At 47.8% G+C, this 70,722-nt stretch overlaps 2 protein-coding genes, 4 long non-coding RNA genes and 2 pseudogenes across 8 annotated transcripts; 2 read left to right on the top strand and 6 right to left on the bottom strand.

Annotated features, from left to right (window-relative positions):
- Window positions 1-20,487: 20,487 nt before the first annotated feature.
- LOC112890288 lies at window positions 20,488-21,253 on the bottom strand. Its single transcript, XR_003228300.1, has 2 exons — window positions 20,862-21,253; window positions 20,488-20,754 (listed from the first exon to the last, which is right to left on the bottom strand). It is a non-coding gene; the product is annotated as an uncharacterized LOC112890288 (long non-coding RNA).
- An 84-nt stretch (window positions 21,254-21,337) lies between these two features.
- LOC112890287 lies at window positions 21,338-24,361 on the bottom strand. The gene is made up of 3 exons (XR_003228299.1): window positions 24,180-24,361; window positions 23,096-24,080; window positions 21,338-21,758 (listed from the first exon to the last, which is right to left on the bottom strand). It is a non-coding gene; the product is annotated as an uncharacterized LOC112890287 (long non-coding RNA).
- A 1,342-nt stretch (window positions 24,362-25,703) lies between these two features.
- LOC112889755 lies at window positions 25,704-26,914 on the bottom strand (annotated as a pseudogene).
- A 10,001-nt stretch (window positions 26,915-36,915) lies between these two features.
- Window positions 36,916-39,019, top strand: LOC112888818. Of its 3 annotated transcripts, none has more exons than XR_003227937.1 (3): window positions 36,916-37,151; window positions 37,439-38,593; window positions 38,733-39,019. It is a non-coding gene; the product is annotated as an uncharacterized LOC112888818 (long non-coding RNA). The 3 variants fall into 3 exon arrangements; XR_003227938.1 differs by having other exon boundaries at window positions 36,916-37,580; window positions 38,134-38,593; XR_003227936.1 differs by having other exon boundaries at window positions 36,916-38,593.
- A 477-nt stretch (window positions 39,020-39,496) lies between these two features.
- LOC112888820 lies at window positions 39,497-41,450 on the bottom strand. The gene is made up of 2 exons (XR_003227939.1): window positions 41,307-41,450; window positions 39,497-39,751 (listed from the first exon to the last, which is right to left on the bottom strand). It is a non-coding gene; the product is annotated as an uncharacterized LOC112888820 (long non-coding RNA).
- A 902-nt stretch (window positions 41,451-42,352) lies between these two features.
- LOC112888817 (uncharacterized CRM domain-containing protein At3g25440, chloroplastic) lies at window positions 42,353-44,622 on the bottom strand. Its single transcript, XM_025955157.1, has 5 exons — window positions 44,367-44,622; window positions 43,928-44,282; window positions 43,414-43,815; window positions 43,010-43,261; window positions 42,353-42,630 (listed from the first exon to the last, which is right to left on the bottom strand). The coding sequence occupies exons 1-4, from the start codon at window positions 44,435-44,437 to the stop codon at window positions 43,079-43,081; spliced, it is 1,011 nt and encodes a 336-aa protein (XP_025810942.1). The 5' UTR covers window positions 44,438-44,622; the 3' UTR covers window positions 42,353-42,630; window positions 43,010-43,078.
- A 207-nt stretch (window positions 44,623-44,829) lies between these two features.
- LOC112888816 lies at window positions 44,830-64,019 on the top strand (annotated as a pseudogene).
- Window positions 64,020-64,567: 548 nt separating this feature from the next.
- Window positions 64,568-66,459, bottom strand: LOC112890871. The gene has a single exon (XM_025957741.1). The coding sequence runs from the start codon at window positions 65,955-65,957 to the stop codon at window positions 64,626-64,628; it is 1,332 nt and encodes a 443-aa protein (XP_025813526.1). The 5' UTR covers window positions 65,958-66,459; the 3' UTR covers window positions 64,568-64,625.
- Between the last annotated feature and the right edge of the window lie 4,263 nt (window positions 66,460-70,722).

Here is a 70,722-nt window from a genome sequence, read left to right as displayed (position 1 = left end):
GAGCCAACACAATCCTGCATAAAAAGAAATTTAATATTCATTGCTGTTCATATGATAGATATTTTGAAATTCTAAGATAACAACTGGATTATATATTTGTTTATACCTGAAAAAAGGGGTGAAATTTTGGTCTTCTCAAGATCTGATGTGGATGTAGAGACGGTGGACGAATATATATGCATGTTAGCTGTGTAATTGCATCAAGCACAGCTCCAAAGTATCGACTTATTGTTTCTCCACTGTGTTGGAAGAAATCTGCCAATGTCTCGTTACTTGCATTTTTTGCTAGTGCATATAAAAATATAGCAACTTGTTCTTCTACCGAGACAACTCTTGAATCAGTAAGGAGTTGTTTCTCACGAAGCTTGTGTACCAAAGCATGAAAAACACTAAGTTCCATACGGAAATTTCTTTTACTTAGGATCTCATGCCCAGTTAAGATTTCTTGAACACGAGATGCTCCTGAAAGTTTGGATGTGTGCATAGGTGTCTTTGTAGATGGTTGTGATGAACTGCTTTCTAAAGTCGGGAAAACGAAAAGTATGAACTCATCTTCATTTTGTGACCTTCTTTGATAGTTTCGATCCATGAAAGTGACAACCAAAAATAACACTTTGCTAGCTTCTTTTATCAACTGCTATTGCCTGGAATGAATTAAGCACAAGAAAAACATCTACCATCATGACTAACATATATGCAGAAAAATTGTTAAGTACGCATGAAGAGCTAAGTGACTCACCAGATTGCCTTTGTTTGTTGAAGAAGGAAGCAAGTTTCGCTTCTTTGTGTTGCAATATATAAGCTAGTGCTTTATAAAGGCATACAAAGGCAACGGTCTTGTAAGGCAACAGCTAGCTAGCAAGGCAACGGCTAACATGCAAATACAAGGCAACTGATAGCTTGCTGCAACGGCTAGTAGCTTCTTTCAAATTCAAAATCAAAGCAGGGTGATTCCTTTATTTTTCCTATGGTGCTATCAAAGGCATTCTCATCTCAATTCCTATGGTTTCAATTCCTGTAGGATTCAAAACATCTACCATCTCAATTCCTATGTTTTTCCTGTTCCTGCATTTTTCCTATCCTACGTTCCAAAGGGGGCCTTAGTGGTCCTTGACTCGTTGTATCGTGCAAAAGCAGATGGTGCAACGCTCTACATGATCATGATTTTGACATGATTGCCAAGCTCTTTACTTCATGGACCTTGACACGGTTGAAATGATTTAATCAGCATTTAGATTAGTGCCAACGGATGGCACTAGGAGTCCTTCAGAGTTTGTTTATTGGCAATGCATCACCTTCAGTCAGGGCCCTATTAAGGTTATGGAACTCACTGAGCCAGGTCAAAGAAAGAGTGCGGCCTAGCACCAAACTATGCATTCAGCAAGCCCCCAACTGTCCAACAGTGGTTTTGAAAGGGACCAAACGGGCTTGCATGTGGGACTTCTAGCAGTCGTGCTCAGCATAATCTCTATATCTCTATAATATATATAACTACTGCTAGGTGAGTGCCCGTGTATTGCTACGGAATAAAAAAGTCAATGTAACAAACATAGTATGGAAAGAAAATATGATGTTAATCTTAGAACAAATTGTTTTAAGCCACATTAAGACTACCACCATCAACTTTACGTAACAATATCAAATAGCAAGCATGAACAAAGACAGCATTACTATCGCGGCAGTACTCATCTTGCAATTGAGTCATTGAATGTAAAATAGGCGGACCGCGTCGTCCGGAGCGAGGCCATCCCGACGGCATGATCCGAGGGCAATGATCCTTTGAACCAAACACTGTGTAAGGGAGCCTAATGGGGCTCGACCTAAACCTATCACTATCAGCCCATTAAATTCTCGAGAACATGAACATTGCGTGCGCCTTCGCACGCAGAAGGCACACGCATACATTTTTTTATGTGTACCTGTTTGCCTATATAGATTGACTTAGGTATGATATGATGGGGGTGCAGTACATATCTTGTAAAAAATTAAAAAGTATGCACACCTGGCATCCAAATAATATTGAGTTGGATTCTAGGCGATAGGCAATGATGTAGCATGCAGAAAGTACCAAAGAGCATATCTAATTATGAGGATTGAGGATCCAACATTGACATTCAGCTTAGGCGGGTACCATGAACTCATCTCGTTCCTTCAATAAATTGGCCAAACTAAACCTCTTACTCTTTATATGGCACTGATGTTTTCTAATGTGAAACTAACTATATTATCTTTGATGTGTAAGTTTGAGCTTGAGCTTCTCGTGAACCCAAAAAAAAAAAAGTAGTTAGCGAGGGCTACTTTCTGATCAATCTATTCCCTACAGATGAGCCTGTTCATTTTTACTTCCACGAATTTATTTTTTAGTAAACCATTTTAGTGCATCATCATTATTTGAACCATTTCCAAATATCAGGCAACCTGTCAACCTATCCATTCTAACTGGACTTCTCTAAAAATCAGTACCACAAAATAGTATCTCCTTGGTCATGGAAAATAAGGACAGAAGAAATAAATGTAGGGACCAAAGTTAAAATCAAAGGATTGATATAAATAGATGATCATAATTACATGTGTGATTAGCTTAATAAGGCTTGACATAAATAAGGATTTTGAACAGCCACCATCACTCCAGCACAAGTGATTAACTGCAGGGGCTTATCAGCAACTTCCCTTTTCCCTTATCTGTTGTCATAATCATGTATCTGCGATAAAAAGAACAATCTCAAATACTTTTGTTTAAAAGAATACATCCCTTTGTGGTGAACGTTTTATGGTTTTGTTGAACAAATTGTCTGAAGATTGGCGCTGCAGCTACGCTGAGCTCATGATCTGGTCTCCCTTTTCATTTCTCCCTTTAATTAATTAATTTATAGGTCTATGCCTGTACGTTGCTACGGGTGAAATAAATTATCTTCAGAAGTATCAGTTTAGTATGAAATATTTGCAATGATACATAATGATAAAGTCATGTAATTTAGCTTAAGCTTAGAACTTACAAGTATAAATAAATGTTTATATAAAGGTATTGTCTACTTGATAATTTGATAATTTACACGCCTAGCAAGTTTTTTTTCCAGTGCTGGATCCAAGTAACATATAACGCAACTTAATCATTTTCCTTACACCCCAATTGTTGGCTCGCTTCCACCATCCAGCCGCTAGCGAAGCTGCCACCTCCCGTAGCCGGCATAACTTGCGCTAGCTAGTGGTGCTTTTTTAGGTGTTTGAACTAAGGAAGATCCTAGATAATTTGAAGGGCTATCTGTAAGGAATACAATTAGAGATTGTACAGGTTAACAACAAAGGTAACATGAGTCCAATTTTGTAACAAGGCAGATTGAACCGAGCATTATAACTATTGTTACTTCAGTTTGAGCGGGAGATTATTGTGCTGTCTTGATTTATTTCTGGTCTATAAAAAATGATCAAGCTGATCAATCTCGTCCAACACCTTCCAGGCAAAAATTGTGTGTCAGTCTCCCTAATCCTGAGAGAAAATCCTATTCTCAACACCAAAAACTCGATCAAAAGACAGTTCACCATGCCCTAAATATGGGAAATTTGTACACTATGTAAGGTTCATCTTTGATTTGAGTATACGACAATTCAGTTCTTCCTTTTACGTGCATTGCAGTGCAGAGTCAATTCAATGCAAGGAGTAAATAAATCTGTATAATTGAAATTTATATGAGAAATTACTGGTGCCGGTGGTTCATTTTCTCTTCGTCCTCTCTACTACTTCCTTGTAAAAGAAGCATAGCAGCACAGTGCCGGCGCCTATCCTGTTCTTCCATGCGCCATCTTCACCAAAAATCCAAGCAGCAGCCAGGGCACCAGAACCACCCTTTTGTTGCACCTCTGTTTTTTTCCTTCCTATCGAACAGTGATAGAGCAGAGCACACACCAATGCGTTCGTCTTTCTTCCTGTGCAACTGCACACTACCGAGGCCCCCTCCTCTAATTCTCTCTCTTAATAAGATCATAATGATGGAACTTAGTGATCGACTAAGTGCTAGATAGCTCGGTGATTAGCTAAACAAAGATAGAATTTGGAACTAACCGAGAGTGAAACAGAGAGAAAGAGGGATGTGCCGCACCTCCGGTTGATGAGCTGGTATCGCCATTGCTAGCCATGGCGAAGAAGAGATCTAGCCGGAGTAGAGGTCGAGGGTGAGACGGCGGCGATGCGGTGCAGCGGCGGTGGAGCTTCCCGTCGCTTCAGCGCCCCTTAGATCGGATCGGGCTAGGGTTTTGGTGGGGCTACAGGCAACGCGGTGAACCTCGTTCCGCGTGCCCCGGCCCCCACCTCTTCTTTTATTTTGGCGCTGCGCGACGGGGGCCCACATGCCATTGGCTTGGCTGTGCGCCCCCGATCGGGGCGCGTAACAGACTCCGGATCGGTCGTTGGACCGATCCGGGGTTGAGATCAAACTAACATTCTCCCCTTTGATCTCTATTCACTTACTCACTTCTTACATCCGATTTCATTTAGATTAGTGCATTGAGCATGCCTTGTCTCAACAGTTATTACTGTTGGATTAACAGCCACAACACACTTTTCTGTTTGAAACAGAACCTTACTTTTGGGCCCTTACTGTCCAGAAATCATAGGCTTTCCCGTAAACCCATGCCGGCTAAGTGTTCTCTGAACACGTTGGGTGGTAAGCCTTTTATGAGCGGATCCGCTAACATCTTCTTTATGCTCAAAAACTCAAGACTAATTGTATGATCCTGGATTTGCTCTTTAACAACATAAAACTTTATGTCAATGTGTTTGGCAGCTCCACTTGACTTGTTGTTGTGAGCGTAAAATACTGCAGGCTCATTGTCACAGTACATCTTTAGTGGTTTTTCTATGTTGTCAACCACTCTTAATCCGGGTATGAATTTCTTTAGCCATTTAACCTGCCCCGATGCCTCGTAACAAGCTATAAATTCTGCATACATCGTAGACGATGCAGTGACCGTCTGTTTGGAGTTTTTCCACGATATAGCTCCACCTGCGAGAGTGAACACATAGCCTGACGTGGATTTTCTGTCATCCTTATCTCCCGCAAAGTCTGAGTCTGAATAACCCTCTATCACTAGGGATTCAGATCTCCTGTATGTTAGCATGAGGTCTTTCGTTCTTTGCACATAACGCAAGGCTTTCTTAATGAAGCGTCCCCCCCATCAGGGACTTAAAAGTGTTACTTTATCAGTCCCAGGAGGCTGATAACACTTTTATTACATCAGATGGTACATCGCCGTACAACTCTTCGCGGTAATGGGCAGTGGAGCGCCACTATCGCGAGGATTACAACTAAAATCCATACCACTACACTAACTACGAAAAGGGAATCATCAGAGTCTTGCGCCATGCGGAGCTCCAACGGTGACCTCACCCACAGGCAAGACTGGGTGCAGGACGGAACCCTACTCGTCGTCTTCGGGGATGTAGTCGGGATCTTCCACTGTAGAAGTAAGAATGGGGTGAGTACGAACGTACTCAGCAAGTCCAATCGCACCGCGGGGGGGGGGGTGTTATAACAGAATTAAATGCACTGGATAATCCAAGAATAAGGTTATGGTTCATTTGCGGAAAACTCGACTTTATGCAAAGATTCGTTTAAAACATTTTCAAAACAAGTCGTTAAGCATCAAGGAGCACATGGTGTTGATCCACACAGGATCCAGTTTAAAACTTCTACCGGACTCCCCGCCCGTCGTAGCACACGGCACAGTGGCTGGACATTTCCCAAACAACCCACACCAGTCCAACCATTCCCAGAGAGTAACACTAGTTGTGTGACCACACCGTAACTTGCCCAGTACCGTGGGCACGGCTATTCGAATAGATTTTCAACTCTGCAGAGGTGTGCAACTTTACCCACAGGTGGGGTACCACAGCACGAACACCTTAGTGCCGGTGCAGATCCCATCAAAGCCCTTACCCACCTTAGCTAGACCTGGCTAGCCACCACGGGATCTATCAAGGGGTCATTCGACCTATCACCGAGGTTTAACCGGGGCATAAGTCACACAGAGCTTATCCCGTCTCCTTGATCACCCGTTGCTCCCAGCTCTCCTGATGGCTATCAGACTAACTAGTGGGGTTAGGCCAAGCCGTTGCCCATACAACGGTCAAGTGGTTTGCACGACAGGAAGTTAGGTGACACGACACATCAACTCAGTCCTTAGGGGTGACAAGATGGATATCTCCCTTCCACGCTCAACCACACAGATACGAGAACACCAACGGCAATTCACACAGAAATGCCATCCAACCCGTCTAACTCACTTTTTAAAACCACATTTTATCCCTTCCCACACGCACACACGCTTTCTTTGCAAACCAGGTGGTCAAGGTATGGTTATCACAAGTAAGGGTGGCTATCCTACCACGTTTTCAACACACAAAACTATGCAATTTTATAAAACAGGCCTCTGGGTTGTGTTTATAAAAACTAGGACAGAATCATGCATCAAAGGGTGGAGTTGAACTTGCCATCGTCAAGTCCTTGCGGGAGGTCCTGATCAAAGCACTGTCCTTCGGGTTCGGGGTCACAGAACTGGTCCTCGGTTGCTTGGTCACAGTCGGGAACTTCCTCGTTCACTCCGTGTCCTACGACGCAAACAAATAGGCATGCAATCAAGCGAGAGAACTAAAAGCTTTTATCGTTGAGCTTGAATCGGAAATAATTTAGTTACGGAGGTAGGGGTAATATTTTTGGGTGGTTTCTTAATGGCATGGCTAAAACTATACTAGAAAGGGCGTGGTAAAGTTTCGGGTCAATCGGAGGTCGTTTCACGCTTAAAATGACACGCTAAAGAGAGTTTTAGGGTTTAAACGGGGTCCAGGGGCCTATTCGTAACTATATTTGGTATGGAAAGGACTTGGTCGTAATTTTAGAGAATGTTTGAGGCTCATTAAAAGGTGGTGGAAAGTTTATTTGATATTAGGTTTATATGGGGGGGTGCATTTTGGATTTTCAGAAAGGGCAGGGTTCCTTTCGCAAACAAAAGTAAAGAGTGAAAGGCTCTTGAGAGAAATAGGGGAAAGGCAGGGGGTTTTGGGCAAACTTGCCCTCCTTCTTCCTCCTCCCGTTGACAGAAAACAGGGGAGGGAAGGGGGTTCGGGCGCCGGCCAAATCCCGGCGGCCGGGGCCCGGGGTGGCTCGGGGCTGAGGGCGAAAAGGGAGAGGGAGGCGCGGGCGTCCCGTCCCCGGTCTCACCTTGACTTGGGACGCGGTGAGGGAGCGGGCCCGCGGTGAGGGGCGGCGGCCGGTGGTGGTGTGCGCGGCGGCGGCGCTAGGGACAGGGGGGAAGAGGGTAGGGGCAGCGGTGGTGGTCGTGGTGGTGGAGTGCGGCGCTGGGAGGTATTTATAGAGGGAGTGGGCGGTAAGGCGGAGGGGAACGGGGCGGTGGCGGCCGGCGGGCGGTGCGGGGCGCCATCAATGGCGCTCGGCCGCTTGCGGCCGTCGCGACGCGGCGTGGCGGGGAGGGCGCCGAGCTCCGCACGTGGGGAGGAGCAGCATGGTGCGGCACAGGGGCAGCGCGCGCGGTGGTGGCGATGCGTGGCGCGGCGGGCGGCGCGGCGTAGTGGCTTGGCCGCGCGCGTGCAGGCGACGGGCGGCGCGGCGGTCGGCACGGCACGCGGTGCACGCGCGGGCGCGCGCGTGGGCACGGGTGGACACGCGCGTCGCAGGGCCGGGCAGGGCGCGTGCGCGGCGCACAGAGCCGGCGCACGGCCATGCGGTGCTCGGGAGCAGGGGAAGGAGGGAGAAACAAGGAGAAGAGGAGGAAGGAAGGAAAAGGAGAAAAGGGAAAAAGAAAAGAAAGGAAAGAAAGGAAAAGAGAAGGGAAAAAGGAAAAGAAGGGAAAGGAAAAGGAAGGGGAGAAAAGACAATGGGGAGAGAAAAAAAATAACGCGTGCCGGCGGGATTCGTGCGCGTGACACATGCACGCAGCGCGAGGAGAACAGCGAGGGGAAAGGAAAACGCGTCGACGCCAATCGCAGCGGCGGCCGCGGCCGGTCGGCTACGCGCGTACGTCGTCCGCGTGCTGCGCGAGGAGAACAGCATTACGCCGGCGCTGATTGCGGAAAACGGTCGCGCGTGAGCGGTGCGGGATGGGACGGCGGTCAGGCTCGCGTCGGCCGTCAGTGTGACGGTGAAACGGAGAGAATCAGGGTTTTACAACGAATAAATTTTCGGTCAGGACACTTTAACGCGTAGTTTAAATTTGAAAATTTCGGGGCGTCACAAACCTACCCCACTTAAATGAATCTCGTCCTCGAGATTCGGCTGATTTCTAAATAGATGGGGAAACTCTTTCTTTAGCGCCTCCTCGCGTTCCCAGGTTGCTTCTTCTATTCCGTGTCTGCTCCATTGAACCCTGCATATTCGCATCTCAGAGTTTCTTGTCCTTCTAGTGACAGTGTCCAGGATTTTGACCGGTACTTCCTGGTATCGCAGATCCGGTTGCAAGTCTATTGTTTCCACCGGCACGTGTTCACCTTCGGGCACTCTCAAGCATCTCCTTAATTGCGAGGCGTGAAACACTGGATGTATATCCGACATTTTTTCTGGTAACTCCAGTTGGTATGCTACTGCTCCGACTCTCTTTAGAACCCGATACGGTCCAATGTATCGAGGGGCTAATTTTCCTTGTACTTGAAATCTTCGCGTCCCCCGAATGGGCGAGACTTTGAGATAGGCAAAATCTCCTGGGTCGAAGCTTATTTCTCGCCTTTTCTTGTCCGCGTAGCTCTTTTGTCGAGACTGAGCTGCTTTCAATTTCTCGCGGATCTCCGCTACTTTTTCTTCTGCTTCCTTTATAAGTGCGGGCCCTACTAGTGCACGTTCTCCAACTTCCGACCACATCAAGGGAGTTTTGCACTTTCTTCCATAGAGGGCGTCGAACGGCGACATGCCCAAGCTGGCTTGATAACTATTATTGTACGAGAATTCTGCATAAGACAGACTCTGCTCCCAGTCCTTTCCGTAGGTCAGGACGCATGCTCTCAGCATATCTTCCATAATCTGATTTATCCTCTCGGTTTAACCATCGTCTGTGGATGATATGCGGAGCTAAAATCTAACTTGGTACCCATGGCTTGATGCAAGCTTTTCCAGAATCTAGAGGTAAATTGGGTCCCTCTATCTGAGACAATCCTGCTAGGTACTCCGTGTAGCTTGACTATGTTCTCCACATAGAGTTTAGCCAGCTTTTCTCCACCGTAATTAGTTCGTACGGGTATGAAATGTGCCGATTTAGTGAGTCGATCCACTATTACCCATATGGAATCGTGTCCCTTCTGTGTTTTAGGTAGACCCACTACAAAGTCCATCCCTATCTCATCCCATTTCCACACTGGGATAGGCAAGGGTTGCAATAATCCTGCCGGTTTCTGATGTTCGGCTTTGATCCTTTGGCAAGTATCACAATGTGCCACAAAGCGTGCAATATCCGCCTTCATTCCATTCCACCAATATTTTTGCCTTATGTCCATGTACATTTTGGTGGATCCTGGGTGGATGGAGTAGGCCGAGTTGTGGGCTTCGTCCATGATTATCTGCCTGAAGTCTCCGTTCTGGGGTACACAAATCCTATCCTCGTACCATAATGTTCCCTTATCGTCTACTCTGAAACCTGGTGCTTTGTTTTCTCCAGTTTGTTTGCAGATCTTTACCAACTCCTGATCCGAGCTTTGGGCCTCTCTAATTCTATCCTCTAGCGTCGATTGGACGTTTAGCACTTGGCTGGAACCTTGAGGAATAATGTGCACATTTAATCGTGACATTTCCTCGCGCAGATGGTCGTTCTTGGGCCCATAGGATTTTCAACTTAAGGCATCGGCTACTACATTTGCTTTCCCGGGGTGATATTGAATTTCCAAATTGTAGTCTTTGACCAACTCCAACCATCTTCTTTGCCTTAGGTTTAAATCCGGCTGGATGAAGATATACCTCAGGCTCTTGTGGTCGGTGTAAACCTCACACTTATTTCCAATCAGGTAGTGTCTCCAAATCTTAAGGGCATGCACTACGACTGCCAATTCCAAATCATGGGTCGGATAATTCTGTTCATGAGTCCTGAGTTGGCGGGAAGCGTATGCAACAACTTTCCCATCTTGCATCAGTACACACCCTAATCCTTGTCGGGATGCGTCACAATAGATGACAAAATCCCGATGAATGTCCGGTAGGGTCAGCACTGGGGAGGTTGTCAACCTTTGCTTCAATTCTTGGAAACTCCTCTCGTAAGACTCCGTCCAGGCGAACTTCTTCTCCTTCTTAAGAAGCTCCGTCATGGGTCGGGCTATCTTAGAGAATCCCTCAATAAATCTCCGATAGTATCCGGCTAGTCCAAGAAAACTCCTGATCTCACTAACATTAGTCGGTTGCTGCCAGCTGGATACGGCTTCGACCTTCTCTGGGTCCACTGCTACACCTTCCGCGGTCAGAATGTGACCAAGAAAAGCTACTCTCTCCAGCCAGAATTCACACTTGCTAAATTTTGCATATAGTTTGTGTATCCTTAGTTTCTCCAACACTACCCGCAGATGTTGTTCATGTTCCTGAACACTCTTGGAGTAGATAACGATAAAGACTACGACAAATTTATCCAGTTCATCCATGAATACCTTGTTCATGAGGTTCATAAAATAGGCAGGGGCATTGGTTAGTCCGAAGGACATTACGGTGAACTCAAACTGACCGTAGCGGGTGACAAAAGCTGTCTTAGGGATGTCACTTTCTCTAATCTTGAGCTGAAAATATCCTGACCTTAAATCGATCTTGGAAAAGTACTTGGCTCCTTTTAGCTGATCGAACAGGTCATCAATCCTGGGAAGGGGATACTTATTCTTGATGGTAACCTCGTTCAGTGCTCGGTAATCTACACACAACCTCATACTCCCATCTTTCTTCTTGACAAACAGCACTGGGGCTCCCCATGGCGACGAGCTTGGTCTAATGAAGCCAATTCGTTGCAGTTCTTCTAGTTGCTTCTTTAATTCTGTTAACTCAGAGGCCGCCATCCTATAGGGTCTCTTGGCTAAAGGGTATGTTCCAGGGATAAGGTCTATGGCGAACTCTATATCCCTGTCCGGCGGCATACCGGGAAGCTCTTCGGAGAATACATCTGGGTATTCGTTTACTACCGGGACTCCTTCTAAGGGCTTGGCTTCCATGCTAAACACCATTGGGTCAAACTTACTGTCCCGTGTATGGCAGATCACTTGTACTCCTTCGAGGTTTGTTAGGTGTACCACTTTGTTGGTGCAGCCTATGAGACCATTGTGTCGGCTTAACCAGTCCATTCCAAGGATCACGTCTATTCCCCCAGACTTAAGTACTACCAAATCTGCTAGAAAGTCTACCCCACTTAAATTGATCCTTACTCGTGGACAACCTAATTGACAATTGATGTCGCCTCCAGGCGTCCGGGTTAATAGGGATGTTTTTAGTAGTACTGTAGGTATTTTGTGTTTCTCCACATAGCTCGAGGATATAAACGAGTGCGATGCCCCAGAATCAAATAGTACTGTTGCCAGAGCTGAGTTGACTAGATACTCACCGAGCACTACGCCTTGAACCTCTTGAGCCTCCTGCGCGTCGATGTGATTGACGCGGGCTCGTCCAAATGATTGCTGCTTCATCTGCTGGCTGTTGTCGTTGTTGCGGATGGGCACTCGGTTGGCACCGGTCAGGGCTGGTCTGGGCCCATTCACCGTGTTGGAGAAGGCCAATGTTGCCGGCTTATTCTTGGCATAAGAGCAATTGGCGATGAAGTGCCCTGTCTCACGGCAGTTGAAATTGGCCCTAACATTGTTGTTGTCGGAGGCGGCCAGGCTTGTGTTGCTCTGCGGGGCTCTCATGGTATTCTGACTTTTAGGCTATGCTTCAGGGGCCCGTGGTCCTGTCACTTGGGACTGAGTCCTATACTGCATTGGGGCCTGAGATCTTGGTGCAGTGTAGCTGGGGTTCCTCGACCTTTGGAAGCGGTCCTGTTGGCGGGCCTTACTTTCCAGAAATTTGCGTTTATTATCCTTCCTCTCCTCAGCTTTGGCCCTTTCCGTGAGGATAGCTTTATTCATCAGGGTGTTGAAGTCCGGATAGATCTGTGGAGTAAGCAAGGTCCGGAGTTCTGGGCTTAATCCCTTCTTGAACATGTCTTGCTTCTTATCGTCGTCGCTCACTTCTTCCGGCGCATATCGGGCCAATTCTATGAACCGGTGGGTGTACTCTTCCACCGTCATGCTTCCTTGTTGTAGTGCGTGGAATTCATCCGCCTTGCGCTTCATGGTGGCCGAAGGGATGTGGTAGCGGCGGAACTCCCTTACGAATTCTCCCCAGGTGATGGTAGAGGCATCCTCGGCTGCGGCACAATAGTTTTCCCACCAGGATAATGCTGTTCCGGTGAGCTGGTGGGCTGCCAGAAGGACTTTGTCCCGGTCCTGGCATTCGAATGGTTCGAGCTTCCTCTGAATCACCCGCAACCAGTCGTCTGCATCCAACGGTTTGCAGGATCCGGCAAAGGTGGGCGGCTTGGTCCTTAGAAAGGCCGTCAGCTTGTCGTTCATATTCTGCCCTCGTGGCTGCCGGTTAATGAGGGCATTGGCCAGCGTCTCTAGTATGAGGGTCTGGTTATGGATTATCTGCGCCAAGTCTCCGAGGGGTGGGGGTGGTGGTAGTTGCTCTCCTTCTTGACTTCCTCCTCGGTTCTGGCTTACTTCTTGTTCTCCTTGGGGAAGATCTTGTTCAACGGGCTGTGCTCCGGCACTAGCGGCTACGGGGTTCCGGCCACGGGAGGCCTTCGCGACGTTCCGGGGGTCACCTGTTGATTGGGTAAATTGGGGTTACGATTATGTGATGTTTAAGTTGTTTAATTCGTATATATAAGGCAGAATCTACCTTCTGCCGGTACCCATATAAACAAGTAGCACACAACAAACCAGCACACAATCATCACAAACACCAAGCACAAACCCTTTTATTACTGCAAGGGGGGTACAACTTGGGGGTACGACTAGGTCTCGTGCTACTCGGCCAGGGTCTTGTCTTAAGGGTACGTCGTAAACAGAAAGGCTGGGGAAGGGGCATCACTGGGACGGCGTCGGTCACTCTACTTGTACGGTGTGCCTTCTTCCGGGGCGGGAAGGGGGAGAGGTCCTCGCTCGCCGTCTTCTGGGTTCCCATTGGTCAGGGGTTGCATTGCAGCATCCCCTTCGTCGGCGGCAGCAGAACTTTCAGGGTCCTCGGGTGGGTCTCGTGTGCTCCCAAAGAGCGATCCCCACCCTATGACGGGTGTCCCGAGTAAAACATGGTCTTCCCCGATTGCCGGGACTGGTGTTCCACTTTGGGTCCAATCTTGCATACGCCGGTCTCGGGCCTGCCTAAGGCTCTCTTGGGCGACTGCTTCGCTACTGACCGCGGCTGCGGTTCTTGCCTCGGCGTGGGCGGCTCGGATCTGCTGTAATCTCACTGCGAGCTCCGCTTGCTCGGCTCGATGGGTCTGCTCCCTTAGAAGGTTGGCTTGCTCATCAAAGAATTGGTCCAGGGCGGCTAGGTAAGTAGCCACTTGGTACAGGGGGCCTTCTTCGTGGCGACGTCGTTCCAGGTTTCTCATGCGTGCTTCCCAGACTGGGGTTCTGATGGCCGGCGGGAAGAACTTGGCTGGCGTGGGGGCGAGGTGTTCTTCAAAAATCCGGCACAAATAACGGAGTGCTTTTCTGATGGCCTAGGGGTAGGTGTCTTGGTGTCTAAACCCTGTGGCGGTCGCTCGCCAAGGCTGGATGTCGGGGTAGCGGTTGCTCCTGGCGATGACCAGGATCACCCTGCAGCGGAGGGTACCATGGTGCTCGTACTCTCGGCTGTAGTACCTTGGGCGTTCTGTAACGCCAAGGTCCTCCAGGGTGTTGATTAAGAGGCCGGGAAAGCCAGGTGCTGCTTGGCAATCGCCCTGGGTCCATCCTTCCTCAGCCATCTGAAACATGAATAGGGTAAACAGTCTAGCATAGATACAAAAGGGAGTGGATAACATTTATTATTGTAACACGGGGATACAGTTTTCATGGGCACGAGGTTATTAGGGTCGGGTTCTAGCTTGGAGTGCTAATCCTATTATGGGGATTCTTCCTCGGTCCTGATGGAGCGCTTCTTTATTGGAAGGAAATGATCCATCTCATTTTCGGTCTGAGTACCCTTATCCCAATGGGTTCCCATGGGTTCTTCTTCTTCTTCTTCCTCTATCCATCCACCTATTCCGTTGCGGTTCTCGTATTCTTGCATCTGGGCTTGGAGGGCGGCTAAGGAATACTCGGCGCTTGCGGCTCTTGTCCGTTGTTCCTCCAGCTCCTGGGTTATCTTTTCAATTCCATGGATTAGCTGCTTCAGTTGGGCCGCCTGTTCGCGGTAGAGTGCATCCAAGCCAGTAAGGTAGATGGACAGGTGGGAGACCGTATCTTCTAGGTCTTCTTCTTCTCGTCCAAGTCCCCTCATCCGGGCAATCCAAGTGCGTCCTCTTCCCTCAGCGGGTGGGAAAAATCCCATAGGAGTCCGCTGAAGGTGGCGCCTGTAGAGCACACGCAGCCGTCGCAGGGCTTTACGGGCGGCCTTTCGATAGGTGTCGGGAAGCGAAAGCCAACGGTGGAGATGAACCAAGGGTCCACATCAGGGTAGCGGGTGCTTCTCTCCACAAAAACCATCATGTCGCACCGAAGGGTGCCTCCGGCGATGTACTCACGGTAGGCATACTCCGGTGGTTCCATAATCCCAACGCGTTCCAGGCTGAGCAATAGTAACTTGGGAAGGCCGGGCTCTGCGTGGCAGATTCTGTTAACCCATCCATTGCCAGCCATCTGGAACAAGGCAAAGACCAGTGGTGAGTGTTTGTGCAGAAAATTTCTAGATCGGGACAAGTTCTAGGGCCTGAAAAAGGGGTCTCGTTCCTAGGGCCACGTCCTACGGCCAGCCTACGGCTCTGATACCACCTGAAGTGTCCCCCCCATCAGGGAAGACTTAAAAGTGTTACTTTATCAGTCCCAGGAGGCTGATAACACTTTTATTATATCAGATGGTACATCGCCGTACAACTCTTCGCGGTAATGGGCAGTGGAGCGCCACTATCGCGAGGATTACAACTAAAATCCATACCACTACACTAACTACGAAAAGGGAATCATCAGAGTCTTGCGCCATGCGGAGCTCCAACGGTGACCTCACCCACAGGCAAGACTGGGTGCAGGACGGAACCCTACTCGTCGTCTTCGGGGATGTAGTCAGGATCTTCCACTGTAGAAGTAAGAATGGGGTGAGTACAAACGTACTCAGCAAGTCCAATCACACCGCGGGGGGGGGGGGGGTTATAACAGAATTAAATGCACTGGATAATCCAAGAATAAGGTTATGGTTCATTTGCGGAAAACTCGACTTTATGCAAAGGTTCGTTTAAAACATTTTCAAAACAAGTCGTTAAGCATCAAGGAGCACATGGTGTTGATCCACACAGGATCCAGTTTAAAACTGCTACCGGACTCCCCGCCCGTCGTAGCACACGGCACAGCGGCCGGACATTTCCCAAACAACCCACACCAGTCCAACCATTCCCAGAGAGTAACACTAGTTGTGTGACCACACCGTAACTTGCCCAGTACCGTGGGCACGGCTATTCGAATAGATTTTCAACTCTGCAGAGGTGTGCAACTTTACCCACAGGTGGGGTACCACAGCACGAACACCTTAGTGCCGGTGCAGATCCCATCAAAGCCCTTACCCACCTTAGCTAGACCTGGCTAGCCACCACGGGATCTATCAAGGGGTCATTCGACCTATCACCGAGGTTTAACCGGGGCATAAGTCACACAGAGCTTATCACGTCTCCTTGATCACCCGTTGCTCCCAGCTCTCCTGATGGCTATCAGACTAACTAGTGGGGTTAGGCCAAGCCGTTGCCCATACAACGGTCAAGTGGTTTGCACGACAGGAAGTTAGGTGAGACGACACATCAACTCGGTCCTTAGGGGTGACAAGATGGATATCTCCCTTCCACGCTCAACCACACAGATACGAGCACACCAACGGCAATTCACACAGAAATGCCATCCATCCCGTCTAACTCACTTTTTAAAACCACATTTTATCCCTTCCCACACGCACACACGCTTTCTTTGCAAACCAGGTGGTCAAGGTATGGTTATCACAAGTAAGGGTGGCTATCCTACCACGTTTTCAACACACAAAACCATGCAATTTTGTAAAACAGGCCTCTGGGTTGTGTTTATAAAAACTAGGACAGAATCATGCATCAAAGGGTGGAGTTGAACTTGCCATCGTCAAGTCCTTGCGAGAGGTCCTGATCGAAGCACTGTCCTTCGGGTTCGGGGTCGCAGAACTGGTCCTCGGTTGCTTGGTCACAGTCGGGAACTTCCTCGTTCACTCCGTGTCCTACGACGCAAACAAATAGGCATGCAATCAAGCGAGAGAACTAAAAGCTTTTATCGTTGAGCTTGAATCGGAAATAATTTAGTTACGGAGGTAGGGGTAATATTTTTGGGTGGTTTCTTAATGGCATGGCTAAAACTATACTAGAAAGGGCGTGGTAAAGTTTCGGGTCAATCGGAGGTCGTTTCGCGCATAAAATGACGCGCTAAAGAGGGTTTTAGGGTTTAAACGGGGTCCAGGGGCCTATTCGTAACTATATTTGGTATGGAAAGGACTTGGTCGTAATTTTAGAGAATGTTTGAGGCTCATTAAAAGGTGGTGGAAAGTTTATTTGATATTAGGTTTATATGGGGGGGTGTATTTTGGATTTTCAGAAAGGGCAGGGTTCCTTTCGCAAACAAAAGTAAAGAGTGAAAGGCTCTTGAGAGAAATAGGGGAAAGGCAGGGGGTTTTGGGCAAACTTGCCCTCCTTCTTCCTCCTCCCGTTGACAGAAAACAGGGGAGGGAAGGGGGTTTGGGCGCCGGCCAAATCCCGGCGGCCGGGGCCCGGGGTGGCTCGGGGCTGAGGGGGAAAAGGGAGAGGGAGGCGCGGGGGTCCCGTCCCCGGTCTCACCTTGACTTGGGACGCGGTGAGGGAGCGGGCCCGCGGTGAGGGGCGGCAGCAGGTGGTGGTGTGCGCGGCGGCGGCGCTAGGGACAGGGGGGGAAGAGGGTAGGGGCGGCGGTGGTGGTCGTGGTGGTGGAGTGCGGCGCTGGGGGGTATTTATAGAGGGAGTGGGCGGTAAGGCGGAGGGGAACGGGGCGGTGGCGGCCGGCGGGCGGTGCGGGGCGCCATCAATGGCGCTCGGCCGCTTGCGGCCGTCGCGACGCGGCGTGGCGGGGAGGGCGCCGAGCTCCGCACGTGGGGAGGAGCAGCGTGGTGCGGCACAGGGGCAGCGCGCGCGGTGGTGGCGACGGGTGGCGCGGCGGGCGGCGCGGCGTCGTGGCTTGTCCGCGCGCGTGTAGGCGACGGGCGGCGCGGCGGTCGGCATGGCACGCGGTGCACGCGCGGGCGCGCGCGTGGGCACGGGTGGACGCGCGCGTCGCAGGGCCGGGCAGGGCGCGTGCGCGGCGCACAGAGCCGGCGCACGGCCGTGCGGTGCTCGGGAGCAGGGGAAGGAGGGAGAAACAGGGAGAAGAGGAGGAAGGAAGGAAAAGGAGAAAAGGGGAAAAGAAAAGAAAGGAAAGAAAGGAAAAGAGAAGGGAAAAAGGAAAAGAAGGGGAGAAAAGACAATGGGGAGAGAAAAAAAAATAACGCGTGCCGGCGGGATTCGTGCGCGTGACACACGCACGCAGCGCGAGAAGAACAGCGAGGGGAAAGGAAAACGCGTCGACGCCAATCGCGGCGGCGGCCGCGGCCGGTCGGCCACGCTCGTACGTCGTCCGCGCGCTCCGCGAGGAGAACAGCATCACGCCGGCGCTGATTGCGGAAAACGGTCGCGCGTGAGCGGTGCGGGATGGGACGGCGGTCAGGCTCGCGTCGGCCGTCAGTGTGACGGTGAAACGGAGAGAATCAGGGTTTTACGATGAATAAATTTTCGGTCAGAACACTTTAACGCGTAGTTTAAATTTGAAAATTTCGAGGCGTCACACTTAACCATTTTCCAGTGTTCTATCCCTGGATTACTCTGGAATCTGCCAAGTACCCCGGTGACAAATGCCAAGTCAGGGCGCGTACATACTTGAGCATACTATAGACTTCCAACAGCTGAAGCATATGGTACCGCTTTCATCTGATCGATTTCATACTGATTTCTGGGACACTGAAATTTCCCATAACTATCGCCCTTGACTATAGGAGCAGGTGTTGGCTTACTCGCATGCATACCGTACTTCTTTAGTACCTTTTCTAGGTATGCTTTCTGCGATAATCCTAAAACCCCTTTGCTTCTTTCTCGGTGAATCTCGATTCCTAAAACGAATGAGGCTTCACCTAAATCTTTCATATCGAACTTTGAGGACAAGAATTTCTTTGTCTCCAATAGTAGATCAATATCACTGCTAGCAAGCAGAATATCATCCACATACAGAATAAGGAAAACAAATTTTCCATTCTTAAACTTTGCGTAAATGCAGTTGTCCTCCTCATTTTCTTTGAAACCAAACTTTCTTACGATTTCATCGAATTTCAAAAACCACTGTCTGGAGGCTTACTTTAATCCATAAATGGATTTCTTTAGATGACATCCCATCTTTTCTTTTCCTTCCACGACAAAACCTTTTGGCTGTGCCATGTAAACATTCTCATAAAGGTCCCCGTTGAGGAACGCCGTCTTTACATCCATCTGATGTAACTCTAAATTATAATTTGCCACTAACGCCATTATAATTCTGAAGGAATCCTTGCATGAAACAGGAGAAACTGTTTCATTATAATATATCCCTTCTCTTTGCGTGAAATCTTTCGCCACAAGTCGCGCTTTATATCTTTCTATATTCCCTTTGGAGTCACATTTTGTCTTGTAGACCCATTTACAGCCTACTGTTTTGGGTCCTTTAGGAATTTCTTCTAGATCCCAAACATCGTTGGTACTCATCGATTTCATTTCATCTTTCATGGCTTCCAACCATTCAGATGAATGAACACTTCTCATGGCTTCTTCAAATGAAGTGGGGTCACCCTCCATCTGAATTTCCTCGCTATTATAGATTTCATAATCGTTTGAAATAGCGGGCTTTCTAGTTCTTTGAGACCTTCTCGATACCTCAGCTATCGGCACATCTTCTACTTGGGGCTGCTGTTGCTCCCCTTCATGTGCTGCTATCGGTTTTGTCGGATCCTGAAGGACAGGTTCCTGATTCTGGCTCGTCGCCGCAGCTGGAGAACTAACAACAGGTGCTGACACCGTAGGTGAAGCAGCAACAGGTGGAGAAATAACAACAGGTGCTGACACCGTAGGTGAAGCAGCAACAGACAACACGAAAAATGGATCTTGGATCATTGGAGTAGGTACAAAAACTCGTTTCTCTTCAAGGTCAATCTTTCGAGCTACCGTGCTCCCCCTCATCATCTGATCCTCCAAAAAGACAGCGTGTCTCGTTTCTACGAACTTTGTATATCCATTAGGACAGTAGAAATGATAACCCTTCGACTTTTCTGGATAGCCAATGAAATGGCAACTTACTATCTTAGGGTCTAACTTTCCAATACTTGGATTAAATACTTTCGCCTTAGCTGGACAGCCCCACACATGTAAATAATTTAGTTTGGGTTTTCTCCCTGTCCATAACTCATATGGTGTTTTAGGCACCGACTTACTCGGTACGCGATTAAGAATATGAATAGCGGTTTTTAACGCCTCCATCCATAAATTAACCGGTAATGTGGAGTAGCTTAGCGTACTTCTCACCATATCCATTAAGGTACGGTTACGTCTTTCAACGACTCCATTTTGCTGAGGCTCGTCCGGTGTAGAGTACTGAGCTACTATTCCATTTTCCTATAGAAATCTTGCAAAGGGTCCAGGAATTTGGCCATACGGGGTGTGTCGACCGTAGTACTCACCTCCACGGTCAGATCGTACTACTTTTATCTTAAGATTTTGCTGATTTTCTACTTCAGCCTTAAAAATCTTGAATTTATCTAATGCTTCTGATCTTTCTTTAATTGGATAAATATAGCCATAACGCGAATAATCGTCTGTAAACGTTATAAACGAATCATAACCGTCTACAGACTTTATGGGAAATGGACTACAGATATCTGTGTGCACTATCTCCAAAACCCCTGAACTGCGTTTGGCTCCTTTCTTTATTTTCTTAACGTACTTTCCTTTAACACAATCGATGCAATGTTCTTCATCTGAAAAATCTAACGGATGAAAAATATTTTGTTTAATTAATCTCTCAATTCTCTCCCTCGAAATATGGCCTAAACGACAGTGCCATAATTTCGCTGAATTTTCATTATCGCATCGTTTGCGCTTATTGCTTGCGTCGTTAGTCGTACGTTCAATACTCGTAGTATTGCTAATAGAATTCACAGTCTCATGCATAGGCAACATATAAAGTTTATCTTATCGGATGGCAAGACCAACACACTGACTATTAAATATAATCTCATATTGTTCTTTGCCAAAATGGCAATCATAACCATCATCTGCCAAACATGATACTGAAATTAAGTTTCTAGACAAAGAGGGTACATAAAGAACATTATGCAACTGGAGACTAAAGCCGTTCTCTAATTCTAACGTGAGTTGACAAATTGCTTCAACATCGGCTCTAACTCCATTGGCGACTTTCAGCCATCTATCCCCTCTTTGTAGCATCGTCCTTGTACTTATACCCTGCAAGGAATTAGCAACATGAACAGTTGCACCTGAGTCAATCCACCAAGTAGATTTAGAATAACTTACGTACAGGGTCTCATCTATAAATGTGATAACGTCCTCACCTTTCTTAATTAAATGCTTTAGAAAATCTGGTCAGTCTTTCTTGTAGTGTCCTATCTTGTGACACCACATGCATTGATCTTTTTCAATGTGCAGTTGATCTTTCTTTGCACCCTTGCCTGGGTGAGTCGAAGAAGAAGAAGAAGTGGAACCTCGTTTGAACTGAGGTTTCCCTTATGGCCTCGTGTATTTGTCAGAAGAGCTGTTTCTTTTGTTGTGCCTAACATAGTTGAGCGTGTCACCATGCGAGGCTTTAAGTCTTTTCTCTTCTTGCACACACATTGCGATGAGCTTCTCTAGGTCTCATATCTCTGGGCTGATGTTGTAGTTAACAACGAAAGTTTCAAACTCTTTTGGCAGGGAAGCCAGAACCAAATGGACAACGAAAGCATGAGGAAGCTCCATGTCCATAGGTTTGAGCTTAGATGCCATGTTGCTCATCTTCAGTATGTGCTCTCTCACACCACTGCCAGTGTACTTGTCATTTACTAACCTCTGAATCAGAGTTTGCGCATAAGCTTTTGAAGAGCCAACAAATTGACTCTCAACTTTCTTCAAGTACTCAACTGCGGTGGCGCAATCTGGGATTGCTCCCCTGATACTGTCTATAATGGAACTCTTGATGACCATCAGGCACTTTCTGTTGGAAGAGTTCCATTTTGCTCTCTCAAGATCATATTTCATTTGAACATTTGCATGTTCTCTTTGGCGAGCTTGCCAAGCGGCAGAGCTCTCATCCGGGTCCCGCACCAGTTCCTCGGGACCAACGGGAAACTGTGAGGTGATAGCTAAGTCAATATCTGACAGTGCGAGAGCCACTTCTAGCTTCTGTGCCCATATCCCGTAGTTGGAACCATCCAACGGCGGTATAGTATTAATAAAAGTCATTGCATTAGATCCTGAAATTTAAATCAAGAAAAGTGAGAACTGCTTTATAAAACAATAATTGCATATCTCAATTCAACGTTGGTCAATATTAAGACATACAAATAACTAGCTGCATTAATTCTAAAACACCGTTGGGCAGAATTAGAACAAATGCATGGAAACTTGCTGAAAAATTATAATACTGCTATTATCAACGTTGGTCAGGAAATAATAATATTATAATGGAAGAAACCATAAAACTGACTCCTTTAATTATAATGTCCCGTTGGTTCTAAAATAATTAAAGGATAGAACTTAATTAAATTTGCAGCGGAAAAATTAAACTGTGCTTACTTTCAGAAACATTCTAACTTACTATCTCTCTATAGAATTTATCACGTTGGTGAAAATAAAATAGAGATTAAACCATACAAGAAATGTCTAGAAGTATTTCTGAAAAATTAGTTAACAGAAAAGTACTGTTCATTTGGCCCATCACGGCCCAGTGTAGCCCAGCCCAAAACGCGTCACAGTGCGCGCGGGGCGCTAACCCGCGCACCAGGCCGCAACCTGGGCCTGGGCCGGGAAAGCTGTGCCCCGCCTGGGCCAAAAGCGGCCCGCACACCCGCGGAACGACCGCGACCGTCCGATCGCGATCGACTGTCGCGCGTTGATCCCGGCGGATCAAAACCCCCTCGCGAGCCGATCTCCCGAATCCCTAGCTCATTCTCTCTTCGCTCCCAGTGTTTCCACCTTTCACCCACGCGAGCGAGGGAGGGAGACGACGGCCGGCGGCTCGGAGCGAGCGGCGCCACGGCGGGCCCCCTCGCCGGCGCGCGCGGTCACCGCAAGGTGAGCGCGCCGCCGTCGAGCGGCTTCACTTGTGGCGCCCAGATCTACGGCGCGGCGAGCGACCCATGTCGGGTCAACGGCTCGCGCGGCCTCCGTCCACACGAGGCCGGGGACCTCGCGGGATCAGGTCAAGGCGCCAGCGTCCCGGGCGCGTTGACGACGGACGGCCCAAGGGAAAACCAGGTAAGTTCCCCTTGTACCGTCCCTTTCTGTTGTGAGCTAGGGTTAGGGTTAGGGTTAGGGTTTGCGGGTTTCACACGGGGTGCGTGTGTTCTTTCACCCCGAAAGGGCTCAATCTTTCTGTTCTTGCTGACTTTCGACTTAATACAAAATCCCCTCCTTCTAATTGCTGTGCAGGATTCTTACCTGAGACTAACTACACTTAGTTAGGCTTACTGATACCATTGATGGAACTTAGTGATCGACTAAGTGCTAGATAGCTCGGTGATTAGCTAAACAAAGATAGAATTTGAAACTAACCGAGAGTGAAACAGAGAGAAAGAGGGATGTGCCGTACCTCCGGTTGATGACGCGAAGAAGAGATCTAGCCGGAGTAGAGGTCGAGGGTGAGACGGCGGCGATGCGGTGCAGTGGCTGTGGAGCTTCCCGTCGCTTCAGCGCCCCTTAGATCGGATCGGGCTAGGGTTTTGGTGGGGCTACAGGCAACGCGGTGAACCTCGTTCCGCGTGCGCCGCCCCCACCTCTTCTTTTATTTTGGCGCTGCGCGACGGGGGCCCACATGCCATTGGCTTGGCTGTGCGCCCCCGATCGGGGCGCGTAACAGACTCCGGATCGGTCGTTGGACCGATCCGGGGTTGAGATCAAACTAACACATAATGCACAGGAAATCAGTAAGAAAAATGAGTAGGCCATCAGTTAATTAGTCGAGTACAGAAAACATGCCATTTGTTGTTAAATTAATAAGAACCAGATCAATATCAGTTTTTAGGGCTATACTAAAAATCATTCTCTTGACTGAACTTCATTAGAATGGAGGCTGACGGAAACCAGTTAGGCAGTTACCTGTGTGAATTCTAATTGCTAATGCAACCAAAGGTAATCAGGCAACCAAATCACGAGCGGAAGTAAAATCAGTTATCACTCACCGTGGCGTGCAATTGCTGTAGTTTGGCGTCTACAACACTCTGATGGCGCCTCATACAGGTGATCCCACTGCTCAACCCACGACCTCACGTCCAAGCTTCCACCGCTGAACGAAGCACGCCATGAGCGGCCGCGCCGGCATGTAGCGGGAGCAGGCGAGCGACGCACACAGCCGCGCGGCTCCATCGAGGTCAGGGGCAGCGGGGACGCGAGGTCGAGGGCGCAAGAGCAGCGACCGTGCAGAGGGCAACCATGGGTGCGCAGTCGGGGCGGGCCATCGACTGCGTCGCTTCACGTGGATGGCGGCGGCACTGATGGGCCTCTGCGTCAAGATGGAGCGCATTTTGTGGAATCAATCGATCGCTTGCCGCGGATCCGTCGCCACAGCTAGCCAGAATCTGATCGCAGGGGCACAGGCCGATGGAGCGACCAGAAAGGATCAGACGACGCGTAGTAGAGACCGGTAGGACGAAGAAGCGGAGCGCGAGGCGACGTACCGAGCGTGAAGAAGAACTTTGCGGCGATGATTTGGCTGGTGATGGCGAGTGCGGGACGGTGGGTAGAGGGGTTGGGGTTGCTGCGCCTGAACCAGCGATCGGACGTCTCCAGGTGGCTCGCGGCAGAACGATTACCAAGAGCGGAGGCTGGAGAGGGATCGCATGTCGCGGTTGATACGGGCTGCCGTTCCTGCGGGGTCGAAGGTTGAACCAAAAAATTATCCCCCAAATTGAGCATAGGTTCATGCCCGTGCATTGCTACGAGTGTAAAAATCAATATCGCCTTAATACAACGTACAAATACGATATCGCCTTAATACAATGTACAAATACTTTGAAGTGTTTCATATAATACCGTGGTTTCTAAAACTACTATAGTGTTTTGGAGTGTTTGGGTACCAGAAAATATGAATGAAGTTTTCTAAACAGTAGTTTCTCAATACCATGGTATTTTACGAGTTTCTAAACATTTACGGGTACCCTCTTTTTCTTTTTCTAAAACTGAGAATTGTGTAGCTTCTCAAAGTACACCTCACATTTTGTGATAGTTTATCAAACACAAATTAGTGACATAAAACTTGACAATTATCGATTTCTCCCTTGCAATATTACCTCAAAGCTTTGGAGTGAAAAACAGTGGCATTCTAACAATGGTTTCACAAAGAGAGGCAATGCAAACTCTGCAGTCCTCAAACATAATTTCAATTATCATCACAACCTCAATACATAGCCTAAGCCATGTTCACAAAATCAATTCATGAACTTTTACATGAAGTCAGGCAAATTGTAGATGGCGAGTTTACACCAACTTCACCTCAACCTTGAACCTACAAGGCTACAATAAAAGGCCGATTGGCCCTCGACCCTTTTCTTCAGTGAACACTTCTCTGCAAGAAGTGTGTGAAAATACAAAATAAGTGTGCAAGCATCAACACAAACAAAGCATGTATCTTTTATTATCTTAATTTTTTCCATAAACATGAATACTTTTGTAAAACAAGTATTTCAGATAGCAGCATTCAGTGTATTGCTCGGCATTTTAATTCTAGCTTCCTATACGACATGTAACAGTAACATTAAGTGGTTTGTTGCAAAACTCTTTACCTGTCAAACTAACATCGCACAAGAAAGCTTTGTACTTATGTATAAAAAAATAAATGTACCGTGGGACTAAATCCACAGAGATGGTCTAGACTATAAAACTATTAACACAGAAAGCAGGCTCAATCATATTTTTTGGGAATTCTTTTGCCTTACCCATTTGAAAGAGCTGGTGGTTCTCATGTACTCATGATTATACTTCAAAAAGATTTCTGAACTCTTATTTGAAGGTCATATTCATGGTCCAATACACCAAGTCTGCAAGCAACTCAAAGGGAAAGAAATCACTATAATTTAATTCAGATTATATATATTAGGTCGAGCAAAGGTAAAATGCAAATCAAGCACATTGAACTTACCTGTAGGGAAGCAACAACACATGGTTATCTGATATTAACCTCTGCAGATCCGAAACCTGACTCATTACCAAAGAATAAATAAAATGTTCCATATTTCTAGTTCTCAAAGGTAGAAATACTTACATGCTATCTAGGGAACAAAAAGTTCTTGTTGTAAACATTTCTAGTTCTCCGGGTTGTTTAGATTGGAAGCCACTGCAATCCAAAATCCAGTCATTGTCATTTTTCAAAAAATGTTATGCAAACTTAAGTGGAAGCTAGGATGCCCCTCCGCATCCAGTCAGGTTTGGTGAAAGAAGGATATAGACATACAGTTACTAAAAGCTTGAATCAACAAGTACAAACTCAGCAGCATGTATCATCATTTGTTTGGGATAAATGAATGCAGCAACCTTGTAAGGTCACAGCAGACCAGCACACCAACACCATATAGAAAGATTCCTTCAAATGAGACAGCCGAATTCTTGGAACAAAATTTGGAGTTGCAATAACAATGCAACCAAAAGGAAGGAGGAAATTGTAGCCTGTTTTTTATCTTCAAAGTTCCATCCGTAGTTAATGTATTTCATCAAACAGTTTGCAGGCAGTCCAGCAACCTGTGAAATTGTAAGCACCAGATCAGGGTCGGCCCTCACCTTCGACGAAGTAGGAGGCCGAGGGCCACCCCCGCACGGTGGAGAAGGAGAGCACCTGCTCCTCCGTCATGGGCGCTTAGAGCTCCATGACCTCGACCGTGCCGCCCGCGTCCCCGACGAGCCCATCCGCGCCCCTTGCGGCTGCGATCCGGCCCACGAAGGGGAGACAGTCGGGGATGGCGTGCCGCACCATGACGCCGTGGATGGCCTCCTCCAGGTGCTGGATGACCGGATCTCCACCACCTCGACCGACGGGGAGGCGATAGAGGACCCGGGGGCCACGACGCCCTCCTCGATGAAGTCGATCTTGATGACATCGACATTGGTGGTGAGGTCGTGGAGGGAGGCGGACGCGGCGGTGGCGGAGGGGGAGGGGGAGGGGCGGGCGAGGAGGCGGGCCATCGGCGGCGGCGAGGCGACGGTGGTGGTGGTGGTGGTGGTGACGAAGACAGAGATGGAGACCGAAGAGATAGGGACGGGGAGGAGATGCCGCTACGGCGCTAGTTCGTCCATGTGATATGTTGAGGGAGGCGCTCCGGACGCGGGTGTGGAGGCGGCGGCGGCGTCCCGAAGCGATCGCGCGGCGACGATCTGGACGGTGGCATGGAGGCGGAGGAGAATGCCGGGGGGGTTGAGGGGGGAGGGGGGGGGGGAGGGGGGCGCTCGGGGATGTGCGTGCGGGGTGCGGGAGCGTGGTGCGTGGAGGCGCGGAGGAGGATGCGTGCGTCACGATCTGTCCTAGCGCTTGATCCAAAATCGAACGGCTCACGCTGATCGGTGGCAGAATGACGACGGGGGAGGTGCGAGGGTCGCACAAAAAAAATTGTCCCCAATTGGTTCTGTTAGGAGTAGAGAAAAAGGTTTTAAGGGTGCGTTGGTCTTACCTCTTGTGCTACCGTGACGCCCTCGCGCTAATCCTCCTGCCTCTAGAAAATCTCCACCGCGTGATGTTTTGAGATCACTGCTCGCCCAGATCAGCCGCGCTCACCATCACGCCGCAGCCCACGTCTTGACCATTGCCGCTGCCTCCTCCTCCGCTCCATTGCCCCTGCCTCCACCGCCACGCCACTCCTCCGCTGTCCCCTGCCTCCTCTGCACTCGAGGGCCACAACCGAACAGTGGCGAGGGACGGCGGATCCATCTGTTAAACCGCCGCCGCCGCTGGAGGTCGGATGTAATACCCTAATTTTTAAAATAGGAATCTAAATAAATGTTGCTAGATTTTTTTAGAACCCATAACATTTTTATTCAATTATTTTAATTTTAGAGCATTTACCATGAATTAATAGTAATTTTCTTAACTATAAAAATAAATATAAAAAATATAAGTAAATATAGGTCATGTGCATTTCATGCCGCATTGTATTATTTTATTACTTGCCTTCTATTTGAATTTAAATTTTAAATTTAAATGTATTTGAATGCATTTCTTTTTCCTTCTCTCTCTTTTTCTCCTCTTAGCCCGGTCCATCTTCTCTCTCCCTTTTTCTTTTTGCTCCACGCGGCCCAGCCCAACCTAGCCTTTCCCTTCCTTTCCTTCCTCCCGCACGGCCCAGCCAAGCTGGCCTTTTTTTTCTCTCCACCGCATGGCCTGGCCCAGCCAACCCACCGGCGCCCAGCTCTCTCCTCTCCCTTCTCTCTCGATGACAAGCGGGCCCCGCTTGTCGAGCGCGTCTTCCACCTCGAGCCAGACTCAGGTTTAAACCCGAGTCCGACTGAGGCACGAGTCCCGGCCTCCCCTGCCGCGTGATGCCTTGGGCCCGCACGCCAAGACCCCGCGGCCGCCCTATAAAGCCGCCGCCCCGTGCCCTAGGCTCCACACATCTCGCAGCCGCCGCCTCTTTGCCTTGAAGCCCTAGCCTGAGCCGCCATCGCCGCCAAGCTCGGGGACGCCGCCGTCTCGCCGCTCCGCCGCCACTTCGTCGCCCCCGCCCGCTGCCGAAACTCCGCGTGAAGGTGGACATCGTCGCCGGCCCTTTTTCCCTCTATTTCTCCGCCTTCTCGCGCGCGCAATGTCTTGCCGGAGCTCCACGACCGCATGCCGCTGTCGTCCACCTTCCTCGGCCCTCGGCGCCTCGTCCCAACCCCTTAAACGCGTTCCCCTCCTCGCTCTCTTTCTCCCAGGCCAAACCCGAGTCGAAACCGTGGCCGGAAGTCGCATTTACGCGATTTCCCGATGAGTCGCCGCCACCCGTGCCACCCCAACCTCGCGTAGCCGTCCGATCCAGATCCGACGGTCTAGATCAAATAACCCAATACCGGTCAACCCTAGGATATTTTGCACTTTAGCCCCTAAGTTCTATCGAAATCAACCCATAGTCCACGAAAATTCAAAAGTATTCACAAATAGATCCTTTTTCTTCCGTTTAAGCCCCGGTCCTTTTCTAAAATAGAACCCGCCATCCCTAGCTCCTCTGTTTTTCAATCTAAACCCTAGATTTAAGGTTTAATTATGTTCTAGCCCTCGGTTTCTCTGCCCAGAGCCCTTCTAGTTTCAAATCTTCTACAAATAAGCCCCTGGAATCATATTGTAGCTATAACTTCTCCATTTTAACTCCGTTTTCATTGATTCTTGTGCTCATGCGACCCTTGCGACATATACAGTAGCTTTATAATGTCGTTTTGCTCTGTTTATATTGTTTGATGTATTATTTCTTATTTATTGTACTTATTTAGTTGTATGTACTTGTGTGTTATGATAGACGGTGCGCAGTTCGAGGGTCCGCAATGTGGCAGAACCGCCTGAATTATTCCGGCTCAAGTGCGCTAGTCATCACTATACAGCCGATACTAACTCAACGCACTTCAAACGGAACAACTCATTGGTCTGTCGGGTCTCCGCCCGATGCAACCACGGTTCAACAGGATCGAAGCAGGTTTACCTCGCACGAGGGCGAGTTTACAGTCGCACAACAGCTCATCGACTTTTAATTCACAGAGTATTAAATATTATTACAAACTGGTTCAAACTTAAGTAATAAACAAATATTGTTTGAAACGACAAGCTAAACATGCTTGTCAAGTTCACAGCGGAAGAGAAATTAACATGCGACTACACACGTCGCGAGGGTTGACACCACACTCAGCCTGAAGTATGGCATCATTTAGGAGGATCACTGCCAGCCGGGGACGGATCCCACTCCACGGACCAGCCAAGCGGAACAGAAGTTGGCCATGTAGAATTATCCGTGGGGTTTTCAAAGGTCATACCTGAAAATTTTCACTAGCAAGACTGAGTATACTAATACTCAGCAAGGCTTAACCGCTTTATGGTATACTTAGCCATGTAACTAGACTCATGAAGGCTTGAAATGGTTCTGGGCTTAATTTCAGCTGAAAAGCAACAAAGAATATGAACTAACTTTTATATTTTAGCTATCAGGTTCTAGTTGCATTAATCATTCTAGGTTAGCACCTATACTAGACAAATAAGGTATGGTTTAGCATCCATCCAGTTTATCCCATAATGGTTATTGTTCTTACTCTATGTGGCAGAAGGAATAAGCAGTCTCAATCTCCGCGAGAAACGGACGATTCTAAATCGAATTTCAAACCTTGCAAGGTTAAACCTAACTCACACGCTTGGAACATCCAAAGATCGTTCCGAAGCAACCGTGTCCCTCATATTCCGGGTTATGGATCAGGGCCACCACAAGCGACTGCAGGACCGTACGCACACCAATTGTGCAGGACATACGTCTGTAGCGTGACTACATGATCGTACTCCTATCTGCTACGCAGAACGTACTCCCACATATCAGTGCGTGTGTACAGTAGAAACCAAATAATCGAGTGGTGGAGACATGTCCATTTGCCGGGCCATTCAGGTACTAGGCTTACCGCTTTACCATATTTCGCGGCATGTGGCTAATACTTTCAAACGCTTAGCCACCACTACCACACACTGCGACCTTAACAACTTTTATCAACACAGACGGGGTAACCTTCTGAGTCATGATATTGCACGTGACCCCGTCCATCATCCTTATAGTGATTGCAGAATAGTAAACATTCAACTCCTATATCGCGCGAGTGATAGGAAATCACCCGACTTCTGCCAGTCCTATTAACAGAGCATTTATCCGATATGGACTCAGGCACAATACATAGGTTCCTAGTATTAATGCACCTAGGGTTCCATTTCAACTCATAGACTTAATGCAAGATATAATATATAAGTATAAAATTGTAGTAAATTGAAATACTGGGTTGTGCACCGGGGCTTGCCTTCTTGAGCGGGGCTAGGGTCAGTGGTGTCAGAAACTTCCGAACTTTGGTTCAGGGCTTCAGTTATAACCTCGGCGACGTTCGCAGGATCTTCAGAAAATCCTTGCTCATGTCCCGGGACTAGCTTGTAGTCTCCGTCGTCGAGTGTCGTTGAGTCTACATGATATGCAATGATTTAACTTAAACGGTTCTCAAGTTAAGAGTTTATTTCACAATAAAGTTGCAATCCATAGATTATTATACTCAAATTCACAAAGCAAGAGGGTTAAATATAAACTTATTATTGGTATTCTAATCCAATTATCCTAATTAATTGAATTAGATTAATAAGTTTGATTTTTAATTTGAAATTTATAAGGGCTATGGCCTTGAATTTTTGTGGATAAGCTTATTCCTAGTGGATAAGCTCCCTATGTATTTTTCATAATTTTCTGAAAATAGACATTAGGGTATTTGAATTTAGTTCAAATTTCAGGTTTAAATGCAAACCCTAATTAAAATAGTGTTGTAAATTCCTAAAATATTTACTATGGACTATTCTATTGTAGATCATCACATGGTAAAAATATCTATATATAAAATCCTTAGTAGCATGCTTAATTAAATTTAAACCCTTTCAAGCTTAATTTGCATAAGTTTAAACTAACTTAAGCTAGAGTTCAGTACTATAGTTGAAAATTGCACACAAGTTCATTCATAACATAACCAAATTACATACCAAAAATCACTATCAATAGAGCTAGCATGCAAAAGTTATGCTCAAACTACCCTCTTGTTAAACTTTAAAATAACTCAAAAAGCATTTAGTTTTAAACCAAACTTTAGTAACAAAAGTAGTCGAGTTCAACTTCTAGAGTACAACAAAACTAGTTTGACAATTTTTGGAGTTTTCCATAAATTTCTACAAATTTTCCAAGATCACTGATTTTAGATTGAGGAGAGGGACTGAAATTTTGCAGCCAGACCCTCGGAAATATTTAAATCAATGCAATTGGGTCCTTGGTTCCAGGGAACAGAGAGGCTGAAGCTTGCCGATCGAATTTCGACGACGGCAGTCGTTGGCAGCGAGGGGAAACCGATCAGGAATGTTCAGGGGACTAGGGCGGTCCTAGCTAGGGGTGAAGTGCAGGTCGGGGTTGGCCGGAGGGGATAGAACAACGGTGAACCGAGGTGGCGGTGATGGAGCTCAATCACGGTGATGGTGTTCCGGCGTGATGGCTCACCGGCGGTGGACCAGAGGTGGGGGAAAAACTTCAGGGAAGCAAGACGGTCCGGATGATCACCTTGGCGAGGGTTGCGGTGGTCGGGCAGATGGGTTCCCACGGCGACCGTGACGACGGCGGAAGAGAAGGTCACCGGCGAGCGTCGGGATGGCAAAATTGGAACTCATAAGTAGTCGAGTGAAGGGTGGTGATTTTCACAGGATCATGGCGAAGCTAGAGGAGGGGCTGTCGTGGATCGGGAGAAGCTGTGGTGATCTGCCCACGGTGAGCAGAGAGATCGCCGGCGAAGAACTCGAGCGGCGACGGTGGATTTGAAGTTCAGTGTAAAATGCGAGTGCAAGGGAGAGCGAAATGGAAGGAGGAGAAGCTACTGATTGTTTTATACTAACAAAGAAGGGTGGGGAAAGCACGCACGGCGCTAGGCACGACGGCGGCAAGGTGGCGGTCGGGCAGAGCTCGAGCATCAGCGAGGCGATGTGGAGCGCTCGGAAGAGAACCAGAGGGGAGGAGCTAGAGCGGCGGCCGGCCTGGAGACGATGCGTGGATGCTACGCGAGTGAACAACAGCGCCAGCGGAGCGGCAGCGGTGGTGAGCTACGGCGGCGATGGCAAGCAGCTGCTGGCGGCTCGAGCGGCGGCGTGGCACGCCTGGGAGAGGCCAGCATGGGGGGAGCTAAGGCGGTGGGTGAGCTCGGGGGCGACGCGTGGAGCGGCGCTGGAGCAGGAGAAAACCTCGGGCGGCGCGGCACGACGGCCTGTGGCGGCACTGCTGCGGGGCAGAGGAGGTGGTGCAAAGGAAGAAGAACAGTAGAGGGGCGCTAGGGGCTGATTTGCAGATTCAAAAGTTTCAGGAACCTTATTGTAAACCTAAATTTCTCACTGTTCTAAAGCTCCAAAGATAAAATGGTCAAAATAAAAGTTGTAGAACTTTTCAAACCCTACAACTTCTATTTAGGGTTCAACTTAAAAAATTCCAGGGATGGGGCTTTCTTTTAAAACTTTGGGCTCAACTTAAACTTTTCAAGGTTTTTGTCCTAAGTTAGGTAAATTTCATGCAACCTTGGACTTAAATGCAAGTGTAGGTAAGGTAATGATGACTAACACTCTTACACTTTGATCCCTAGTGAAAATTTAAGAGTTACTTTTGTAATTCAACCATTTTACACAAAAGGACTCATATTTTTAAATTAATTACACCTAGATCCTTATTTTCACATATGCACTCCAATTCACACATTTCAATATATACATTTCACATCCTTCCTAATATTTTTCGATTTTGACACCTAGGGTGTCACACGCAAGAGCAAGACTTTGAAGACGTTCCTAAGCAGCAGCAATACTTTGACGAAGGCAAGTGGTCCTTGATCATATTACAGTCCTAATAACTTTCTAAATACACATATTTACTTTCTTTGCATGCATGAGTCTATAATATGATGGATCCCAAACTAAGGATGTGCCTAGTTTCTTTGAACTTCCTTGATTAAATCTGGGTTGTTATATTTATGTTGTAGCTACGCTAGTTGCTTTTACTTAGATTTTAGTTGAATAACCTGGAAATTACACTGCACTGGTTTAACTTCATATTCTGGAATAATTTATTGGTAATAACTTCAACAGCATTGCATTAATTGGAATATGGAGAACCACCCAGGAAAATAGTGCAACCATAATACTACATGGCTCTGGTCTTGGCTAATTAATTAGAAACTTTAGCTTGTAATGGTCTTACCGAAAGGGCAAGAGGGGAGTGCGTTGATGGGGTATAGTTTGGTCCTCTTGGAGGCTTTGTTTATGGTCCTTAGCTAAAGTATCGCCTCATTAGGGAGGGTTATGACCACTGTCAGACCCGGGACCACGGGACTGTGTACATAACGTAGTTTAAAGAGGTTTAAGAGATTAAGTCCATCTTATCTCTTATTTATCTTATTTATCTCTTATTTATCCCGTTTAAATAAGAGGTAAGGCTAACCGATACAGGAGGAATCTACTTGAGATATGTTCTGCTACGATTCCTTAGCTGGTGTTGGTTAGTATCTTTGTAACACTGGCCTCTCGGATATATAAGGGAGGACAGGGACCCCTCTCAGAACAGACAATCTTTAGATCATTCTACACCTAAGGCAATACAAACCACCCCACAGGACGTAGGGTATTACGCATCTAGCGGCCCGAACCTGTCTAAGCTTTGTGTTCCTTGTTCCTTCGAGTTTCTGATCTCAGCGTCTCCTCACACAAAACTTACCACCTTGGGTATATCCCTCGGTGGGCAGCCGGTCAAACACCGACAGCTGGCGCGCCAGGTAGGGGAGCGCATCGAAGATCCACTGGCAAACTCGATGGCATCTTTCTAGTTCACCAGGTGGCGGATTGCTACCTTCATGCATGTGCATCGGTGGATCGATTCATCGAGTTCGAGATCGGATCCTTCAGCGAACGGCTACATCGACCTCGACTACTCGGCTCGACTTCACCTCGCGCTTCAACGTCGATGCACCGCGGCCGTCGAATCGACGACCCGGTTCAACTTCGGCTTGTGCTGCAATATCCGCGCACAGCAGCGATGAGTTCGACTACTTCGACTTCGCGAGGACGATCGGCAGCCCGCCGACGACTACTTCAACTACTCGTCTCGACTTGAAAACTAGTCGGAATCGACTCCGACTAGTCGAGCTTCATCAACAAAACGTCGCAGCTCCATCAACGAGCTCCACGGCTTCATCGACATTCGTCCACAAATCAGGCTAAGTGATTTATACCTTTGCCGACTTGCTCTTCACACGATCAGCTACCTTTTTTTTACGCCTCTCGACGGGCATGAAACCCTTGGGGGCTACTCCATGATCGACTACTTATCCGTGTACTACTCTCGATGGGCATGAAACCCTCCAGAGCTACACTTCGCCAACTACTTATCCGTGTACGACTCTCGATGGGCATGAAACCCTCCAGAGCTACACTTCGCCGACTACTTTATGCGCACCGCGCATCCTCTTTGTCGCATGACAATTTCTTTGTCTTCTCTTAACGGTTGCTAAAGTATTCGGGTAGCACACGCCTTAATCCGTGAAACCTCGACTCTTCTGTAAGCCTATGCTCCTACGCGTGCATGCGGCTAAGCTCCCTACGCTATGTTCTACGGCCATCAGGGATCAGGTGCTTAAACATAATAGGCTAACTGCCCGGGGAAATTACATGGCCTAGCAAGAGCAAGACGCGAAATTTTTACACCGAATAAATTTTGGTTCCTTCATATTACTACTGAGTACTACTCGGTATCTTCGTATTATGCTACATAACGTATGCATTGTCTTTTTTCAGATCAAACTTCGGCAACAACCCTCCAGGCAGCACGGCGTGCCATCACAGTTCCGCTAGTTCCCAAGCTCAGGGGCTGGGCGATGCACACTACTCGACATGGCTCTTTCGGCTCTTCTGGCTCGTAAGCTCGGGGGGCTGGACGCCGCAAAACTACTCGAAGATGACTCGTGTGCAGACTGGGAGTGCAAAAGAAACCCTAAGTCACCGCGCGGTTAAATAAATCAGCGGGAGGCTTAATTTCATTATGAAGAAGGCGAAGAGTTTTTCTCGGGATTTCATTTTTACACTGCATGCCACGACTTTGGATCCTTATCTCCAAATTTAGGAGATTTGGATTCAAGGCTCGGGGGCTGCGGGATACATGGCATCGACTGCTTATTTTTTTAAATTTATTTGAAAAGTAAGTAAGGAAGATTCAAGACTAATGTGACCCTCAGCCTGATTCACCGATTCAACCTAAGGCTCGGGTTCTACTCCATATGGAGTGCGATTTTTCAATCGCACACCATATTAAAAATATAATTCGGGGCATGAGTATCTCATAGCTTCGATGCAGCCAAGTAAGTACTCGAAGGACTTCAAGACGGAGCTTTAAAAGAAGCCGAAGACTACTTCGAAAGTACTCGATAAGCCTACAGTACTCAGCTACGAAGAGCTCGGGGGCTTGTCAGATCCGGGGCCACGGGACTGTGTACATAACGTAGTTTAAAGAGGTTTAAGAGATTAAGTCCATCTTATCTTTTATTTATCTTGTTTATCTCTTATTTATCCCGTTTAAATAAGAGGTAAAGCTAACCGATACAGGAGGAATCTACTCAAGATATGTTCTAGTACGATTCCTTAGCTGGTGTTGGTTAGTATCTTTGTAACCCTGGCCTCTCAGATATATAAGGGAGGACAGGGACTCCTCTAAAAACAGACGATCTTTAGATCATTCTACACCTAAGACAATACAAACCACCCCACAAGACATAGTGTATTACGCATCTAGCGGCCCGAACCTATCTAAGCTTTGTGTTCCTTGTTCCTTCAAGTTCCTGATCTCGGCGTCTCCTCACCCAAAACTTACCACCTTGGGTATATCCCTCGGTGGGCAGCCGGTCAAACACCGACAACCACTGCGGCCTGAAGCCTTAGCGAACCATTGCAAGTTAGGGAATCTTTGTAAAGATTTTATAGTGAATTCCTGCCACTCACCTCGTAAGTGTTTAACTGCCTTGCAAACCCGGGCATTAAGGGAAATACGAGTTGTGGGTAAAGTGTACAACCTCTGCAGAGTAAAAACTGAATATATCAATCGTGCTCACGGTTAAGGGCAGCTTGAACCCTCACATGATAATTGAACTTAAAGATGAACTAAATTGATATGTTTTATTCATGATGTTGTTACTTATCTCTTATATTTATTTAAGGGTTTGTATATATTTACACTTAGTTAATGCTTGCTAAATAAAACTTGGGCAACTAAAAATGCTTATCGCAGTCAAACCATGTCGGCTTTTGCTTAATTTTGGCCTTGCATATCATATAATTTACTCCACTTGCTGAGTACCAACCATAAGTGTACTCACGCTTGCTTTATTAAAATCAATGCTGCTCAGAACAAGATAATTTTTCGGAGTTCCCTGAAGATTTCGAAGAGTACTAGGCACATGTCTCCCAGTCATCTACCTGTGAAGTTGAAATCCGCTGCTAGTTATAAATGTTTATTTATTCGTTTAAGATTTTCAGTTATGTAATAAAGTACTATATTACTCTCTTTTATTATGATATTGTTCAGGTATATACTTGTATCGTCTATCGTATATGTGAAACTTTGCTAGCGCATATACGGGATTCGGTTCCTTTGCAAAACCGGGACGGTTCTTTTTCTTTCCTCCTCCCGGTAAAGCCATCCAAACCCTAGCAGTTCCCCTTCCCTGTCGCCTCCTACCTCCTCCATTCGGCCATCCCAATGCCCGATAGCTCCTCATCCCCCGTCCTCAGGAGGGACTATCTTGACTGCCGCCGCCGCCTGCCGGAGCACGCCAGTCTTGTGCTGCCATTGGCAGCCACAAGAGCTGGCGAGGGATGGAAGTTCAACCTCCCCAATCATCCCTGTCTGGTAACCCCACTCTCCTGGATTGGATTCGTCTATAGGCGGATGCTCTAATACTCTTCAGTATTGGATTGTCTATAAAGCCATCGTTGGTGTATGATTGCTGGACTGCGGATTGAGCATCTTGAGTGCAAGGAAAAGGGACTGTTTGTCCTTTTGTTTGTACGTTCAGACACTTGGTAGTCGGGAAATTGATGTCATTCTGGTTGGATAAAAGATTTGTCTCACCATATTGCATAGAAAGATTTGTCTCACCAGTGGCCTTTTGATGAATCTACCTTGGCTTTTTCCAGATTTTCGATTCCATCTGGTTGTTTCTGTATTTGCAATCTGCTATTCATGGCTGAGGAGAGAAAAGTTGAACCAAACATCAGTTTGTTTGCTATATGCTCTCCTGGCTCTGGTGAAAGCGTTCAGCAGGTTACTTGCAGTATGGTTAGTTTCTAACTCACAAATGGCTAATTGTTTTACTCTGTCTACATTTAAATTGTAGGATTATGCAACTTAGTGCCCATGTTCATTGTTGTTTGCCTCGGTGAATCTGTTCAAGATTGTCAGTGTGGTGTTAATTTCAGGTCTATAATGATGCGGAGAGCATTTTTTTAAAAAATGATAGATGTTTTGGCCTTGATTTCACAAAAATAGAGAATAACTTTTGAATGCTTTTCTGCAAAGAGTGGTTACAGGTTGCAGGGGCAACACTACCTCATTACAGTTTCATGAAGTTTTGAGATATTTTTCTTGTTCACAAGCTGTATTTTTCCTTATGAGGAGCAAAACTCAGCTTGGCACTTACTTCACTGTGTTTGCTTTCCAAGTTGTTGTTGTGTTTTTTTTTACAAAGATGTCCAAGTGTTTTGACAAACTGAGGAGAAAAATACAGTTGCATCCTTGTCACCCGTCTAGATTTAATGCTCTGGTGTAATTAGCTTGTTAATAAATCAATTTTCGGTAGTGTTAATCAGGTAGAACATAAATGCTTGTACAGATGAAGGAGAGATCAGCTGCTACAAGTAGCTAGCAACATGTTTGTATGGTTTCTTCAGAAAGCAGCGTACTTGCATATAGGTGAGCAATTTAAGCCTGATGCTATATTTAGGCGATTGCATATTTTCACTTGTTGCAGGAGGTGATAGGAGTGCAATTTGTTCTTTTGGTTTTATTGTTTCAAGTCCAAGCAAATTAAAAGATTATTTCTGTTATCATGATTGTGATTCCGGAATTGAGTAAATACCTCTGCTCAACTTTGTCATGGTCAACATTACGTTTTCGAGTCCATTAACCTGCCTGAATTTTGTGATTTTGGAGCCCCATGTGCCTCTTCTTGGAACCATACCTAGAGACACAAACATGGATATGCTCCCCACTGTGACGGAGGCTCTTTACAAGCTCTTGGCTCTCTCCTCCGTGTCTGAGTTCAATTCACGGGTTCCATCCAAGTATTTTTTGTGAGTATTTGCTGCTATTTTTTCTTTATTGTGTAGTACCAAGCAAGTATTTTTGTGATTATTTCCTACCATTTTTTCCGCATAGTATCACTAAGGCAAGCATGCACTTGTTTTGATTGAACTGTATTTCTTGGTGCAGGAGATTTCAATAGTCTTTACTGAACTGATTAGTGTGAGTTTTATTGGGTGCTCAATATCGGCATTAACAAAGGACAGCAATATGACATCTCTTGCAAATACCTTACCTGTCATGCAACATCATTTCTCGGTAGTTGCAAGCAAAACACAACTCCCTTCTATTATCTCAATCTACAGTATGTTATTCCTCTGTATATCTTTGCAACCGTCTCAAAACTAAACTATGTGTTAAAAATAATAAAGTTATAAAGGTATTTCTGTGTTGGATACTTGAATAATTTTTTTTCATTTTGAGATCTACACTTCTTGTATGAATGTATTTGATCCTTTTATCGCCTGTAGCAACGCACGGGCACTGACCTAGTAAATACTATTTTTGTTTGATTTGCTCTTTTTAAGAGAGTTTATTTTATTTGGGGAGTCACAGTTTTGAATTTTCAGAGCTGGCCAAACTGAAAAAGTTGACAGCATTAAATGACCCAGCACGAGCATGGTGCCATAGCCTGATGTCAATCTGCCCATTGTTCTTTTCTCACTCTTCTCTCAATTTCTTATGATAATTCGGCAAACTTCGTGGTGATTGTTGCCAAAGTTTTGGCAACTATAAATTTTGGCATCCATTTGGTTGGAATCCAAAAAAGTAGCCCACCTCACAAAGTACTTGCCAAAATTTTGGCAAAAAATTCTTGCCAATATTTTGGCCTACCCTAGTTTTGGCAAGGCAAATTTTGGGATGAAACCAATCAGGCTCTAAGACCCGACTTCTCTCAAGAGATGATCAAGATAAGTATTTCACATCAAAACTCATTGTTTTAAATATAATAATCATCATGTTAATAATTCCAATTCTTTTATGTAATTCCACTGAGGAATGAGGATGGATCTCATGACCATTGGTTATTATTTTTATGGTATAAGGAGAGAACGGGGACTATACATCCACCACTTAATCCTGGTCATGAGGGCGAAGTTGAAACTCAAGCAACACCACCAACAGGCCAGAAACCCCACTGCCAGGATCTACAAATGTTCACGCATCATCGTCAACTATCAGTAAAAATAGGAAGATCAAAAACCCACCAGAAATGTCTTTTGAGAGATGAATTATGTTTGCAAAGCGTAATATATGGATGAAAGATCTGCAAACTTGGAACACTAGAAAAGTGGTACCGCAAGCTTAAAAAGAAATGGAGTAGCATGATGCAGGCTTCAGGTGCATTTTGTTTGCTTTTTTTAGGTTATAGATAATTCATGTTTGCATATTACACTTAGAATAACATACATTAACATGGATGTCTATAGATGTTTCCAAAAGCTTGCGGCACTTTGGATGTGTGCATCTTGATTTTTACCCCTCAATATTTGATGACACGTGGGAACTTATAATCTGACAATGGAGCAGTTGTTTCTGTTGCTTGAGCTCCATCACGGAATGGTGGATAGGTAGTCCATTTGCTCTCGAACATAGTAATGCGTGGTGTGGCCGTGTGAATGTGTGACTGCATGAGGTGCGAGTTGAGCATCATAGCAGGCATACGGTGTTCCATTGTGGGGAGGTCAGCCCTGGTGTCACACCTCACATAGGGCCACGCCCAATGCTGTCTCTTAGCTGCCGCAAATTCGCTGATGGGCTGTGACGGCTTTGTGCCTGGAATGGTGGGCAGTGGCGGAACCAGCTAGGTAGCACTATATGCCTTGGACTACCCTAAATTTTGAGATTTTCTCTTTCAGTAGCTAACAATTTATAAACTTTAGCACAAAACATAGAACATGTGGACACATGTACTGGTTAGGACTACCCTAAACTAAAATCCTGGTTCCTCTACTGATGGTGGGTGGAGCTAGGCATGCAGACCATTGGGGATACTCCACAAAAGGATGGGTTATTGACTGCTGAGCACAGTGATTTACCACTGGATTTATCTAAACTCATCAAGATCAGCTGATCCTGATAAAGACCTCTAGCTCCTACACCGGCCAGGCTGTGCAATGCTGAGTAGCCCATTTGGCCAGCTATATCCTAAGAAATCTGCCGTTAAGAAGACAAATCTCCAAAATCAGTAATTAATTAAGTCTAATTCTTCCCTTTCAGTCACACAAAACTAAGTCTCCAACAGTAACAAAATGTTAACTGATCACTGTAATTTAAAGAATAATAAAAGACCTAATGCATAAACAGACAGAAGCTTCATGATCCCATGCTATGATTACCCCTTGTGTTAATCCATACTATCTTTGATAGATCGTAATACTATCTTTGCCCAACTATGCGTCTAAGCCACTACAATGAACTAAGCAAAATGCTTGGAATCACTAAAACAAAGATACAGGTCAATGCAGAGTGATATTTGCTCATTGAAATCATATTGAGACACTATTGTTATTAGCAACTAATAATGATCCAGCAAAAATGGCAATCGTACAATAATGATCTTCTATGTGTTAACAAGCTCAGGAGGAACTAGGTGTGACTAACCTTTTTTTTTCATATTTGGACCCTTTAAATGTCATCAGCATAAAGTTGACTTCAAAGTTCATGCAAGGACACCTAACTGTGAGGCATGAAAAATCTTACCCGTTTCCACCATCCACCGCTGGTGTAAGGTAAGAATGATTAAGTGAGTAGAGTGTGGCAATGCAGACTGCAATCCTTTGCAAACGCAATAAATGTCTTGATTTCTGAAAAGGAACTCCAGCACTCTTCGAGCTCCCGAAGTAACATTTCGGGACCCTTTGGTTCGGCTTCGGGAGCCAGATTCGCGGCAAGAAATTTGGAATCGCAACCAAAGGGCTCAGCAACGCGAAGCGATTCCTCGGAATCGATCGATTCTCGCAGTGGAACGACGCAGCTGCCCGCACCCTAGATTTCTGCCGATTCGCACAAGTAATTACCCGCACTGCCACTCGTTACAACTTACTACTTCACGTTTCTTTCCCGAGCGCTATTCTTTCCCCACCCCGACTCCTCTCCCCATCCCGACTCCTCCACGACCTGCCGCCGCCGGCGCTGGACCTCCTCCCCGCCGCGCCCCCTGCCGCCCCCAACGCACCACCCAGCCGCGCCGCCCACCCCCCCCCCCCCCGACGCCCTCCCACCGCCCCCCCGACGCGCCCCCAGCCGCCCCCGCCGCTCCCCTAGCCGCGCCCCCCGCCGCCCCCCCGAGCCGGCCCCGCCGCGCCCCCCGACGCGCCCCGCCGCCCACCCCCTGCCGCGCCCCCTGCTGCCCCCCGGACGCGCCCCCCCGCCGCCCGCCGCCCCTCGGGCTGGCCCCGCCGCGCCCCCTGACGTGCCACCCGCCCCCGCCGCCGCCCGCCCTCGACGCGCCGCCCGCCCCCCGTGCTAGTACGCGGAGGAAGGAGAAAGGGATAAGGAACGGAAAAAGGGAGAAGGGAAAAGGGAAAAAAAGAAAGAAGAAAGGAAAAATAGAAAGAAAAAAAGAGGAAAGAAATACAGAGAAAAAAATGAAAGAAAAAAAATTGTTCAATTATTTTTATAACGTGAATATATATTTTGTATAAATTATTATATATGTCAAATATTAACAAACATGAATATTTCCTTTCCAAAATGGTCATCTACATATCCATGCGATTAATTAGCATATAAACAGCCTTATGGGATCTCAGAGGCATAACAGACATTTCTTACAGAAATCCACAGCTGACAGTTGTTTCAACCAAACAGCTTTCAGCTTTCCCACAGCTGTCAACTCACAGCAGCTTTCCCACAGCTGATTCCAGAAATCAGATTTTTAGAAATCCACAGCTGAACCAAACACACCATTCATTGTGTCATTCATTGTGTTCTATGTACAAGGTCAACCGCAAAAGAGTAAGTCCTCCTATTTTACAGCTTCCTAGCAATGAAGACACAGATAGACTGTACAAACGTATGTCTCCTGAAAAAACAACAGCAGCAGGGCTTCACAATCACAGAAATCTGAAACCAATAAATGAAAACATGAAACTAACCATACAAATGTGCCTAGCAGGATATATTGCTTGACCACTAACACGGAACTAGTAATCTGAAAGGCTTATGAATATAGATCGATATCAAGGGGATTGTGTAAATAATAACCCTCCACCAACCAGGACTAGTAATTTGGAAGTGTATAGCTGACTAAGAATATCCTGCAGCTCATGCCTAAAAATGCTACAGCTATTATTTTTCTACCTGAATCCTAGTAAGCTAACTCTCTACAGCACTACAACCAAGGCCAACATATTTAATGAATATTGAACTGAGCTTTGTAGGCTAGCAAGATTTGATCAAACCTTCACTGCTTTTTTCCAGAATAGCTCCCTCATGGTTCTCAAATGGATCCAGCATATTAAAGAGTTCGATCATTCAGAATATGAGGTAACTGTAGGGTCGTCAACCGTGGTCTCTTCATCTACAGAGGTAGCTCCCTCACGGTTCTTAAATAGAGCAACATGCTTCTGGTAGTCTTCAAGCTCCTTCTCCAGCTTCTCAATAAACTGGCTGGTATGTTCAAGAGATTGTTCATACCTATATTTCTCCAATGCCTACAAACAGATGTCAGCATTAAATAAACTGAGCACATTGAGTGGTGGTTGTAGTTAAAAATAAAAGTAAAATATAGGAAGCACTAAATAAGAATGTATATTTGGACATCAAACTGCATAGGTTACAACAGCACAGAACTAATTTGACTTACCTTCTGCTTCGAAAGAGTATCGGGAGGTGACATGACCTTTGGCTGCACATAGTTCTTCCCTCGATAAAATATAATGGTATTATTGGGTTTGATATCAATGACTGTGCCTTTGCTGAGCCTTGTTAGTTCTTCGGCATACTCATACACTTGGCCAGGCCGACAGGGCTTGCAAGCCACCTTCACAGTCTCATGCTTCTTCCAATGGAGGTGCATGTTGAGAACCACACCACCAAAAACCCCTCTCCTCCCAACGGGAACATAGTTCTTCTTCTTATCTCCAGTTCGCTTGAGGTAAAACTTCTCCTCCTCAGTTAAAATCTCAGGGTCATGAACTGGTTCCGGTGTCCTTGGGACCTCATACTTCCTCAGCTTCTCAATCAGCCATTCCTCCTTTCTCTTAGCCTGAATTTCCACGAAACAAACTGTTAACGCACACATTAATACAACCAAATCTCCGAATTCAATGGTAAGAGAACACGAAATAATGCACCAGCATTTAGTGGAAAGTTCAGACCTTTTCAAGCTTGTACCTGATCCTAACTTCGGGATTGGGCGACTTCATCTTCTTCTTGGCCTTGAGACGGTACCACTTGAGCTGGTTGACCTTGGCTTTCCTCGACATTTTCTTCTTCGGCGGCTGCTGCTTCTGGCCCCCCTTCTGCTTCGCACCTTCCATGTCGCGGACCGAGAACCTGGCGAACCCACCGTCCGTGTCCAGCCTAACCGCCGTGCTCCCGCACCTCACGGGCTGGCGAAAGCACCGCCACCAGCTCCAGCCATGTGCCTCCGGTCCAGACCCACCGCACGGACGCGCGAACAAGGCGGCAGGAGGCGACGGCGCCGAGCCGCACATTCGATCCCATGAACCACTGATCAACAAGCAGCCAGTTCAGCACGGAGATTTGACTAACCACGAACCAGCGGTTGAACCGGTAAGCGGCGAGGCAACGAACCTTATGGAGGCCAGACGCGCGGAGGAGCGAACGGGGCCCCGCCGTAGGATCCGCGCCGCTAAGGCCGCCATGGCGACGGGCCCTCGAGCTGCCGCCGCAGCGGGCAAGGAGGATGGGGGACTCCGCCGGCCGCCGGCTACCGGCCGCCTAGGGTTTAGGCCTCGAAGCGAGAGAGGTGGGTGTCCGCTAGGCGGGCGGCGAGGGCACGAGCTGCCGCCGCGGCGGCGACGGCGGAGGGGGGCAGTGGAGTGGCGCGGCGTCCGGCGGGGCCCATGGGGTTTTAGGCCTCTAAACGGATGATGGTGGGCTTCCTCTAGTAGTCTAGATGGGCCATACTGTATAGGCTCGGCCCAGCTTGGTTGAGAAATTAGGACATGGCGAGGCGGTGAGAGGTGTGGTGGGGGCGCCGCGAGCGCGGCGCCTCCTCGCGTCGCCACGACACCACCGCCCGCGACGGCGGCAGGCCACCTCCCTGGCTCCGCATCTCCTCTTCCTCCTCAGCCTCGCGCGTGTGCTGCCGCACATGCGCCAAATGCGAGCTGGCGCTGGAGGAGACTCGCGCCGCTCGTACCGCTCTGCTCCTCGGTTCGAGCAATGGGTGCGTTCCCCGCGGCTGCAGTCGAGTTTCCTTCAATTTCTCTCGAAGATGGGACATTTTTTTTTCAACTTAAGCTTTGCAGGTACAACATGATCTCAGTGCTCATTGTTTGCAGATTCAAAGGTCAATCCATATAGCTTCGCGTTGACAAGCCTCGCGAATGGCGACGGTGGCAGCTACGGCAGCTATTACAGCCTCCCTGCCCTCGAAGACGAGCGAATCGGTAATCTAACATCCCAAATCGAAATCATTCTTTGGTCACAACCAGTCGCATAGTGCAGTCAATCCATCTGGTATTATTGCAATATGCAAAGCTGCATTTTGTGTGCCTCGAGAAGCATGCAAGTAGTGATGTAACTGTAAGGATGGTACATAATAGTAGTACCTCAGTTGTTGCTTCCATGAAGCAAAGACAATTTTAATGCTGCGTACATCTAAAAAGATAACCGCTGACAGACCAGTGCTTGGTTGTCCCTTTCCAGATAAATTGCCATACGCAGTCCTAGTGCTCCTCGAATCTGCGATACGAAACTGTGATGGGTCCCAAATAACAAAGGATGATGTGGAGAAGATCATGGACTGGGAGAAGACTTCAGACGAGCAAGTTGAGATACCGTTCAAGCCTGCTCGTGTGATTCTCCAGGTATACATGTCTTGAACATCATATTTGATTCCCATATAGAAAAAAATCTACTCCATGTGCAGGGCTTTGTAATGATATCCTGAAATTAGGATTTCACCGGTGTACCTGTCCTTGTTGACTTTGCAAGCATGCGGGATGCAATGTCTAGATTAGGTGACGATCCTGATAAGATTAATCCAATGGTATGTCTTGTCTTATCTATTTTTCTTGCAAGAATCCAATTTTTTTGTATAGTCATTCTTAGTTTCGCACTAATGCATTCAGGTTCCAGCCGACCTTGTAATTGATCACTCAGTGACAGCCGATGTGGTGAGGATGGAAAGTGCAGTACAGGCCAATATGGAACTGGAGTTTGAAAGGAACAAGGAGCGGTTTGCCTGTCTCAAATGGGGGTCTTCTGCATTTCACAACATGCTTATCATACCTCCTGGCTCTGGCATTGTTCATCAGGTAACAATCACGTCCAGGATTTAATCTTTGAACTTCATTTGTGATCATTTCTTGTTATTTAGTGTAGGTAAATCTTGAATATCTTGGGAGAGTCGTTTTCAACACAAATGGCGTAGTTTATCCTGATAGTGTTGTGGGGACTGATTCTCACACTACAATGATTAATGGACTCGGAATTCTTGGTTGGGGAGTAGTAGGAATTGATGCTGAGGCAGCTATGCTTGGTCAGGTAAATGATGAAATCTTTTACAACTAAGTTGTCTGTCATCTTATTATTCATTTTGTCTTGTACCATGCTCACTATGTTACCTGCCATCTAATTATTCATTTTTTCTTGCATATGTGATCAGCCGATGAGCATGGTATTGCCTGGTGTTGTGGGATTCAAGCTATATGGAACACTACGGAATGGGGTCACAGCAACGGATCTAGTTCTAACAGTTACTCAAATGCTGCGGAAACATGGCGTTGTTGGAAAGTTTGTTGAGTTCTATGGTATTAATTCTGACAGCATCTGTAACTTTTTTTCATCCCACTTCTTTTTTTTTTTGCCTTGCAACCTTCTAACAATCTCAATGTAGGCAGAGGTCTGGCAGAACTTGCATTAGCTGATAGAGCAACTATAGCAAATATGGTACCAGAGTATGGAGCGACTGCTGGTTTCTTTCCAGTTGACCATATTAGCTTAGAATATCTCAAAATGACAGGAAGAAACGACGAAACTGTGAGTATCATGTTATGTTTATATTCTGTAACTATGCAGCATCTACTTCATAACCTTGTGTATGATAGAAGAAGGCTGGTGCCCATGTTAAAGCACCACTTTTCTATTTAAGTCTTTGTATCATGCTATAGCATATTCTGAATATGCTTGTATCGGTGTCTTAAGGTGTCTTAAGAGTAGTAGCATATTTCCTAGAATATGCCGTTTGGAGTCTATATATGTATCAAGACTGCCCTTTGGGCCTCTTTGAGTGAAATGAAAAATCCATTTGGGCCAATAATTGGTATCTAGAGCCTAGGGTTCCACTCATCTCTCTCCAATCCTCTCTCTCCACCTGACGCGCAGCCACCTTCTCCTGGCGGCGCATCTGCCCTGCCCGTAGGTTTCCTCCCTGCAGGCGGTGCCGTCTCTCTTCTTCTCCAGCCTGATTCCTTCCCGTCGGTGTCCGGCGGCGAGGCGCGGCCCGAGCGGACCAGGAGCGGCGATGGCCCGGATCCGGCAGGAGGCCGGCGCAGCGGCGTGGGAGCGCAGGAGGCCAGAGCGCACAGCAGGCGGACCCATGGGAGCGGCGGCTCCTCTCCTGGAGCGTGGTTTCTTCCCCAGCGGTGCAGCGACTCCCCTCCGGTGACTCTACTCTCCTCTACGACAAGCTTCTTCAATTCAGCCCATGGCTTCTCCTGCACCTAGCCGCACCTCCGGCGGCGGATCCATCTCGTCGAGCGCGAGGCGCCGGCGCACGGAGGATGCGGCGGTGCTAGAGGCCGTGACAACTGCAGCAGAAGCAGAGCGCACGCGGGGACCGGCAGCGCGCGGCGCAGGCGGAGCGGGAGGCTCTGGAGGCGGCGGCGGCCGTAGTAGCTCTGCATCGCGCTGCGCGCGTGGACCAGCGCGCTCTGGAGTGCGGGGGCCGTGTCGCAACAGCCCAACGTGCGGAGGCCTGCGACGGCAACCTTGGCTCTGGCCGACGATGACCTGGGGTCGGAGGACGACATCAACATTGTGGCCGAGCTCAGGCGGGCAGAGAGGCATCGACGCCTCTCCCCGTCGCCGGAGCAGCGGCGACGTGCTTCTCCTTCCCCAGAGCGGCGACGGGGTCGCCCAGGGCAGCGGGGTGGATCCCCCGATGATCTTCAAGGACTGCGGCGGCGGTACCGTGGCCGGTGCTCACGAAGATGAACTACACCAAATGGAGCTCGATGATGAAGGTCAAGCTGCAGGCGCGGTAGATGTGGGACGCGATGAAGTACGGCGACATCTGCCGCCATGTGGACCGGCGTGCCCTCGAGTCCCTTCTCGCGGCCATCCCGCCGGAGATGGTGCCCGTCCTCGCCGACAAGCCCACCGCCAAGGAAGCGTGGGAGGCCATCGCCAAGGTGCGTATCGGTAGGGACTGTGTGCGGCGGCCCACTCTCCAGAAGCTTCGGCAGGAGTGGGATCGCTTGGCCTTCTGGCCGGGTGAGGACATCGACGACTTCACCCTCCGCCTCTCCATCTTGATGCAGCAGCTGAAGCGGTTCGGCGACGACGACGTCAACAAGGAGCGGGCGGTCGAGAAGCTCCTCCTCATCGTCCTCGATAGGTACACTCAGGTCGCCCTAGTGGTGGAGACGCTGTTGGACCTCTCTGATCTCACGATCGAGGCGGTGACGGGCCGTCTCAAGGCCGTCGACGACCTCAAGCTATCTCCCGTCAAGCCGACCACCACGGGCAGCAAGCTTCCACCCACTGAGTAACAGCGGTGTGTTCGTCAGGGTGAGCGGAAGAAGGGGGAGGCCTCGAGCTCGACAAGCGGCTGCAAGCGCAAGCCGCGCAAGGAGCGCAAGGCTCCCCTATCGCGCCGAGGTGCTGATGGCGGCACACTCCAGCTAGTGCAAGGCCGCCCGCAGTGACTCCTGCCACAACTGTGGCAATGCTGACCATTGGGCCAAGGACTGTAGGCAGCCAAAGCGTGGTAGTCAGGCTCACGTCGCGGAGGCTCGTGTCGACAACGAGCCGGCCCTCTTCCCAATGCACGGGAGTGTCAAGCTACGCTCCTCTCCCGTGCCGGCCGTCACCGCGCTCCTCCACTTCGACGAGCCGCGAGCTCACGCTTTCCTCGGGAAGGGCGCGACGAGAAGATCGATGGATGGTACCTCGACACCGGTGCCACCCACCACATGACCAGGCGGCGCAAGTACTTCTCAGACCTGGACTCCACCGTGAGAGGCTCCGTCAAGTTCGGGGATGCCTTCGCCATGGAGATCGAGTGTGCCGGATCCATCATCTTCATCGTGAAGACCGGCGAGCACCGGATGCTCACCGGTGTCTACTACATCCCAGCGCTGCGGAACTCGATCATTAGCTTGGGATAGCTGGATGAGAACGGGTCGCGCATGGAGATCAATCATGGACTGCTACGCATCCGGGACACTTGTCGTCGTCTTCTTGCTAAGGTGAGCAGGGGAGCAATCGCCTCTATGTTCTCCACGCAGAGGTGGTACGGCCTCTTTGCCTTGCAGCTCGACGTGACGACGATGCGTGGCAGTGGCACGAGCACTTTGGGCACCTCAACTTTGAGGCCCTGAGGCAGCTCGGTGCCAAGGAGATGCTGCGGGGCATGCCGCACATCGACCACGTGGAGCAGTTCTGCGACACGTGCATGCCGGTGAAGCAGCAGTGCCTCCCCTTCCTGCACCGGCGAGCTTCCGCGCCAAGGACAAGCTGGAGCTTGTGCACGGCGACCTCTACAGCCCATCACACCGGCTACTCCTGGAGGCGGACGCTACTTCCTCGTCCTCATCGACGACATCTCCCGCTACATGTGGGCGATCCTCCTAGCCACCAAGGTAGCTGCTTCGGACGCCATCAATCGTCATCAAGCCGCTGCGGAAAAGGAATGTGGCCGCAAGCTCCATGTGCTGCGTATGGACAACGGCGGCGAGTTCACGACAGCTGAGTTCGCGGCGTACTACACCAACAAGGGCATCTAGCGCCACTACTCCGCGCCGTACACTCCACAGCAGAACGGCGTCGTCGAGCGCCGCGAGCAGACGGTGGTGGCCACCGCTCGTGCCCTCCTCAAGTAGAGGGGGATGCCGGCCATCTACTGGGGTGAGGCGGTGATGACCGCCGTTCATCTGCTCAACCGCTCGTCTACCAAGGCACTCGATGGCAAGACGCCATACAAGGTGTGGCACGATCGCACACTGGCGGTCAGCCACCTTCGCGTCTTCGGCTGCGTTGCATTCGTTAAGGAGCTTGGCCACGCCGGCAAGCTCGACAACAGGAGCACTCCCGGGGTCTTCATCGGCTACGCGGATAGCGTGAAGGCCTACCTCATCCTCGACCCTGTGACAAAGCGTGTGCGCATCGCGTGAGACATTGTGTTCGACGAGGGGCGAGGTTGGGTGGGACAAGGTGGTGGACGATAGCTCGACTTCGATGATCAGCAACTTCGTCATCGAGTACGTCCACTTCGAGGGAGCCGGGGGAGCTGGAAGCTCTTCTTCACCGAGCGTGCCTGCCCCAGCTCCAGGATCACCACCAGCTCCGACGAGCCCTCCTCCACTAACACCGCCAGCCACGCCCCGTTCTCCTTCACTGATGCCTCGTACGTCTACGCCGGCGCCTTGTCCACCTATGTTGGCACCCACTCCTCCAGGCTCAGCACCGCCAGCTTCGGTCTGCGACGAGCGTCGCTCAGTGGAGTTCGTCACGCCGCTCTCCAACGATGGGGACCGCGTCGACGCGGACCACGTCGGCGAGCCTTTGCGGTACCGCACCGTGGAGGACATCCTCGGCGAGCAGCCGGTACCTGGACTTGTATCGCACGACTTCGAGGTGGAGCTGCACCTGACACAGGACGACGGTGAGCCTCATTCCTCAGCTGAGGCGGAGGAACATGCAACCGGTGAGCCTCGTTCCTTCGCTGAGGCGGAGTAACATGTGGCCTGGCACGCCGCGATGTAGCTAGAGATGGACACCATTGAGAAGAACCAAACTTGGGAGCTTGCGGATCTCCCTGCCGGCCACTGCGCGATCACCCTCAAGTGGGTGTTCAAGCTGAAGAAAGATGAAGCCGGTGCGGTCTTCAAGTACAAGGCCTGACTGGTTGCACGTGGGTTCATGCAGCAGGAGGGAGTTGACTTTGGCGACGCCTTCATACTTTTTGCGTGGATGGAGTCCGTGCGTCTCCTCCTCGCGCTGGCAGCCCAGGAGGGCAGGCGCGTCCACCACATGGACGTCAAGTCTTCCTTTCTCAACGGTGACTTGAAGGAGGAGGTCTACGTCCACCAGCCGCCGGGTTTCGTCATCCCCGGCAAGGAGGCAAGGTCCTTCGCCTGCGCAAGGCCCTCTACGGCTTGCGGTTGGCACCGAGGGGTGTGGAACGCCAAGCTGGATGGCACCCTCAGGTCCATGGGGTTCGTGCAAAGCCCGCACGAAGCGGCCGTCTACCGGCGGGGCAAGGGCGGCAATGCCCTGCTGGTTGTTAGTATCGAAACTCTTACTCTCATCGAGAGGATGACACTAGGCGTTGGGGTAATTTTCTGGTTTACTTCTCACACAATGCCATGCCAACTTGAGGGGTTGGGGATACATATTTATACCTAGCCAAGGCAGCCAAGCATATGCCAAGATACTAGTCTAAGATGCTAGTCTAAAAGCTAGTGATGCTTAGTCTAAGATGCTGTCCTAGATGCTGTCTAAAAGCTAGTCTAAGATACTATCCTAGATGCTGTCTAAAAGCTAGTCTAAAATGTTGTCCTAGATGCTGTTCTAAAAGCTTAGTCTAAGATGCTGTCCTAGTTGGGGCAGCAAGACCACCATGCCGAGGACCACAAAGACCAACAGTACAAAGACTTATCCCATCATTCCCCCCCTAAGTCTTGTACGTCGTCTTGTGGGAAAATTGGACCATCCCGGTCCGAGAACAAAGCTCAAGGAACTTGATTCTCCTAAGGGGCTTGGTGAGCAGGTCCGCAAGCTGGTCCTTGGTGTTGATGTAGCTTGCCTTGATGCTCCCTTCCTCCAAGCAGTCTCGGATGAAGTGGTACCTCACCCGGATGTGCTTGCTCCGTTCATGGAAAACGGGGTTCTTTGCCAGGGCTAGAGCGGACTTGCTGTCTACCCTGAGCTCCACCGCTCCAGTGCCTCTGCCGAGAAGATCACCAACCAGTCGAGCGAGCCAGAGCGCCTGAGTCGAAGCGGTGGAGGTTGCTATGTACTCGGCCTTGCAGCTGGACAGAGCCAGCAGGCCACCACCTGCTGCTTGACAGACTGCCAGCTGACGAGGCACTTGCCGAGGAAGAAGAGGGTCCCGCTCGTGCTCTTGCTGGTGTCGATGCCGCCGGCGTGGTTGCTGTCGCTGTACCCGACGAAGTGTGCCTCCCCAGGACACCTCGGGTAGTAGAGACCATGGTTGAGAGTCCCCGCAACGTAGCGGATGATCCTCTTCACAGCCTGCTAGTGCTCCGTCGTTGGTCGCTGCATGAACCGACTAACGTAGCCGACAGAGACTGCCAAGTCCGGCCGTGTGTGAGCGAGGTAGCGAAGGCTCCCCACAAGATGCCGGTATTGCGTAGCGTCCACCTCCTCCGTCGTACTGTCGCGGCTCAGATTTAGCCTCTCCTCCATCGGAGTGAGAGCTGGGTTGCAGTCGGTGAGCCCAGCCAGCTCAACGACGTGCTTGGTGTAGGCGGTGTGTCGAAGCGTGATCCCGGAGTCGTCCTGATGCACCTCGATCCCCAAGTAGAAGGAGAGCCCCACAAGACGCTGGTATTGCCTAGCGTCCACCTTCTCCGTCGTGCTGTCGCGGCTCAGCTTCAGCCTCTCCTCCATCGGAGTGAGAGCTGGGTTGCAGTCGGTGAGCCCAGCCAGCTCAACGACGCGCTTGGTGTAGGCGGTCTGTCGAAGCGTGATCCCGGAGTCGTCCTGGTGCACCTCGATCCCCAGGTAGAAGGAGAAAGGTCCCAGGTCACTCATCTGGAAGGTGGCCTTCATCTCTTCCTTGAACGCCACCACCTCCGCATCCTTGGTACCGGTGATCACCAAGTCGTCGACATAGACACCCACTAGCAGGGCGTTTCCTCCATTGCCCCACCGGTAGATGGCTGCCTCGTGCGGGCTTTGCTCGAAGCCCATCGCTTTGAGCGTGGAATCCAACTTGGCATTCCACGCCCTCGGTGCCTATCACAAGCCATAGAGGGCCTTTCGCAGGCGTAGCACTTTGCCCTCCTTGTCTGGGATCGCAAACCCCGGCGGCTGGTGCACGTAGACATCCTCCTTCAAATTGCCATTAAGAAACGCCGACTTGACATCCATGTGATGAACTCGCTAGCCTTCCTGGGCAGCCAGCGCAAGGAGTCGCACGGACTCCATCCGTGCCATAGGGGCGAAGGCATCGTCAAAGTCGATCCCCTCCCGCTGCACGAAACCGCGTGCCACCAATTGAGCCTTGTGCTTGATGATGGCGCCGGCTTCATCCCTCTTCAGCTTGAACACCCACTTAAGGGTAATCGGGCGGTGACCACGAGGGAGGTCAGCAAGCTCCCAGGTGCGGTTCTTCTCAACTGCGTCCATCTCCGACTGCATCGCGGCACGCCGTGCCGCGTGTCTCTCGGCTTCTGCAAAAGACCGACGCTCGCCGTCATTGCATGCAAGGTGCAACTGCGCCTCCATATCGCGAGGTACCAGTTCCGGCACTGGCTAGTCGCCGATAAGGTCCTCCATCGTACGATACTGCAACGGTTCGCCGTCGTGGTACACGTCGATGCGCTCCTCGTCATGAGAGAGCAGAGTAGAGAACTCCACCGGGCTATGCTCGACACGAGCTGGTGTTGGAGTAGTCGTGCCCAGAGGGGTGGCTGGTGGTGCTGGAGTGCGTGAGGTCGCCGACGGTAGTGGTGTCGGCGAAGAGCTAGTCGCAGCCGGAGTCGTGGTTGGGGAGCGTGGCACTGCCGGAGTAGCGAGCGCCAGGATCAGTGGAGGCTCGGGGACTGGGGTAGGCACGCTCGGTGAAGAGGAGCTGCGTACTCCCCCAGCTCCCTCGAAGTGGACATACTCGATAGTGAAGTCGTCGTACGTCGGAGTCGAGCCGTCTTCCGCCGCCTTGTCCCATGCCCATCCTCGCCCTTCGTTGAACACTACGTCGCGCGCCGTGCGCACACACTGTGCACTGGGTCGAGAATGAGGTAGGCCTTTGAGCCCTCCGCGTAGCCGATGAACACCTCCGGAGTGCTCCTGTCGTCGAGCTTGCCGACGTGGCCAAGCTCCTTGGCGCGAGGCAGCCGAAGACCCGCAGGTGGGAGACCGCCGGCTTGCGCCTATGCCAAGCCTCATACGGCGTCCTGCTGTTGAGAGCCTTGGTAGGCGAGCGGTTGAGGATATAGACAGCTGTCACCACCGCCTCTCCCCAGAAGATAGCCGGCATCCCCCTCTGCTTGAGGAGGGCCCGAGCCATCCCCACAACCGTCTGGTTGCGCCGCTCGACGACGCCATTCTGCTGCGGGCTGTACGGCGTGGAGTAGTGGTGCTGAATGCCCTCAACAGCGCAGTATGACGCGAATTCAGCCGCTGTGAATTCGCCGCCATTGTCGGTGCGCAGTACGCGTAGCTTGCGGCCGCACTCCGCCTCCGCAGCTTCTCCCTTGCTGCTGAGGACCATCACCCACATGTAGCGGGAGAGGTCGTCGATGAGCAACAGGAAGTAACATCGTCCTCCCGGTGTGGCCTGTGTAACCGGGCGACACAAGTCCCCATGCACGAGCTCGAGCCGCTCCTTGGCTCAGAAGCTCGTCTGCTGGGGAACGGGGAGCCGCCTCTGCTTCGTCAACACACAGACGTAGCAGAACTGCTCCACGTGGTCGAGGCATGGCAGGCCTCTCACCATCTCCTTGGCACTGAGCCACTTCAGGGCCTCGAAGTGAAGGTGCCCAGAGCGCTCGTGCCACTGCCACGCCTCGTCGTCTTGACGAGCAGCGAGACAGAGGGGCTATGCCACCTGCACATTAAGGACGTAGAGTCGATTTGCACCTCTGGTTACCTTGGCAAGAAGGCGACGATGGCGATCCCAAATCCTCAGGACTCCATCCTTGATCTCCACGTGCGAACCGTTCTCATCCAGCTGTCCCAAGCTGATGATGGAGTTCCTTAACGTGGGGATGTAGTAGACTCCGGTGAGCAACCTGTGCTCACCAGCCTCGGCGGTGAAGATGATGGAGCCGACGCCCTTGATCTCCACGCCGGAGGCATCCCCAAACTTGATGGAGCCTCGGACGCTGGAGTCAAGCTCGGTGAAGAACTCTCGCCGTCCGGTCATGTGATGGGTGGCGCCCGTGTCGAGGCACCACCCGTCAGTCTTATCGTTGTTGGAGGCGTCGCCGAGAAAGGCGTGTGCCCTCGGCTCATCAAGGTGGAGGAGAGCCGTTGCGGCCGATACCGCTGGAGGTAGCTCGATGCTTGCGTGTGCCAGGAGTAGAGCTGGCTCCTCCTCCTCCACTTGTGCGATGTGGGCCTGGCCGCGTCGTGGCTGTCGACAGTCCCTGGCCCAATGGCCAACCGGGCCGCAGTTGTGGCAGGCGTCGTCTCGTGCCGGCTTGTGCACGTCGGCGGCGCCGCCTGGGCGCGTCCTCGCACCCCGGCCTGGGCGCCTCAGCGCGCCTTGCGCGGCTTGCCACACCTGCGGCCGCCTGTCAAGGAGGAGGGGGAAGCCCTCCTCCAGTCACCCTGGCAGGCCTCACATTGTTCCCGAGTGCGGTGGAGCTTCCCGGTAATGGTGATAGGCCCCGAGAGAGACTACGGCTCATCGCTGTCGACGACCTTGAGGCGACCTATTGCCTCCTCGATCGACATCGTGGAGAGGTCCAACAGAGACTAGAGCGAGCGAGCGATCTGCTTGTACTTCTTGGGGACGCAGCGAAAGAGCTTCTCAACAGCTCTCTCCTCGTCGTAGGTGTCGTCCCTGTACTGCACCATCTTTTGCAGCAGAGTGTTGAGGCGGAGAGCAAAGTCATCAACGTCCTCATCTGGCTTGAAGGCCAGATTCTCCCACTCCTTGCGAAGTGCCTGTAGCGTGGACTTGCGGGCGCGGTCGCTACCGATACGTGCCGCAGCAATGGCGTCCCAGGCCTCCTTGGCAGTCTGCTTCTTTGAAAGCGAGAACTGCATCTCGGGTGGGACTGCAGCAATGAGGGCATCCAGCGCCCGTCGATCCTCGTCGTGGTCGACGTCGCCGTACCGAATTGCCTCCCACATGTGCCGCACCTGGAGCCTTACCCTCATCACCGCGGCCCACTCGACATAGTTGGTCTTGGTGAGGGTAGGCCACCCACCGCCGGGGCCAATGTCCCTGACAACAGCCTGGATCCTGTGGTGACCATAGCACCGGTCCGGGGAGGGAGAGCTGCGCTGCCTGTAAGATCCGCGATCTCCGTCAACCCGGCCGCCGCCGCCAGAAGTGCCGCCGGCTCGTCCACGCCCGTCTGGGCTGCCGCCACCGCGCCCGTGGGGGTGCGCGGCTGCCCACTGCGCCGCCCGCTCTCCCGCTGCTTCCCTCGCCTGCTTGAGTTCCACGTCGGTGCCATCGTCGGCAGAGGCAGAGCTGCTGATGCTACTGCCGCGTAGAGCCTTGAGCTCCACTGCCGCCGCACGCGCTGCATCCGCCACCGCTGCTGCTTCCACTTCCACCCTTGCTGCTGCCAGTTCCGCCGCCGCCAGCCTTGACGCCCTTGCCGTTGTCGCAGTGGTTTCTGTCGCCACTCGCTCGCGTTCCTCTGCCGCGGCGAGCTCGGCCTCCTACCGGTGCCGCGCGGTCGAGGCGACCGAGCGCTGAGACTGTCCTTCGGACATGGCGCGCTAGTGGGAGGGTGCTGCGTGGAGAGGAGGCTACCTCACACGAGCTGCTGCCCATCTGCGCAGAGGAAGAGGGGTGAGTAGGGACAGCCGGTGTTCCTGCTCCCGGCTGAGGACTAAGGGAGGTGTGGGAGGGAGATGAGCACGAGATGTTTAAGGTACAGGATAGAATGGCTCTGATACCAGTTGTTAGTATCGAAACTCTTACTCTCATCGAGAGGATGACACTAGGAGTTGGGGCAATTTTCTGGTTTACTTCTCACACAATACCATGACAATCTGAGAGGTTGGGGATACATATTTATAGCTGGCCAAGACAGTCAAGCATATGCCTAGATGCTAGTCTAAGATGCTAGTCTAAAAGCTAGTGATGATTAGTCTAAGATGCTGTCCTATATGCTGTCTAAAAGCTAGTCTAAGATGTTGTCCTAGATGCTGTCTGAAAGTTAGTCTAAGATGCTGTTCTAGATGCTGTCCTAAAAGCTTAGTCTAAGATGTTGTCCTAGTTGGGGCAGCAAGACCACCATGCCGAGGACCACAAAGACCAATAGTACAAAGACTTATCCCATCACTGGTGGGCGTCTACGTCGATGACTTGGTGATCACCGGCGCCAAGGACGACAAGATGGAGGCATTCAAGGAGGAGATGAAGGCTGCCTTCCAAATAAGCAACCTGGGGCCCTTCTCCTTCGACTTGGGGATCGAGGTGCACCAGGACAACTCCAGCATCAGTCTTTGACAGACTGCCTACGCTAAGCGCATCGTTGAGCTAGGTGGGCTCACCGATTGCAACCCCTCTCTTGCTCTGATGGAGGAGAGGCTGAAGCTGAGCTGCAACAGCACCGCGGAGGAGGTCGACGCCACAGAGTACCGGCGCCTCGTGGGGAGCCTTTGCTACCTTACTCACACGCGGTCGGACTTGGCGTTCGCCATCGGCTACGTCAGTCGGTTCATGCAGCGACCGACGTCGGAGCATCTGCAAGCCGTCAAGAGGATCATCCGCTACGTCGCAGGCACCCTCGACTACGGCCTGCACTACCCGAGGTGTCCCGGCGCAGCACACTTCATCGGCTATAGCGACAGCGACCACGCTGGCGACATCGACATGAGCAAGAGCACGAGCGGGACGATGTTCTTCCTCGGCAAGTGTCTTGTTTGGCAGTCGATCAAGCAATAGGTGGTGGCTCTATCCAGCTGTGAGGCAGAGTACATCGCTGCTACTTCCTCTTCGACGCAGGCGATCTGGCTGGCTCGAGTGCTGGGTGATCTCCTTGGCAGAGATGCCGAAGCATTGGAGCTCCAGGTGGACAGCAAGTCCGCTCTGGCCCTGGCGAAGAACCCCGTCTTCCATGAGCGCAGCAAGCACATCAGGGTGAAGTATCACTTCATAAGGGGCTGCTTGGAGGATGGGAGCATCAAGGCCAACTACATCAGCACGTAGGACCAGCTCACTGACTTCCTCACCAATTCCCTTGGGAGAGTCAAGTTTCAGGAGCTGCGGTCCAGGATTGGGATGATCAAGATCCCTTAGAAGACTCCACAAGACTTGGGCGTTGCGTACAAGACTTAGGGAGAGAATTGATAGAAGAAGGCTGGTGCCCATGTTAAAGCACCACTTTTCTATTTAAGTCTTTGTGTCATGCTATAGCATATTCACTAGAATATGCTTGTATCGGTGTTTTAAGGTTTCTTAAGAGTCTTGTAGCATATTCCCTAGAATATGCCGTTTGGAGTCTATATATGTATCAAGACTGCCCTTTGGGCCTCTTTGAGTGAAATGAAAAATCCATTTGGGCCAACAGTGTAATGGAGATGTACAAATAAATACTTTAATGTTGTGCTGATTGTTAATGACATAATGTGTAATGAGAACATTATGTGATCCTATATTCTTGTTTGGTAATACTAATACTCCAAATGTTAGGTATCAATAATAGAAGCCTACCTGCGTGCAAACAAAATGTTTGTGGATCATGATGAAGTAAGTTTGATTCTTCAACCTTCTCCATAAACACAAGGGATGATTTTTGATCTCCTCTTGGATTATTTATCAGCCTCAAATAGAACATACATACTCATCATACCTAGAACTGGATCTTAGAAATGTTGAGCCATGTGTTTCAGGTCCAAAGAGGTAATCTGCAGTTACTTTGTGGTTTCTTTAATTCACATATACAGTTTTGATGCAAAGCTCCACAATTGCAGACCTCATGACCGAGTCCCTTTAAAGGACATGAAAACAGACTGGCATGCATGTCTGGACAACAAATGTTGGTTTCAAGGTACGGAAATCAACAACACACTGCCAATTTTCCTGATTACTGTGTGCTATTTTAAATACTCCTCCAGTCAAAAATAGTTGACGTTTCAGACAGTCATATTGGCCTGAAGTTAGTTCTTTTTGGCTCTTATAAACGTGAACTAGTCCTGACCGGAGGGAGTACTTCTTGATCATTAGATTATATGTTGAATTTTTATCTTACAATTCACAAGGGTTCAAGTAGTGAGTTGTGACATAATATCTTCACTTCTATAAAAAACACGGTGGTGGTGGTTGGTTTCACATAAGGATCTTATATGCAATGATCTATAAAACAAACATGATATGTTTTCATCTACTTTTTTTTTTTGAGATTTATATGTCTTCATCTACTTATGTTTGCCTGAGAATACATAGATGACCTTCCAAGTTTTACTTATTTAATTTCTGTTTCTTAATTATATATTTAATTTTTTGATGAAAATAATATTTGTAAACATGATTAGCTGAAATCTTTAGAGCCTAAAACTTATACTTCTATGAAAAATCAATTCCAAGCATGGACTACTGGCTGGTATCAAAGCCAACATATAAGTTTAATACTTACTTCTGTTATGTCAAAATTATGCCTTTTGTACTGTCTTTCCATTCAGTAATCTCCCGCTGGAGTTCAATATATTTGTATGTTCATATTCGCAAAAACTAGTAAGAAATGGAATATGGCTTGGCATAATTGAAGTTAAAATCTTGCTCCAATTTTATGAGTATACATTAAAGATCTAATCGATGCAGGATTTTTGGTAAATAAAACATATGTTGTGTTTTTCCCTTTGAAATCAGTGTAACCAAACTTTTCTCCACGGGTTGAAGGTCCTTTAACCCTTTTCTAAAGATTTTTTTGTTTTTGTTGATGTTGAAAAGCTGACAGCAAGGACAATTCATGTTCTCTGTTTCAGGGTTATGCTATCCCAAAGAATTTGCAGGACAAAGTTGTGAAGTTTGATTTCCATGGGCAAACTGCAGAGATTAAACATGGAAGCATTGTGATAGGTGCTATCACAAGCTGCACAAACACTTCTAACCCTACTGTCATGATAACTTCTGGGTTGGTTGCAAAGAAAGCTTGTGAGTTGGGCCTTGAGGTCAGTACTTGATATAATTATGGATCTTTGTTCGATAATTAATTGAATTGCCCACATTCCTGAGTTCCTATCTCTGATGGGGTACTTACCAATTAGTTAATTTACTTGGCCAGGTCAAACCATGGATTAAGACAAGTCTTGCACCAGGATCAGGAGTTGTTACCAAATATCTGATTATGAGGTTTTCCTTTTACAAATTCGCTCAACATAGATGCAATTTCTTACTCGCCCTATTTATCTAGAAATTCCTTAACTTAATTTAATTGGATGCAATGATTATATGGTACAGTGGTTTGCTGAAGTACTTGAGCGACCTAGGTTTTAATTTGGTAGGGTATGGCTGCACTACTTGTATTGGCAACTCAGGAGACCTTGATGCAAGTGTTGCAGATGCAATAACAGAAAATGGTATGATCCTTTTACATGTCTTACCTCTTCACTTGTCTTGCAAACTGTCATGCCAAAAGCTAAAACTGTTTCATTTTTTTTTCTTGTCAGATGTCATTGTGGCCTCTGTTCTTTCTGGCAACCGTAACTTTGAGGGCCGCATACATCCACTGGCTCGAGCTAACTATCTTGCTTCTCCTCCTCTGGTTGTTGCGTATGCTCTTGCTGGCACTGTAAGTGGAAACATTCTAAACTTATGTTTCTAGAGTTGCATAAAAATACTAGTCATATAAATAAAATCATGGTATGGTATTACATTTTGTGCATGTTCTTGGCATTTTTTTACATCCAAAATAACCTTAGTTATCTTGTTGACTAAAACATGTCAGAGTGTCAATGACGTAATGGTAGAAGAGCTTATTGCAATTTGTGGAACACCTAGATGCTTATTATTGGTATGTTTTCTTTAGGTTGACATCAATTTTGAGGAAGAGCCAATTGCAACAGGAAAGAGCAATAGACCAATCTTTCTTAAGGACATATGGCCATCTTCTGATAAAGTTGCAGAGGTAAGGAAGCATGCCTGACACGCAACAGATGCACTGATCTGGCGATATAAAAGTTCAACATTCCATTCACATCGTTATCAAGCACCATAATTTATATCAGTTTAGAGATATAATTACGTCTTGCTGTCAATGATGTTTGCAGTTAACATGTTGGCAGCAGAAACTAGAACCAGGGGTAGTTCAGGTTTTCAGCTTTTTGCCAGCAATCCAACTAATTATGACCTCAAATTAGTCTGGTTTTGCATTTGCCTCCATAAATTTGAATTTTTTGTTGACGCAAAATCCAGTCAACACACCGAATTCGCTAGAACGCGCGGATCGCAAACGGATCAGATAGCTGTGAGTCTGCGATAACTGGTCAGACCGGTTTCAAGGACGGGTCAGGCCGGTTTCCTCAGGCTTTGCCGGAATCGGTCGCCCGAGGAGGATAACGGCCACAATTACGTGATGAAGGATGGCTAGGTTTACAAGCAAACCAGCAAAGGATAACCAACGCAAGTATGTGACAAAGAATGACTAGTTTACGAGCAAACTAGCAAAGGTCATCGAAGCTCTCGCCCGGGAGGGGACCCGTCAGGGCGTGGACGTCACTGACGTGCCCTAGGTTGACCAGCAAGCCTAGGACGCCATCTATGGTTGTGGAGATCAGTAGATGAACAGCAAGAGAGGTTGGAAGAGAGATTTAGGGTTTAGGAGGTAAAAAGTAGATGCATAGTAGATTTGTTCGATTGGATATCTCTCGATCAGCCGTGGCCCTTCATATATATATATAGGGTGGGAAGATCTGAACCCAATAGGAGTTGAAACTCATACAAATCTCGTGTCAAAATACAACTAACTCGGATTGGCCTTTTAAGACTGGTCTGACCGGTCCTCCAACCGGTATGACCGCCCCGGACCGGTCTGACTGGTCTCACCTAGGTGCAGGTCTTCCTGGAGCCATAACTTCCTCATCCAGACTCCAAATTGAATGTTCTATATATGAGTTTCGATCATCTCGACGAGATCTACGCACTGGTGCAATCCAATTAATAATTTGACAATATTATCCATACCGATCTGACCGGTTTATATGACTCGGTTTGCCTAGATTGTCCAGCAAACCTGAATTGTGCCAAATTTGGTTGTCAACAACTTTCAATACCTGATCACTGGAAGTAGAAAAGTAGAGTTCATTATTCCCAGACCAGAAATCTAGAAAACTGTTTCTGGTGCAGTAATCAGCTTTTTTAATGCCAGTCTTATGAGCACTTTCTGTGGGTTCTTCTGCTGATAACCATGAAATTTCTAAAGGAGAATTCTTTTTGTTGAATATGTAAAACCTAGGTTGTGCAATCCAATGTCTTGGTGAATATGTTTAAAAGCACCTACGAGGCAATCACAAATGGTAATCCCATGTGGAACAAGCTGAAAGTTCCAACTGCAGGTGTATACAGTTGGGATCCAAAATCAAGCTACATTCGTGAGCCGCCTTTCTTTAAAGGAATGAGTAGAACTCCACCTGGACCTCATAGTATTAAGGATGCCTACTGCCTGATGAGCTTTGGTGATAGTGTAACAACAGATCATATTTCACCAGCTGGGAGCATTCACAAGGACAGCCCTGCTGCCAAGTATCTTGTTGAGCATGGTGTAAATCCCAAGGATTTTAATTCATATGGCAGCCGCCGTGGAAACTATGAAGTAATGATGAGGGGAACATTTGTTAATATTTGGATTGTCAACAAGCTCTTGGGCGGGGAAGTTGGACCAAAAACAGTTCACATTCCAACCGGAGAGAAGCTTTAATATGATGCTGCAATGGTTAGTGTACTCAAAATTTCTGATCTTTTGAGCATTTCTCTATTGATTTGACATCTCATCTGTAGTTCTAGTTTCTGTATACTATTTTTGGCACTGCTAGTTTCTTCTTTAAGTATGTCCATTGTTCTATCTGTAGAGGTACAAAGCTAATGGGCAAGACACAATTGTCTTGGCTGGTGCTGAATACGGGACTGGAAGCTCGAGGGACTGGGATGCAAAAGGCACTAAGCTGTTGGTATGGACTATACTATAAAAGTTATACCTTTTTGTGTTTATTCACTTATGAAGCTAATGCAACAGCGTAAATTTTATGGCAGGGTGTTAAGGCTGTGATTGCCAAGAGTTTTGAAAGAATCCATCGGAGCAATTTGGTTGGGATGGGAATAGTTCCTTTGTGCTTCAAGTCTGGGGAGGATATGGAGTCACTTGGTTTAACTGGTCATGAGCAGTACACAATTCATCTTCCAACAAGTGTGCATGAGATGCGACCTGGCCAGGATATTGTTGTTGCTACGAACACCGGAAAGTCATTCACATGCATTCTTCACTTTGACACGGAGGTAAATGGAGCCTTTGCTTTTTGATTACTTTATAGCTTGGGGAAATCCCTTCCCTGCCATTGCAATTTCCCACAAAATTTTCAATGGTAAATAAAGTTGATGCTGAAACGAACTTATACATCTGCAGATGCAGTTGCTGCCTTTTGTCAGTCAGGCTTATAGCTAATGTTGCTTTTTTTCATGTCAAAGAACTACAAGCTGAGAAGTTGTACGATATAATTCTGGAGTTGATCATGTGTTGAAACACTAATATATAATTTACTTAATTATAATGAATTAGGGTGCAGACATTTAATTTTGTGTAACCAACGACTTGCACATCCGAGTGCACTTTTTTATGCTAGTTAGTTTCCTCATGGAATCTATGACACTTAGGATTTAATTTGGGGATTCCTCTTACATGAATTTGTAGGTGGAGTTGGCTTACTTTGATCATGGGGGGATATTGCATTATGTTGTTCGGAAGCTTATCAGTTCAGAATGATAATATTTTTCAATCACATGCTCATGAGACACCAGCTCCAGAAATCTCTATAATTCAGCAATCTGTTTTCTTGTGTGTAATGTGCTCTGTATTGTTGTCAATCATGTGATGTTTCCCTTTTGTTCAATGTAGTAAGTGGCATACTGGTCAAAACTTCTTGCATGTAATATCAAGTAAGTACCAAACAATATACTGATCAAAACAATACACACAGTGTTCTTTCAAAACCCAAATTGAACTAAGCTTGCAACTAATTTGATGTTATCGACTCATCAAGTCCAAGTCCAAATTTGATTACGTACACCTTTCTCAAGCTAATTTAGTTTCTGATTAGCATTTTATTATCAAGTATGCTCATTTTATATTGAAGCGGAAGTATGAACCATAAAACCAGTAAACACATATTGTTTATGTCTATTGCTTCCGATACGAGATGTATGTGGTCTCCCACAAGAGTTTAAGGGTAATGCAGAGAGGTGACTTGTAATTCTTTTAATACAACCATGGTATTATTTATCGAAGAGCCGAACCAGATAAGAAGAGTCAGCTGTGCTGCATATTCTTCAATACTAGTATATCATGCCAACCATTGTTCTATGTCAATCTTACCTGGGTTAGTCCTTGACCAGTTGACCACATGAGTTTATGATTTAGGATTGAGACACTGATGCTGCATACTGTTTAATTTCTAGAGTTGACAAGCACATACTGTTCTTACAAACAATTCTTAAGCTTACAAAGATGTTGCTCACATACAGCATGCATGTCTCTATTCCTGCTCCTCTGAACACGCAAGAGATTTGCACCACTTCTATTCCTGCTCCGGAACCTTGACATTGAGGTCAATGTCGAACAGCCTGCGCCCATCTCCATCATCAGTCGGAGTCGGAGTTGCTACCGGCACCACTGGTGGCGACGACAGGCCATCGTTCCTCTTAGAGTGCTGCCTCATCTGCCCTCCTGATGCCTGCCCACACTGCCACGGCACGTCCAATACTATGGAGAACTGCCCTCTAGGCGGAGACAGGTCGTTGCCGTGCCAACTGTTGTCATCCTCGTCACCGCCTCCAACTTGCTCCTTCGCGTTCTGGCTCTCGGCAGCCATGCTCTGGTGTGCCCTGAGCGAGGAATCGTCCAGTGCCGGGACCACCTTCTCCTTGTGGTGGCCAGCCATATGCCCACCCAGGGCCTGGTGCATGGAGAACTCTGCCTTGCAATGCTTGCAGATGTATGGACGCTTCTCCTTTAGAGTGGGCACAAACTTCGCCTTCTTCCTATGTGCCTCGCTGACTTCTTTGGGCATGTTCCTTCTCTTTTTGGGGATTTTCACAAAGGAACCGCTGTGTTCATCATAATTTCCCACATTACCATCATTGTTGCCCTTGATCTTGGCTGCAGCATAGCCTGTGGCTGATCCTCGGATTCCACCTTCAGCTTGTCCAATGGCATCAAGTTTTCCAAACGAAGGCGGTGGCGGCAGCACTTGTGTGGCCTGTTTATTGTCTTTATACTTGAGTGTGAGTATTCCATGCGCACACAATATCTCTAAGGGGGTTAACTGAGGATCACGTCCGCTATGCTGGGCAGGGGGTCGGTCAATACCTTGGGACGAGGAAGAAGATGATGTGGCGGCTGTAGCGGCTGTCTCCGGTGAGAGCTTCAACTTCTTCACGGGCGGAGTAGTACCTTTATACCCTTTGTTCGGGTGGCTCCGAAGATGACCAAACATTGATTTATCGCTCTTGAAGAATTTCCCGCACTCAGGACATTCAACATCACCACCACTTCCGGAGCTATCCTTGGTTCCACCACTGTTGTCGCCACCTTCATCGTCACCATCTGAGGGCAGCAACCCCTCTTCTTCCTCAGCGCCCGCTTCTCCTACTGCCACCAGCACACCTCTGTCATCGCTCGTGTCCACCCCTTCGTCGGCCAGCTCCTCATCGAAGATGAAATCAGCGTTGTGGCCCTCGAACTCGTCGCGGCCATGGCTTGACATCAACCACGCTCTCCGGATTGGATCTTGGCACAGAAGATTGCCTCCAATCTGGCCTCCGGTCAGCAGGCTACCCGAGACCAGAGACAGCTGGGCGATGCAAACTTGCAGCAGGACCAGCGAGCACAGCAAGCTGCCCTTACTCATCAAGAGGAGCAGTGGGGCAAGGAGTGAGTGAGAGGTGGGAGAGGTCGAGAACGGCGACGACGCCGGGCGGTGGATCTCTGATGGGAGCAGCAGAGAAGAGGGGCATCTGCTTGGCGGCACAAGAGGACGCGCGCGGGGTTGATGGTGAATCCAAATCCTCTTTGGCCTGCCGCTATGGAAAGCCTGGGCTGAGCATCTTGGGGGCCGTGGAAACACGCTCGTCAGTTTTGATCTGATTGATACGTTTCCTTCGGTTGTTGATGGACTTTCTTTCACGCTGCTCGAGCGAGAGGGAGCGTTGGAAGAAGCTCAAGGGTCCGGCTCATTTGGTCGGAAGACTTCGAGTCCACGATGTGCGCAACAGTTTTACATGGAGAAGAATGCTAAGAGACCTGCTGCTAACCCGTGCACGCGGGACGCGCAGGGATCCTGACAGATGGTTAAGCCAAACGGTTCCATTATGTATCTTTCCTTTATCAGGATTCTTCTCCCCTGCCATAGCTCTCTCCCCTCGGCCAAAACAAAATAGCCATATGGTCATGTCAGCTTCCCACCAAATCTGTATGTATACAAGTTTAAGGAAAAATTGAGAAAAAGAGTTTTGAAATATATTTTTATTATTATGTGGCAAAAATTTAAATAAAGCTAGACTAAAAAGTTTCCGATAAAAAGTGAATTTTTTATCCAAGCACAAGAAGCAAATCTGAAGAGTCTTCAATACAATTTTGATTTATTTTTTAAAAATATGTGAGGATCCTACCTTCACTAATGTTAGCGTATGAGCTCTCTCTTTCCCAGCAACGTAATAGATGTCACTTCCAACCTGGAACTGACACACAATCTATTAAAGATGATGATGATTAGACTTTTTTATGATTTTGTGAATTAAAAAATTTAATACCTTAACAATATTAAGAATATAGCAATTACTAATAAAACAAACTCATCTCCAACTGGCTAGTAATTCTTACCACTCTGAGTTTACAGTCATTACAGCAAATATGAACAAGTCATTTATAGCTCTCATATTAATAAGAAATACTATGAGAAAATATGATGATGTCGATCTTGTACAATACAATCATACCAAGTGGGTGTAGTAACAGTGAGATAATTCGTCAATACATGTCTAAAGAAAAGTACAATCTCATCGATAAATTATAAAGCTGTAAGTTTCTAATGCTTTCCATATTAATCTAGAGTTAGCAAATATTTTAAAATATTGATTCAGATTTTTATTTTGTCCACATATTTTATTTAAATTTAGAACTCTTAAAAAATAATAACTCTGCTTATAGAGAATACATGTCACGCCATACAACTAACTTCTTTTGAACGTCATATCTCATACATTTATATGTTGTGCCTATGTTATATCTTAGACAATGTGTTACATCTTAAAAGTAAATACATGTTTTTGGTTGGAGGACCCAATATAACTTAAAATATTAATCAAATCATGACTCAATTAGTTTAAAAGGTATGCACTTATTAGCCTTCTAAGAACTAGCAATTCTCATTAGTCAACCACATTATGCTAAGCAAACTAGTTCTCCTATATATTTAGTATTTAGTACAATGGTAAAATGGTTGAGAGAGTTTATAACTCATATTAATACTTTCAATTGTATCTAGAGAAAAAAAACAATATCATTCTACAACTAAATGAACAGATCTTGTGTCACTTGATTAGCTTGCATACTTAATAGACATGAGCGGTTTTGTTTTGTTTACCACTTGATCGATTCTACTACAAATAATAGCCTTTATGAATTTTGAATCATATCCCATAAGCACTTGCGACTATTTCGTATAAAAACTATTCTTGAGGTTTTCTATGTTGGATTTAAAAAAACTCTACAAATTTTTAATAGTGTTGAGCAACAAGAATAAGTTAGAATCACATTGTTGGCATTCACTATGCACCACTTTTTGGTTAAGCTTCGGGGCTAATGAGAGGTCTTTTAATAGTATATGTATAGAAATAAAATAGAGATAGATGCAGTCATGTTTGTTGGTGAAATATGGAAGATTCTGGAGTAGTTGTTGCATGAAGTAAATATCTAAATACTAATGAAGTAGATAATTAAGGATGAACAAGTATTAAGATGTGAGAATAGGTGTCATTTGCATCATAATGGTTTTCTAGTCATTTTGTAATCCTTCTTAAGCAATGGTTGCAACTTGCAGAGCATACATAGCCACGGTGCGTTTCACAGTGGAAAGAAGTTGATTCTGAATATATGCTCATTCAGTTTTTATTTTACCTTATTTTTCTTAATTTATTAGATGCTAATTCATGTAGGATTTGTTAGCTGCTGTAATTATGAAAATAATGACTTATGGACAAAACTTAATGTACAAATATAAATCGTCCCACTGTGAATGTGCCAATACTAGCCAAAGTTGAGAGCTAATGTCACCAACGAATTATCAACATGTTGCTACCACCGCATAGCAAGCTGTAGCATTCATTTGAAAAGTAAAAAACCAATCCGTGTATTCTTCCAAAATGCTTCAACCACATGCTCAAGATCATTTCGATATTGGTCCACATCATCATCATCATCATCAACATTATCATCTTAATGCATATAAAAGGGTAATACAACTATCGAATTCGCCTTTTATTGTAAGCCATACTGAGTCCTTAAGTTTCAAATAAGTGAGAACTTAATATTAAACAAGGTTAAGCATATAAGCTCTCACTTAGCTAAGTGAGCATAGATAAGCGCAACTCATTCCTATTCCTAATATAATTAATTGTTATTTCGATCTTTTAACAATAACCACTAAGCATTTTGTATAACCACTAAACCACTAATAATTACCAAATGATCTTCTGTAACTCCCGTCCTCCAAAGTCGCGCTGTCCAGCCCTTTCGAGAGGTAGACCCGCATACACATAGCACATTACTTGCATATTTTTATCCTCGCTTCGTATAAAATGGTTAACCCAAATGTGCTATGATTAGAAGATAAAGATTTATAAGTTTGCTCCATCCTTACTCAACTAGAAATATAGTACTAAACATGTGCAAACAACACTCATAGGCCACCACCGGCCATATCCAAATTAGGCTGGGTGTCATATACACCCCTCCCCCCTCAAAGGACCCGATGTCCTCGTCGATCCAACTCCACAATCGTACGTCCACAGACATCACCATATACTAGGGCGTGTGTCCCATCTGAACCCACACGCGTCATGTGGCAAATGCCCACACACTGATCTAACCTATATCTAGGAATATCCTCTCTTTGTGCATGTATGTTCAGTACCGGCTACATATGCCATACCATGCGTCCCATTCGAAACCATACACACCATCCATGCAACCGTGAGGGTTAGCTCTGATAGCATATGTAACACCTTGTTCTTCAAAGTCGCACTGCCTAACCCTTCTGAAACAGATATACCCACATACTCATGTCATGCTTATATTTTTCATTCTCGCTTTGTGTAAAATGAACAATCTGTGTAAATTGGTCAATTTGAAGATGCTATAACAGAGAACAAAGAGTTATAAGTTGGCTCCATCCTTGCTCAACTAGTAAGGTAGTACTAAAAATATGCATGCAATACTACTAGGTTACTAAGCCACCACCAAATTAGACCGGGTGTCACAATCTCCAATTTGGCTAAACTTTGATGAATATATAGACTAAGTAATATTTCTACATCCAAATCCGTAGCTCGAGAAACTTAAGTGCAATTTACCTAAAACTAAGCAAACAAAGCTAAGCATTTGTTACCTACAACCACAACAATTTTAACTTAGCTCTCGGATTTAAAGAAGGCAAAGCCATGCACCATACAAAATATTATGCACATTTGCTCATGAATATAAAAATGTCAAGCTCGAAATGTTAGGGTTTACACTTCTATTAGAGATCAGGTGGAATACAATTTATATCACATCTTAAAATATTTAATTCTAGAATGTGAGTAACAACACTAATAAATATAATAATTTTTTATTATTTTTAAAATTTTCCAAAATTTGTATAAATATCATGATATTTGGTGTAGGAAATTATAATTTTCTAGAATATATTAAAAGGACATAGGCAATATTTATATAAGTGTTGCATTCATGTTGGTTGGATTCATGCTTAGGAGTGTGAAAAACTTTTAAAATGTGTTTGTATGTCAATAAATTTATCAGAATTTTTCAAATTTATATGGAAATTATATCCAGTTTCCTGGAGGTAAATTCAATTTTTGGATGCTTCTAGAAATCTTTCACGAGTCCTAAATATTTTATTTGAATTTCCTTTTGTCAAACTCTATCTCTATATTTATTCCTATAATTTTTAAAACTTTGGAATATATTGTTAGTGGTTTAAATATAAATTCTAGACTTATCTAGAATTTAATTTTCACCAAAAAATAATTATTATGAAAATAAACAACCCTAAATCTTAATGGGCCAGACACAGCTTAGGCCAAGCTCGAATTGCTCAGATCCATCCCATTTTCAGTCCAAATTCATTCAAATATTTTATTAGGCCAAATTACAAAGGCTCATTAGCGTTGGAGAGGGGTGCACCATTTATTAGCGCCAAATTGCCAATGGATATGTAGGTAAAGGCATTTCCTCGCTAGATAAATAGACCACCACCACCACCATAAAAAACAGATGCAGTATAGACCCTTACACAGGAAGGTCCTATCACTATAATATATGTGGGCTTCTATGACGAATATCTCGTGACATCGGAGCTATTAGTGGTTATGGCAGTGTGATTTATAACGTTCTTT

This window comes from Panicum hallii, chromosome 4, assembly GCF_002211085.1.
Source record: "Panicum hallii strain FIL2 chromosome 4, PHallii_v3.1, whole genome shotgun sequence".
Lineage (NCBI taxonomy): Eukaryota > Viridiplantae > Streptophyta > Magnoliopsida > Poales > Poaceae > Panicum > Panicum hallii.
Note: the sequence above shows the minus strand (reverse complement) of the source record. Positions and strands in the feature narration are given on the sequence as shown.

Bases quoted from the DNA above. Each gene is read 5' to 3' on its own strand.
- LOC112888817 (XM_025955157.1), bottom strand. From the start codon at position 44,437: ATGGCGGCCTTAGCGGCGCGGATCCTACGGCGGGGCCCCGTTCGCTCC. The intron at 44,283-44,366 runs GTTCGTTGCCTC...CTTGTTGATCAG, and splicing joins GCGCGTCTGGCCTCCATAAG to TGGTTCATGGGATCGAATGT. The intron at 43,262-43,413 runs GTAAGTCAAATT...ATCTGTTTGTAG, and splicing joins ATACTCTTTCGAAGCAGAAG to GCATTGGAGAAATATAGGTA.
- LOC112890871 (XM_025957741.1), bottom strand. From the start codon at position 65,957: ATGAGTAAGGGCAGCTTGCTGTGCTCGCTGGTCCTGCTGCAAGTTTGC.